The sequence below is a fragment of the Apus apus genome, chromosome 1, assembly GCF_020740795.1.
Source record: "Apus apus isolate bApuApu2 chromosome 1, bApuApu2.pri.cur, whole genome shotgun sequence".
NCBI lineage: Eukaryota > Metazoa > Chordata > Aves > Apodiformes > Apodidae > Apus > Apus apus.
In genome coordinates, this window is record NC_067282.1 from 52767347 (window position 1) to 52839435 (window position 72089).

A 72089-nucleotide genomic window follows, 5' to 3' on the forward strand; every position below is an offset into this window, starting at 1 on the left:
CCTGTATTTCAGTTTTGTACATTTCTTTAGTCCCTGCACACATCTCCCCACTACCATTATTAGGGGAAAAGATGCTTTGGCTGCCTGTCAAAGTCAGCCTCCTCCTGAACCACTGCCTTCCCACTCCAAGCATCATCCTCATCACAAACCAGCAGTCAACAGCTTCTTCCTGAGAAGTACTGAGTATCAGGAGCTTGTTCCAGTCTCAGGAGGAGTAAGAAGGGAGGCCCACATCTCCTCACTTCAACACAGGTCACTTATATCTGTTTTGTAAGAGTGCACATCATATTCCTGCTACTCTGAAGCACACCACATTTTAAAGCCTGCTAGACACAATAATCTTTCACTGTGCCTAACAGAAGGTGAAGCTCGTTGTCCTCTGACACAGCTCATAGTTTTCTATCTAGATGACACGCAGTTTAGATCAATGCTCTTCTATAAATATTGTTCATTAGTTTAAATGCCTATTTGCTTGACTCTAGCCTGGTTAACTGGTTACTCATAACCCTCTTCTGCACTAAAAATTCCGTAGGTTAATCAGACAAATATTCCTCATGTGCTCCTGTAGATAAGCTTTGTCCTTTTCCAGTAACCCTCCTGGGTTTATTTCTGTACAAGTTCCTCCTTCCTGGACATGGTTTATCAAAACTGGACACAGTACTGTCTCATTAGTCACCCAGATGCTTGACTGTGCATATACCACAATCACATTTGTTTTTTCCCAACCACATTAAATTGACAGCTTCCTATCATCATTGACTACTAAGCTCAGGTATTTTCCCATTAGCCTGCCCGAGGGTTCCCAGCTTTAGACAATACTTATTAATCCATACGTGCAGTATCTTGCATTTTGTGCTATTATATGCTATTGTAGGTTCGTTTCTATTACTTGAAGGTCTCAAGTCACCAACAGAAATGAGATTATTCATGAAATCATTACTCATATCTGACTAGACTGACTAGGTTCTGCAACATTTACAAATGGATTCTGACAGTCCACTAAAAACCTGCACTTCTTTGGTATTGAACATATTTACATCACACAGACGTGTGGGGTTTGGGTTTGCTTTGGTGGTTTTTTACCACATGGGCACTACGAGAGGCCAGCATATATTCTTCTTTCTCCTAGACAGACCAAAGCTTTGGGCATCTAAGATTAATTTATTGTGAACCTCTGCAGTTAAAAAACAAACAAACAAAACAACAAACAAAAAAAACAGAGAGAAAAGTGAAACTGTAATAGCAGAAGGCCAGAGCAAAACACCAGAAAGCTTAAAGCAGGGAATAGAGTAAGCATTTAAGCAACAGAGAGAGGACAAATGTATCCAAAAGGCCAGTAATACACCTGCTGCTCAAAAAACCCCAGTTAGGTTTGGAAACATGAAAACAAGTCAACAATGAAGCCGAACTGGACACGTCTGGAAAGCAGGCTGACGCCGCAGGCCTTCCTTAAGATAAAGACGTGACAACGCAAAGGGAAAGTCGGGACTACAAGCAACGCAGCCCCAGAAGTGAGCTCCTCTTCCAGCAGCCTTCAGAAAGAGCAACTGCTCTGCAGACTCATGGCCCTCCGCGCACGCCGCAGCGAGAACTCACCGCGCCGGAGATGCCCTCCCCCCCCGGTGCACCGGGGGACAGAACCCGGGGGCCTGCGCGAGGATTCCCCCTCCGGCGGCCCCAGAAGGCCTCTCCCTCCCTCCCTCCCTCCCTCCTTACCGGGACGGATGGCAGCGCAGGGGCCGCCACCTCCCCCAACCGCCCCGCCCCTCCCTCCCTCCCCCCGTGCGACGGCAGCGCCCGCCGGGGCCACAGGCCGCTCCGGGGGGGCCTGTCCCGGCCCCAGCCCCGGCCCCGCCCCTGGGGGCTGCCCGGGCACCGAGCGCCGCCGCCGCCGCCGCCGCCGCCGCGGGGCCCTCACCGGCACTTCCGGGGGCGGCCCCGCCGCCGCGCGCGCCCGCGCCCGCCCGCCGCGCTCCCATTGGCCCAGCCCGCCCGCCGCGTGACGGCTGCTCGGCCGCTGGTTGGCCCTCCGGGAGGCGCGTGCGGCGGGGGCGGGGCCGCTGTCTCCAGGGCGACAGCTCCGGGAGGATGGGGTGGGGGGGGGGGTGTGGGGGGGGGGGAGGAGCGTCCGCCACCCGCCGAGCCGCCGCCACCGCCGCCGGCGTCACGTGCTGCTGCCGCGCCCGCCGATTGGCTGGGGAGGGCGGGGAGGGGGGCGTGCCACGTGACCAGGCGCCGCCCGCCGCTCCCCCCCCGCCCTCCCGGTTGGCTGTTGCCGTGGCGACAGGGGCAGGGGGCGGGGCCGCGCCCCACCTCCCCCGCCGCAGCCCCGAGCGCCGCGGCCCCGGGCGGGGCGGGACGGGACGGGGCGGAGCGGGGGCGGGGGCGGGCAGGGCGCGGCGCGGCGCGGCGGGGCGGGGCGGCCGATGGCGGGGGGGTGAGGAGGGTCCGTCGGCAGGTGCGGGTCGGGCGGGAGGTCGGTCCGCGCTGGCGGCGGCGGCGGGAGGAGGAGGAGGAGGAGGAGGAGGAGGATGCGCGAGTACAAGGTGGTGGTGCTGGGCTCGGGCGGGGTGGGGAAGTCGGCGCTCACGGTGCAGTTCGTGACCGGCACCTTCATCGAGAAGTACGACCCCACCATCGAGGACTTCTACCGCAAGGAGATCGAGGTGGACGCCTCCCCCTCCGTCCTGGAGATCCTGGACACGGCGGGCACCGAGCAGTTCGCCTCCATGCGGGACCTCTACATCAAGAACGGGCAGGGCTTCATCCTGGTCTACAGCCTGGTCAACCAGCAGAGCTTCCAGGACATCCGACCCATGCGCGACCAGATCATCCGCGTCAAGAGGTGACTTGCCCGGCGGCCGCTCCTCCGACGGCCGCGCCCGACGCCCACCTGCGGCCCGGCTCGCCAAGGCCTGCGGGCCGCTCGTCCCCCCCTCCCCGCCCGCTCCCTCCTCCCCCGCGGTGCCCGGCCCCGCCGGGCCGCCCCGCGGTGCCCGGATCGCCGGCCCGCGCCCTGCCCGCCGCCCGCTCCGGTGCCTGCCCCGCCGCTTCCCGCCCGGCGGCGGGACCCTCCTTCCCCGCCCTCCCCCGCAGCGCAGGGCTCCCCGCGGGCGGGGGGCGGCCGTGGGGCTGGCGGAGCGGGGGCAGCGGGCTCCAGGGGGCTCGCCCTCCCTCCCTCCCTCCCCTCCTCCTCCCGGTTCGGGGCGCCCCTTGGGCTGGCCGGGGGCGGGCGGGCGGCTGTCTGTGCCGCGGCTGGCAGCGGGGGGCGGAGGAGGAGTCCCCCCCCGTGCTGCTGCTGCTGCTGCATCGGGTCAGCCCCCCCGGTGTACTTTGCTGGCGGGCTGGTTGGCGGGGGTGTTTTCGTGCAGCGCAGGGTCTTCAGAGGTAGATGGAGATCTGCCCGCCCGGGTACCTGCGTAGGTATGTCCGCGAACTTCCCGCTCCTCCTAAAAGCGCAGACAGAGCGCCAGTCCCTTGCTGGGCTGGGAGAGGCCAGCCGAGAGCGGCAGGCCCGGTGTGTGTGCCCGCCTCTCCCTCGGGTTTCCCACGGCCGCCTTGCCGGCCGCCCTGTCCCGAGAGGGAGGTGCCGCGGTGGTGGAGCAGGGGGGCTTGCTGCCCGGGTGGTTTGGTAACCGCGACCGGGTTCAGATACGCGTCGATCGATGAGATGGCGGGGACTGAAATGCAGCCAGTCGCCCTTAACATGAAGGTAGATGCACCCCTTGGAAGTCGTAGCTACCGTCTGAACCGGAGCGTGGATGAGAAAATGCCGCTGGCCAGATCATCACAGACCGAGATCTGTTATTGCCCGTGGGGGGAGGTTGTAATTGTGCCGTAGAACTGGTTGTAGCTTTGGCTTGGACATCTGAAAGGGAAACCCCCTGTAAATAACTTAGTTGGACCACAGCTGTTGGGTTTGCATCTCAATGTAGAGTGAGGCATAAGAGATGATAGTGGCCGATCCTATGGTTGGGTATGGTCTGTTTGCTGCAACTACCATCCCAGATCAAGGCCTGAGGAAGATGTGTTTTGAAACAGGGGAGTAGGGGAAAGGGCAGGGAGGAGGGTAAGCGCTGATATTTTTGGAGACCTGCAACTTTCTCATAGAAGGTGTTGCTTAATGTGTGTCCTAACTTTTTTCACTGGAGATTTCTAAAGAGCAGCGTGATGAAGTTACTTTGAATTTATTATGGAAAGTGCATTTCCCGTGTGCTCGCGATCCTTCTTCTTCATACTTGCCTTACAGAAGAATGCTTTTTTCTTTAAGTAAGAGTAGATTTCATTCATTAATAGATGCTTTTGGTTTTCCTTTATTTTATCAGGGATATGCATTCATTTAGTCTCTGCATGCCCAGCTGTGGCTTTTGCAGCTTGCAATGGAACATCTGCATTCAGACCCCAGCTGACAAGCAGTAGTAGGTAGGTGAAGCAGAGTAGAAAGCAACTTGCACTTCCATAGTTACATGGACTCAGCCTTGCTGAGGGTGGGTCTGAATGCTGCTTTTGTTTTTCTTCTGCCAGCTCTTTTACTGCAAGACTTCAGCTTTTGGTTAGCTACTTTGTGAAAGTCATACGAGCAGTGTTTTGATCTTAAATTTCACTTCTGCAAAGTAATCTAAAAGCAGCTTAAGTCCAGAAAATTTGAGTTGAGTTATAGTCAAAAGATACATGCTGTTGACTTGCAATATTAAAGACATACAGTTTCAGCAAGTGTCCCAGATCTTGTCAGCATACCTTATCTTACATTTGTGGGTGATGGTGTTATGTTTTGAAGCTTGACCTAAGTTCACAGGCAGTGTAAAGAACTAATTTGCTGTTAACTTAAGCTCACATGCTTTTTACCAGTTAAACTGGAAGAATGTGTGTTTACAGATATAATATGTATCTGTACAATGATTTCTAAATTATAATTTACAGTTGTAGAAGTGTGTTTAATCCATGTTGAGAGACAAGTAATCATAGTCCTGTTTACTTAGGGATTTTTGGTTGCGATGTACCTTAAAATGACAACATTATGCTTTATATTGATACAAAACCATGATCTACAAATTCTGAACTTACATTGTACCTGAAAACCAATTGGCCAGGTCTCTGTGTAGGTATCTTTACCTTTTACATGTTGTCCTTTCCATTTATTTTTTTTTTCTTTATGAAAGAATCCCTCTGTTACTATGCAATGAGGGAGTAATTTTAATTACTCTTCCAAGAAGTAGCAAAGCCAAGTGAAATTTCCTCTTCCAGTTAAGAGATGCATGCTTGAGTCTTCTACACCCCTGGTCTAACCACCACGTACAAGACCAAACTAAGCTAAGGGAGTTCTTCACTCCAGCTGATGATGTGGAGTTACTTTATAAGAATGAATGACATTTTTGTGAATGAAAGAGAGGAAACAGGTGGACTTTTGCTTAACTCTGAAATTGGTGTTTAGAAGAGGTTGATATCACTCTTGCTGGTATAGTTTCTGTTCTCATTAAGTGGCTATTTAATATTAAAAAATGTGTAAGAGACTTGGAAACAGGACTGAAATCCAGGTCTCCCAGTCTACAGAGAAGTCTCCTAATGGAAAAGCTATAAAGTGAAGCTTTCTTGTGTAGTGTGGGTGTCTTGCATCCCTTTCAGGCATAGTAGAGAACTTTAACAAGATTGGAGGTTGCCTCCATAGCTTTTAAGCAGGTAATTAAAGTTCTTTCCTGAGAAATGGTTTACATGTAAACCATATTCTTCATTTTGAAGTAAATAAAACATTTTTGTCTAGTGACAAGGTGCTTTGTCTTCAGGAAGGGAGCCCTGTCAGTTCTGAGCAGATGGGCGCACCTCCAGCAGTTTTGGCTAGACACAGGACAAGGAGAAGGAAAAGGTTTCAGAAGTGCTCACTACTCTGGGCCAGTTTCCCACTGCACAGCGTGCTGCCAGCTTTGGATGAAGGATCTCGGTGGTACAAAACCACAGCTGCTGTCCTTCCTTCTCCAGATGCTGTGTCTTACAATAGTTTCTACCCAAGAAGCAGCTTGGCTATAGCTTCTGCTGTAGAAAACAATTGCTTCTGCAGTCAGCTTTTTGCAGCGCCTGCAGCTAGCCCTGCTTGCCTGGAGCTTGTGCTTTAGGATCAGTATGGGGGGTACGGGGGGAGCAGGAAACTGTAACAGGGCATGTGTCCTAGGTGGGTGAAGCTTTGGATGTATTGTTTTGCAGGATAAGGATTGCATTCAGAAGGTAGGAGGACACGGGTTGTGTCCTAGTGTGGGGTGGTAGGTTGTGCAGAATGAGGCTAGAGGTATGGGGTCGGTCTCCAGGTTTAGGAGCTTGAGATTGCCTCCATGCTTCTTTGAAGCTGTTATCACTGGTGATGGTAGTTAAGTAAACAGTTTGGGAGCTCCTGTTTGCTGTGCAATTGATTGCTTATCTGAAATCCATTGTTCCAACCACATGATCTTTGGGTTTCAGGCACCTAGTACCGGTTTCTGGATCCCACATGTGCCAAATACGTCTGTTAAACCTCGTTTCTTCTGAGTCTTGCAAATGCTGAGGGTTTCTGCTGGTAGGAAGGCAGAAGGTACATAATCTTTTTTTTTTTTTTTTTTTTTTTTTAATGTGGTAGCTTTGAAGGGTACTCCTTGCTTTCTGTGTACAAGAAGGATAAAGGGATTCAAGTGCTGCTTTGCTGCCTCCTGATGAGATACTAAACAAAATGTTATCTGTGCGTTTGTAGGTGCTGCAACTCTGGGACCTTCTTTCCTTCCAAAAAGGATTTGCAAGCTGGGCAGCAAAGACCTGCCTGTTGTTTATGCTGCAGTCAGAACCCACTCTAGTTTCAGGATTAACTGTTTTCTGGAGAAGCCTTTGATTTGTGAGAACAAGGCTAAACTGGATGAGTGGGCCCATGCTAGTGAAGGTCTGCAGTGAAGTAAGAACAGAAGCTGTCAAATGAAACAGACTGGAAGTGGTACCCTCCAGTTAGATATCAAGGTTTAGAAAGAAGTAGTGAGTATGCAGATTAAGAAATGTCACTTGTTTTGTGAAAAAATGAGTTAGGCAAATTCTAACACTGTTGCGTTTTTCTTCTGTGTGATTAGAAAGGTCTCTGAAGAGAATCTGCTGATATTTACAATATACTGAATTCTCATTTTGGATATGACTTTGCCAATTTTTTTCTTGCCTGAAGGTATGTTTAAACCTCGTTGGATATATATTCTAGATGCTTATATAGTATTCAGTATTAAAACTTCTCAGTCTGTTCTACAGGCTTTAATATGTATAATTTTAGTAGAACCCCATGAAATAGAGAAGTATTAATATATTTATTCAGCCAGTAAATTAAAGCACAGAAATAAAAAAACCCTTGCAAAGTTAATTCACAGTTCTTCACTTGTAATAGGTTCTCTAGATGTCTCACCAACACTTTAAAGACAGCACTGTTGTATTCATGTTTTGGAAAACCTAACAGAGTCCACTTATAATAGTATTTTTCAGAAATGCTTTATTTCAAGTAGTGGAGGGGGGAAAAAGCTTTTCATTAATCAGTTGCTTTTTCTCTAGGAAGCAAAGACCAGAAAATTTATTAATTTAGGTTGTCTGAAAATGCAGGCTAAATAATATAGGTATATTGCTATGAAATATCACGGGTATGTCTCGATGAGTTGAGAATCTACTTTTTGGTGGTGTTTATCATGAGGATGAAACTCTACCTCTCAGTCTAGGGATTCTGTGTGGTAATTTAAAACATACAAGAGAGGTAATTACTGAAATTTATTAATTGTGAAATCAGCATCTTGAGTCAATGTTAATTGATGTATTTAGTGGCTTAACGATGATTAAGTCTGAAAAACTATACTTGGAATTACAAATTACTCAAATGTCTAGTTTGAAAATGTTGCTTTCCAAGTACTATGAAACTAAATATGGTCTTTATTCAAAGATCATTTAGCACATTAGGGCTCAGTTCTTCATTTTAACTACATCATATGATCATACAAATGACTTTCAGTAAATAGAGAGTTTTGAGGAAATGAAATAGTTTAATTAGTTCTTTAGCTCTCTGATAACTGCTCTTTAAGCAAGGTTGAATTTACCAGTTTTCTGAAATTCTGTGTATTTCTAATCTTTTTCCTATTCCATTTCTATTTATTTCTACTTCTTATTTTTCTAATTTTGAGAACTATTTTGAGAATTCATCATAAACACTGCTACGGCACATTCGACCACAAACATGGCTCCAGCCTTCCAGGAAGAAATACCTAAGTGCTCAGTGTCTAGGAATTTCATAGGTGGGTTGTTTTGGTTTTTTTCTAAGGAGCACCTATGGATAGCTGTTTCTCAGGTGAAAACCTGATCAATTTACAAGAAGAAAATGCAACTATTTTAAGCATCTGTAGAGATATAAAAAAGTGGTAAACACAGGTAGTCAGTTGTATCAAATCAATCCTGTATATAACATCAGAGCCTTCAGCTGTATGGCCATCTCCTGTGTCTTAATGGGGAACTGATACGTGGACTGTCCCCTAGAAAAGGTCTATAATAGAAAGACTGTGAATTCACAGGACACAGGACTTTACTGTAACATTTATTTCATTTTAAACTCAGATATATTTTTTTTTTTCATTAATCTACCTTTGTTTTAATTTGAAAATTAGCGAACTAATTCTGTCAGACAAAATTATAGGTTTTTTGATTTAACTGGAGAATTCATACACAGACAATCCTCTAAAAAATGTCTCTGACAGTGTGCAATTTTAAGCTATAGAAGATTATTTTAAAGTTGCTTAGCTTATTCTTTAACTCAGATATTTCAAGATGCTCATGCGTCTTTGAAACATAATACCTTTAATGTTTTCCTGTAGAAGCTTTTGAATTAAATTCCATACTTTCAGAGTTCTTTTGACTTTTTATTTTATTTAATTTTATTTTTTTCCCCTTGCTCTCTTGATAACCTGAAATATTCATATTACTTAAAGTTACTTTCTGTGGAAATCATGAAAATTTGAGACAGTGCTTATAACCAGAGTCTTCTAATGTTTGGGGTCTTTATGGTTGCTTCCCCCTACCTCCAGCTAATTGTATAGGTATTCCTTTCCAGTATTATTTTTTTTTTCTTTGTAAGGTAGAGTGACATGATAATCTCCGTATGTGGGCACTGAAAATAAATCTTTTTATCCCCTCCTGCTTTTTAGGTGTTCTTTGGACTATTATTGAAAAAGCCAGGTAGGCAAGCTCCTTTTGTATGCATGTTTAGCTTAGATTCTGCTAGTTTAGAGTATAGCGTATCTTTTTCATGATGCCTGTATCTGCTTAGCATCATCTTCTCTTTTCAGGTCTTAATTGCCACTGTAGCTCATGTTGTTGTAGAAATGTATGAATAAATATGGATAGCTGCAGTTGTCAAATGGTAGAATACTATGTGGCAAGACTTCTTAAGTTTGTTTTTAGTTGTGCAGTGTTTGTTGATTATGTCGGTGTTGTAAAAATACTATTTAATGTGTTAAAGATCAAATGTAACAGTGACTTTAATGGTTTTCGTAGTCTAGTGCAATAATATAGCATTAATACTTGGGGTTGAATGTTTTCTATCTTGCTATTCATTAAGCTTTTTTGACAATGAATATTTGGAAAATTTTATACAAAAAAATAATTCCTCATTAGAATTTCTGTTTTGCATGTAGGACAATAATTCTTTAAATACTGTTTTTTATAGCCAACACCATTGGCAGTAACTTGCATGTTTTCTTTCAAAATAACCATGATTCTCCACACTTCAGTTGAACAGTATGTGGATAGAAACAAATTTTGTTGTTTGGCCATACATAAAACATTCTGGGTAACAGTATGTTTAGCTAAAGCTTTTGTATTACCAGGCACACTTCTTGGACTGAAATTTCAAAAACTGACATTATTTAGTGACTGAAAGTTTTTTAGATTAATAACATTTTAAATGTCTGAGTGGGTGTCTCCCCCAAAAATCATTAAATTTTTCTAGTTTTCGCCTTAATAGTTCATTGTCAGATTTTTATTATTTTTTTTTTTTTTGCACCTAAGATCAAACATGGAGTTACTAGTTATTTCATTTCTGAAATATTGCATGTGTTGCTCAAGTATCTTCTATTTTTTCCTCTTTTTCTCTCTAAATTGTGCAGGTGGTATGTGATGATAACGTTTTGAGAGGGAATAGGGAAGTAATTGAGACTGCAGTGCTAAATTATCCTGGCATGTAGTGACCTGTACAAAGATGTATGTGATTGTTAAGGTAACAAGAGCTATAGTTATTTCTTCCTATTATCTTATTTATTAGCTTCCTGCTGGTCTGTTTGGCTCTTTTTTTTCCCAGAGGTTTCCAATACAGGAATAGTATTTATTTTTTACTGCACCAAGGCAAAACAGTATAGTCTAGGTACAGTTTACAGTGATGAATGCAAATAAAACACTTTCTTTGTCAATGGGTCGCATTTTATTGGCTGTGTTGTCTTAAATCCTAGTCTAGACAAGAGAATTAAAGGTGTGATATGAGCCTGTTATCCTTTCTGAACATTAATTTAATGGGGCTATCTCAATTAGTTGGTACTGTACTCTTTAAAAATGCAATCATGACAATATTTTAATACTTGTCTTGATTAGGCCTAGACTAGGTCGAATACCAGGTGAAGGACAAAAAAAGGAGTTCGTGTTTTTAGAGTTGATTATCTTGTTTTGAAACATCACTTGTGTCATGTAGGTAGCGCCTCAGAATCTTTTAAAATACTGTTACCATCTTCTGCAAAAAGTCAGGGTAATGAGTGAGACAGGAAATAATTTTAAAATATCAGCATGTAATAGCTTAGGGTAGTGTTCTGGGGGAAGATAAAATATAGCTCTTATTTATAGAATAATTTTATTATTTCCTGTTATTGTTCTGCTGAACAAGTAGCCACCTTAACTAAAAGATTAATAGTGTTTGAGATTCCCATGTGAATGTCAACTCAACTACAATTTAATTTGAACTGGAAATGAATTGAATAAGGGCCCTGAACTTCAAGTGCACTGAGTGTTGTGAAGAAGAGCTTTAGTACTGGATTTCTCATTAATTGCAAGAAAAGATGATTTTGAGAAATAACCACACAAATTGCCTCCGGGCTGGCTATATGTGCCCTTGTGGTGATGAGCAAGTTTTAGCAGAAGAATATTTGTACTGTTTGCCCTCTTACTCCTCATGTATTTTACAGCATAGAGAATAAGCCAGGACTGATGAAACAGCTTTATCTGATTAGATCTGGTTATACTTTCCCATATTGCTATAACATCTTTTTAACTGCTGTACAAAATCTTACTTGAAATGTTTTATAAATGTGCCAATAATTGGAATACTCTTTTCTTTTGAAAAAAACATTACTTTTTAAGACCTATCTAGAAATGCATAAATTCTTTCCTCAAAAACTGCTTTTCCTTTGAAATTTTCTTATTGTGTTTTCAATTTCATTTTCAAATTTTAGAAATTCGTTGTTTTAGTCAGAACAGAACGGTGAGTATGAAATGTTTGGGGTTTACATAATTTCCCCCAAAAGATATAAATGAGTGCGTGGAGGAGAAAATCTGTTTGTTTTTTTTTCCACCCACTTCTGTATTTAATTGTTCTTGGCCATGATGCAGAATCTTAGATGTGTGTATTTTTGAGCTACACGACAGCAGTTGTTATTTGTGTCTTGCTATTTGTAGACTTTTTAAATGAAGGTATGTTTTCAGTCTGTGGATTACTTTCTACTACCAAAAATACATGATGTTGTAAAGGGTTTTCCTAGCAGTCATCTTCTGTCTCCAGGTTTAAAATTTGCACCTCTTTTGCTTTAATATTGCTGCTGAAAATAAAGTGGTCAAGGTTTGTTTTTAGGTGTTTTTTTAAACTTTAGGAATGCGATTTGTTTTTGAAAATTGGAAGGTGAAAGATCATCACCTTGGATTATTTCTTCTGGAGCATTTGATCAGATGCCTGTCATCCCCACCCAAAAAAAAAATACCTAGCTAGTCTAAGTGCTTCTCAGTTTCCAATCAAATCCAGGCTTTCCATCTCACTGCTTAAAGAAGGTATCCGTCTCCAACGCAGTTAGATTCTTGGTAGCTGACATGCAGGTTATTCCCTACAATGCCTGAAAGGGAGAATCATGAGTCACCTTCTGCTGGGTTGAAGGTGCGGTCCACAGTCAAAATCCAGGCAGTGGTTTGGAATTAATTCTCCCATTGCTTTAATTCATTTGTGTGGGTGTTAGGTTTCAGGGGGGAGTGAGGGGTCAATGTAGTACCACTTAAAGGTGTTTAATTTGCATTGGGGTCTTTAACAGATAACCTCTGTGTTGTGCGGTGGGGGTTTTGAGAGTAGGAGGGCTTGGTTTCATTTTTATAACAAGTGTTCAGGAGGATGCTGTCCAAAGCAGAATGGATGCAGGGAATCCTGGCATTGATCTTCTAAACATGCAACGTACTGCAGAAGGTGTTTTTTTTCCATTCTTGCCCCATGCCCCAGTGTCAGCCTTCTCTTGCATTTCATTGAGAAATAAACGAGAGATGGGTCTTGCAAAATAGGTTAGTGTTTCTTTGTCAGTTCTTTAGAAATCTGCTTTGCTCCCAGTTGTGTAGTCCTCTTGCAGCAAACCACTTACACTCTCTCCTTATGTCTATAGAATCTCTTCTTTTGAGAGGTATATCCTCTCACTGATCAGAACGCTGACATTCTAAAAGAATGGGAGAAAAATGGAACCCACTATATCATCATGGAGCAACAACTGACCTTTCTTGAGGTAGTATGGTCATGTGGACTAGAGGAGTCTTCTGGTGGCTATTCACTGTATGGGATATTGATTTTGCATTTTTTGCAGTGACTTCTTAATCTCAAGTAAATAAGCAGTCCTCAGAAATCCCTGGGTGTCAGTCCCTAGTTTCTTTCTTCAGCCTCTCTACCTGATCTGTTGATGTTCTCTTGGGATTTGTGAAGTTGCCTTCATGTATTTGTATTTGCCTGCAGAGTGGTGCATCTTCAACAGGAAGATTGAGGAGTATTTTCTCAACTCATAGCTTAGTGTTTAGAGCAGTCTTATGGGAAAAGCAGATGCAAAACTATGACGAAAAAAGTGTATGGTGCAGGTCTTTCACCTCCTTCAGTGCTGTAATCACTGTACTGCTGCATTAAATGTGAGAAACAGCATTGTCACTTCTTGCTTTTATTCCCATGGTTTTCTGTGGAAGTGATATCTGCTGTGTATTTCACTGAGTATCTTACTATTGGTGTTACTAGATTCACAGAAGAATGTTTAGTGAATTAGGCCTCCCAAGGGAGTTGACTGCTTGCATACCTCATCTATAAATCCCAAGAGAGCTTAAGTGTGTGACCCTGTTGTGGTTACAATATATGGCTCAGCTGGGCTTGCACAGATGTAGGCAAGACAGTTACCTTTTTTTTGCCAAAAGCATTAGATCAATGTGGCCTGTCAAGAAATTAAGTGCATAGGCAGAAATTTTGTGAAGCAGTCTCTTGGACACTGTTCCCTAATTCTTCTGGAGTCCCAGTATCTTTACCTACCTTGGTTTTGCATTCAGGCCCAGAAATATTTTTCTCTCTTTACCTCCTTCATTTTCACATTGGTTTTGTACCTTATGTTTTGAGTAGTGTTTTCCTGAACGCTTTCGTATGGATCTTGTTATTACAGAATATTCAGTAGACCAGACTTGATGATCAAATCATCCACAGCATGGACTTGACAATTCTTGTACTTCTAATGTCTTCCTTCTCTAAAAAAGAGTACTACACACAGGTTATATTATATAGTGGATTATAACATTATGCAGGGAGTCGAATCTTCTTAGGTGGCTGTTCTCATGCAAGTAGTTGTCTGGGGGATAACAGACTCTTTCCTAGGGAGAAAGTGGAGAAACAGTTGATAACAGGATACTCTGCCGAGAGTCCACAGTTTTAATGTTAAATATCAAATATGAATAAACCTGATTAATTAGTCTTCATAGGCCTCTCCTCTGTGTTTCCCCTAGTTTGAATCTGCAACCTCAACTCAACATTATAAGCTGCGGCTGCTCGGTGAGCTGTCATAATATATCCTCTGTTTCTCTGGTAGTTATTGTAGGTTGGCCATGTGAGAGTAAGAAGCCTTCTACTCCTTGAGCCTCAATATTCTATAAAATTTAGGCAGGATAGCAAGTTCTGGAATCTCACTCAATCCAAATATTCCCAAATTTTATTCAAATTGTGGAAGAGCCAGGCTGCCTGTTGATGTGGTGAATGAGTGGCTATGTTTTGATGGGATTAGGTTTGAAGAACCCTCTGCTGCCTTTAAAGATAGCATAATGGGTCAGATAATTTTGCCTGGCCTGTGTGAATGGATACCTAGTGATTTTGTCTCTAGTCTGGCACTATATGCATTATATTCATTCCATCTGAGACTTCTGTAGCCTCTGTTGCTTACTGAAGTGTCACTGTCTTAATATGTTGCTGCTGCAAATTTCTGATGGGTCTGTTTGCCATCTAGCAGTTTTTAGTCGCACCTCTAACCCTTTTATTTCTAGGGCTCTCTGTAACCAAACTTCGTAGCGACCAAAGCTAGGTGCTTGCTGCCCATCAGATGATGAGTCTATTAGCAACTGTTGACAAAGAATACTGTTTCTGTTATCACTCCAAGTACCAGTTTTTATGTCAGGATTTGGTTTTATTGTGGGAATAGCCCTGCTGCCACCAGACCCTGTACCTCAGATTATGCACTAACGATGTAGTAGGAGGATTGCTGGACTTGCCCCACTTCTGTGCAAAGGTGGTTTTTGGGAACCACAGTGAGTAAATGCAGTCCTTGAACAACCTCCTGAGGGACAGGAGCTACTGTTCTTTTCATCTTTTTGATTTACACTGTTGGTTGTGTTTGTTATTGCCCCAAATTCAACTACTGGGCAGCTGTAGTGCTTTATAGGCAGGATACATAATGTGAATGTTTAACTAAAAGCAGGGCCCTTTCTCAAGAAAACAATGTGACTGGCACTTGCAGACAGTATTAAAGCCTCAGTCATAATACTGAACTATAGCAGACATTCAAAATACCATTATCTGTCTAAAAATTATGTTACAAGAAGACATGGATAACCATCATTGTAGGCTGACCTGATGATGGAAAGGTGGTTTCTCCTGACTGCTTTGTCTTGCTACTTTTGTAACTCTTAAACAAATCCACATAATTCAGTTTTTACCTACCAAAGTTTACAGTGTAACTGTGTTCTGCAAAGGAAAAAAAATATACAGAAAACTGGAGTCAGGATACTTGAACTTAAAAGGTCCAGATTGCTCTGGAACACAAGGAAGTGTAAAGGAGGATGACATGAGTACCATGTATTGCATATACTGGTTTATCCCTAGGCTATTTATGGACACACTGAGGAAGAAAACCTGTGAGTACAGTTTTTGCCTCTGGGAAGAACTGCTACTTTGTAGATTCAACATAGGAAAGAAAATAGGATTTGGGAAAAAAAAATATAGTTTATCCTGTATTTTTTCAATAGATTCTCAAAAACTTGGTAATTCAATGTGATTTGCTCTTTATTGCAGGATATTGCTTTTTTTCTTTATCTTGTTCTAACCCTAGTAAACTGTATTTGACTAAGATAGACAAAAAAAGCATTCTGTTTTAAAATTGAGGCAAGCATATTAAAGAACAAAAATAAATCACCTAAAAGTGTGAAATGACTGAACTTAGCATATGTTGAGTTCTCCTCCAGATGGTTTTTTGTTCAGAAATAGTGACTGCCATCATGGTAGCTTCATCTGCCAGAGAGGGACAATGGAAAGCTCAATCTTGGATGAAAGGTGAGAAGGCACACCTTGAAAGTTCCTTATTACTCTAAAATTAGGCAATTGTATTGCCGTCCTAGCTGGGATAATTGGACTGGTAATTGAAGTCTACATTCTTCTCCCAGAGATGATCAAAACACCTTCCTTTGAAAGACTTTCTGTCTGTCAGCAAGAAATGTGGTTAGATTAAAAGGACTGGGAACAGTCTGGGCTTCACACCCCCGCACACACCTTCATAGTAATTGAAATGGCCTTTCTGCATAGGACAACTTAATGTGGAAAAAATAATTAGTGGATTATTTTCAGGAAATTCTAGTTACCAATTATGATTCAGTAAAGAAGGTGTAATGGACACTAAGGCATATGTGGTACCTTTAAATATAGGTTCTTTCTTAAAAGAAATCCATCTTTTCTCAAGTAATTTTGTACCATTATTACTGTTGGTTTTCAGGGTTAAGTATACTAATTATCATCCTTTCTGTGCCTAGAATGTGACAAACAGCCCTTAAAACACTGGTGTGATATTTTGTTTCTCAGAATAAAACAAAGGACATGATAGCTTAGCATCTTTCACTACCTGTTCCCTTCATAAATGCTGCCACTTTAAAAATAAGTTTGCTCAGAGGCAACTAAAATGTACATGTATACAAAGATATAGGTGCAGAGGGATTTTTCAGGCTTCCAGCCTGTGGGTTCAGGAGCCAGGACAAAAAAACCAAGGATTTCACCATAATTGGTAGTCACAGAATCATAGTGGTTGGAATGAACCTCTGAAGACCATCAAGTCCAACCCCCCTGCTGCAGCAGGAACACCTAGGGTAGATCACACAGGAATGCCTCCAGATGGGTTTTGAAAGTTTCCAGAGAAGGAGACTTCAGAACCTTAAAATAGTTTAGAATAGTCTTTGTACATGTATGAAAATTTTGTCACTTAAGATCCTTTCTGAACAAGTTTGGTTAAGCCAGTGAAAAGCCACATTGTTCATTTCCTGCCTAATTTAAGCAACATTAAACTTGGTGTCCTTGTGGTAATTTGCAACATTTAAAATATATTATTTAGGTTGTCCTGGCTTGCTTGTTTTTTCTCTCTCTCTGAAAAAAATGTCAGTAAGAGACATAACCTCTTGTTGTGAAGGTTTTAGTTCTTTTTCTCTCTCCCTTTGTCTCTCACATGCATGCATTGTTATTTCTAGCAGCTAGCAAAGCCCATCCTTTCCATCATTTCAGCTGAGTAACCATTTCTTTGGGTGACACAGGCCATCAGCCACTGTACAGCCACTGGCAAAACACCAGTGTGGAGGTGCTCCTGTGCCCTAGGGATGTTGACAGCCAGGAGCCTTGGGCTTTGACCCTGGGGCACCCACTGTGCTGCTGACCCAGCTTTGGCACTGTGCAAGGCACCCAGGTGCCTGAAGCCCTGGAAATGCAGCAGCATGGGCAGCTGCGCAGGGATGGAGTCCCAGAGGCTAACCTTGCCAGTGCAGGCATGGCCTGATAGCTGATAGGGTTAACCTGTGCAAGGGAAAAAGGTCTTCAGGGTCATTTCGTGCCACAGATTGTCTTCAGAGACAAGGAGATGGCTGTCAGGTTAGTAAAACTTTTGGGAGAAGAGAGCGTTGCAAACTTAGAGTTAAATTAACATTTATACGGTAGTTAAAATAGAAATAGCTCAACAATAGAAATAGCTCCTTATTGTAGCTGGCTTCATTTTATTAGTTACACAAATACTAGATTTGAAATCTGCATACACACACGTGCAAGGAAGAATAAAATGTTTAGATTTTTGTGATTTATGTACTAGATATCTTGTATCTGATGTCACTTTATAAACAAGTTCTTACTAGGAAAGTTCTGAATACTAGAATGTGTAAAATTTAGTTTCAAGTCTTCCAGTATATTTCGGACACTGATTTAGAATGAAGTAGTCTTGTCTTCTTCTGTAATTGGTGCCTGTCTTGTTGTAGGAAGAATGAAAAATATTCTGAAGAAAATGATTTCTCAAGTGTATGCTCAATATAGAAGAGAGGTTATCAGTAAATCATACTTTATGTTCACTTAATACAGGTAATATTTTATACTTGAAGATGAGGCAAACCTTTTTTAAAAAACAAACAAACAAACAAACACAAAAACCAACAAGCAAATAACAAGAAACAAGCAAAACCCCACGTAACTTTGTAAGCTCTTATTTTTATATTTTCATGTTTAGATATGGGAAAAGTTTCACTTCACCAGCTGATGCTCTCTTTTTGAATTGAATTTCTGGAGTTAAAAGGTTTAGTTGTTTAAAGATGGAGATCACTTCTGAAAACCGGAGAAGAAAGCATTCCTAGTGCTCTGTTCATTCAAACATTGCAGTTATTTAAATCAGGCACATAGATAAAACTTAGATGAACTATTCTGTAAGATGAGAGCCTCCAACTTTCTGAAGGCATGGCAGAATGTTTTTCTTTTGTGAGTTAGAAGTCAAATGTCCTGATAGAAAATCGGCAGGAGTAAAGAGGCATTCAGAGAATCTGCTAATGAAACTAGTCAAGGTTTTAAAATTCACATTTCTTTTTTGGTGACAACTTTTATTTTGGTAAAAGAGGGCTTGACTATAGTCAAAAGGATATGAAGTTATTATAGAACTTATGAAGTAAAAGAGAAAATTATGGAGCTTGCACTGTTTTCTCCTACGTTGAGTCACTGTACCAGCATGGCCACTGGCTTAGAGTTTCTGTAAAATAGTCTGTCTTCTGAAAAATACCTGGAGTTGCAACCCAAGTGTACTGTTGTGAGGGAAATCTGTCTCAACAGAGCATTTTTTGCGAAGATTTTTTATAAGCCTTGTAGGATATTTTCATTAGCTTAAAGGACATCACACTATATTCTTCTTTGGTTACTAGGGCAACAAAGGAACCTCATACTAGACACACAAATTCTCTTCAGGCTATGCAATATAATATGAACTCTGATATCTTAGAAGCCTTAGCTTCTACATGGGGATTGATGAGAGAGCAGAAATTTATGTTTGTCTCTTAATCCCATTATATTTATTTTACTTTTTCTTAAGTTTTAGGTGACCTGGAGCTAGGCTCATTGCAAAAGGTCAGATTCTTTAAATAAGAAACAAATAAAAGCCACTATGGAAAGGCAGTTCATATTTGTAGATAATGCTTGATTCTGCAAACCAGATATCGGCAGTCAAATTGTCAGAGGTTAATTTTGTGGTCCAGACTTGCATATGTTTCCAGAGGCTAAATCTGGATAGTGCTCAAAGTCAGCAGCTCCAGCTTCTAGGGAGTAAGAAGGCTCATACCTCAAATTGGAGCAGAAGCTGTTGCTTTTTCTGTGGTTCTGAGTGGATGGCACAACATGATCATTCCTGAACTCTAATCCTTTGGAAGCAGGTGATGCTGCTAAGAAGGTTTTGAATTAATTGTTAGGCCTATTCTTGAAGATTGGAAAAGTGTAATTTTAATGAGCTAGAGAAAATCCTATTAGAATAGTTTAAGTTTTGTGATGGGATTTTTATCACTGGTTATGAATTGGTTAAAGGCATGTAAGAGTGTGTTCACTTTGAAAAGTGAAATAATACCTTACAGGACTATAGTCTTCTAGCCCTTTTAAAATACAAATGCATTTTTGCTTTTTTTTTTTTTTTTTGCTAGCCAAAGTTTTTGCTTTGTGTATCCACTAAAATGTTTCATTTTCTATAGTTTAAATAAACAAGGATAAAGAGATTGAAGTTGTCATTAACTTATGCTTAAGCTTTAGTTAATGCTGTAAAATCTGGTTAATTCACTTTGCTTTCATAATACTAGGATATGTGTCTATCGTGAGTCCTGTAAGTATGATTATAAGTTCCTCTACATAAATGAATAGATATAAATATTTCTATAGCTTTGACATTTATTTCTCAGCCCGTTTTCTATGGAAACAAGCCTTATGCAACTCAGTTGCTCATCTCATCTTTCTTCATTAACTGCCAGTAAGTTTTTAATTATGTGGCAAAGTTAAACTAGATTAAATGCTGGGATAAGTTCCCAAAGAGGTTGTTGAAGGTCTGTCCTTGGAGGTTTTCAAGACTGAACTGTACATGGCCCTGAGTGAACTGGTTGAGCTAACCCTAATGCCTGACCTTGCTCTGAGAAGGGGGTTGGACTAGAGACCTCATGAGGTCCCTTCCCACCCCAGTAGTTCTGTGGCTCAAACTCTGGAATTAAGTAAAAATCCAAATAATGAATAAGTTTTGTCTGAGTTGTTGGTGGGAAAGACCCTGTCAGTGCTCTGGTTGTGGAAAAAATCTAGGTCATGTGCTCAACCCTAATAATGGACTGAAGAATGGCAAGGGGAAGAGCAGATGGCAGAAGGGAAGGCTAGAGCTTTTGATATCAGCATTGACTGAACCTGTAAGAAACTAGACCTACCATTGTCCTCATAAATTACTTGCCAGACTCTGTACTTTATAGAAGTGCTGGATAATGCTTCAGTTTTTCCACATGGAATATTAACAATATATTTGTCTCAAAGATTTTTCTTTAACCCCATGGCAGGTGTAAACTTCCATACATCTAAATGGGTACAAATATTTTTGGTCACTTTCCTTGTCCTCCCCCACCTTTGTCAATGCTTCCTTGTACAGTAGGTTTACAGCATATTTTAAAATATTACAGTAGTTCATCTAAATGTTTGCATGTCAAGGAATATGCTTCTGAGAGGAATTTCCTGCGACAAAGCATGTGTCGATAGGTGAAGGGCAATGCATGTTAGGATCACTGTTAAGTTCTTTGAATACAGCAGTGTAACAAATTAAAAATATGAAGCAGTTAGAATCCTTGGGTTTGCTCTACGACATGCAAGAGGCTTATTTTGCTTTTAATAGGTATCTGCAGTTTTCATTGCCTTTGCAGAGGGGCCTGTTCAGTCCCACATCATCAGAAGAGGCAGGCCTTTTGACCTTGTAGAAGTTTTGTGTGGAGAAGAAAGAAGGAGGACAAATCCATCAATGTCAGCATATGTTTTAAGATACTGTGAGCCTTTGCAGTTTCTGTTCAAGCTGGTGGAGTTGAAGTGAGGTAACAAGCTTGGCTTTGTCCCCCATGCTGGTGTTCTTTCTCCTGGTCTGAGGCATGCCCTAATCCTATAGCTTTATTCTTTTTGCTGGCAAGCTTGAAGTTAGCGCAGAATCTGCCCTAACATATCTGTAAAGAAAACCTGAAGATTTGTGGTGTTACATAGCCTGCTGCTGGGGATAGCTGGAACACAGGATGTTTTTCTCTTGAAGAGTGAGCAAAACTGCTAATGCATCCTTCAAAATGTTCAGGTTGCCTCCATTGCTAAGGATGGAAGACCTCAGAAGTGTTTAAGTGCCTTAGGCATTCAGAAGTTAAATCTGATGACTGTTTTCTTCAAATGGAGAACAGAGATACAGAGTTCAAGGGACTTGCTAGAAATCACACAGGAAGCCTGCAGAAGGGTATGGAACTGAACCCACATCTCCTAAATCATGTGTCAGCACTCTTCTTGCTTGATGCTTAATGTGTTTTCGGAAGGTACCAGGATAAAGTTTAATTAAAGTGGTTATGGCTGAAAAAACCTTTCATTTTAAAGAATTGTCTCTTTTATTTTTAAGACTTTACAATGCAAATGAAAGACAGGTGGTAGTCTCTTTCATTTTGGTTTCTTTTATATGTTGTTCATTTGGTAGGAACTGAAAACCGTTTATATATCCAGTCATGCTCATTCTGTTGGAAGAAACATTAATGCATTAACATGGCAAATAGTTTAACAAATAGGGTCCAAAAAAATAGGGTCAGAAAACCAATACTATCATTAGTAATAATTTTCAATTATGGACCCAAAGTTTAAGTACTTAAATATAAGGCCTAATTTTCAATATGTTGAACTATTCCTACAGCTAGTAGAAGCAATTTTCATAAAATTAGATGCTTAGCTTTAGTATCTGAAAATTTTGAGTAAGAACTTTGTACTTCAGCAACCATACTGTGCCTCTCGATCAGTCCATAGTGTTCTGGACAACTAGACTTCTTTCAATACAAACTGAGTATAGACAGCAACTAAACAAAGTCAATGCACCTCTGGGGATCTCAGAATTGTAGGACATTCTGATTTTTCTAATGCTTTTAGACACAAGAGAATTAGTCACAATGGAAAAAGGTAAAATATCTTGCATTTTAGATAGAATGGAATCTTGTGGTTATTGCTTCTTAAACTGTACCAAGGAATAGAAAATTCTTATTTGAAAATTCCAGTGTTTCTAAATTACTAAATGTGGCCAGGACTTCCAAGATTGCAACAAGATGATGTTGCTCAATTGTATGAGACGAGAATTTTCATTGGCACAGAGAGGGAACTTAAGATTAGAATATAGTTTGGATGCACTCAGAGCAAACCTGCTGCTAAGAAAGTCGATGTTATGTACCCCTTAGTCTTTTTAGTGACACTGTTGTTACTCCTGTCACAGGCTCCTTGTCATCCCCAGCACTTCAAGTGCTGTTTGCCTCTCACTTCCTGAGTCAGAGCCTTACTGCGAAGGGAACTAGTAATGTTGTTGGACATAGCTTAAATGTGTATGGAGTTCTGCAAATGTGCTGAGAAAAGGCCTACCTAAGATCCTGATGCTCAGGGGTATTTCTTTAGGACTTCCCTTCAGGGAATAGTGAACTCTCCTCCCATAGGGCATACTGGCAGGCTGTTGAATTTTCATGTGTACTTGCACTTTTACCATTAATCAAGTGACACAGCTGAAGATGGGCTTAATCTGCACAAGGTTGTAGATGCAGAGATCCTCTAAAGATAAGAATTTGTCTCTGAAGTGATTTGAAATAACCTGGAAAGTTCTTTAGTATCCTTCATGCAGAAATTATATGCATCTTCCTCTTGCCTCTGTTGCAGCAAAGGAATATAGGTTTATTAGGTGGCCTTTGAGTATGAGCAATTCCAGTGTTCTTGTCCCTTAGAAGTTCTCAGCTCTAAGGTGCCTAGGAGTAATGTGTTCAGGTGCTTTGGTTGAAAATAATAACTGTGGGGAAGCAAATACATATAGTGCATTGTTACATTGGGTTTTGTTGTTGTTTCTTGGGCTTTTTCTTGGAAGAGAGCTATTTCCTCTAAATCACTTACAAGCACTGTAACAAGAGTGAGTCTGCCAAACAATTTCAGCAGAACTGGCATGGGATGGGTCTTTTCATAGACCTTGAAATTAAACTGGAAAATGTAAGCTGACTATAATGACCACAGAACTAAATTACCTTTAAAGTATTTTATTTAAGTTGAGGCGATTATTTCCAGAAAGTTTCATATACAAGAACAAAGATAGTTTTGGAAGCCTCCTCAGAAGTGATATGGTGTGGTGGTTATTTATTATTCTAATAATATTCTTCAGGTTGTTTTACAGTTACTATTTAATTTGCTGTCTGATGAGTAAGTACAATTATCCTGACTTTGTATACCACAGTCTATCCATCTGAAGAGTTTGTTTCCCAAAGGCTATATAAGTAGCTCATGTCAAAGTCTAGAATAAAATGTTAGATCCCCAGTCCTGCAATTAAGCTGTACGCTGTTCTTTATAGCAAAGTAATTCGTGACTCAGCCATCTAATTGCAGTGGGCTTCCAATAAGCTCTTTAACATCTACTCATTTATAAACAATATTTTAACTCTTTTTTTTTAATTATTTTTTTTTAAAGGTGGAAGTTGTTGCTTAAATAGCTAAGTCCTTGCACAGTATAGCTTACAAAACTGAATACTGAATGCAATTGGTAAATTGGAATGATTTGTTTGCATCAGAATGGTGAGGTTTTTACCGTTTTTCTGTATGGATTTACCTGAGAAGCTGTAATAAGCTCCATTAAAGAGCAAAGTGCTCAGACTTGACAGAAACGTACTTATTTTTAGATATATGTATCTATCTGCTGACGCATTCTGTACACCTATAGGCACATCTTCATTGGTGTATATTTGCAGCACTCCGTGGAAGAAAGTACAGGTCTTCATACTGAGTCCCTGCTGCTGATTTAACTCATAATGTTACAATTTTTAAGGCTACCAAAATACAAGGAATCAAAGTTTGGAAAAAGTGAAATGTCCTCTCTTGTCTAAAATTCTCAAGCCAGGTTAGTAATTGCCTTAGAAGTACAGATGTATTTTTACTGCTGCTTTGGTTCAAGAATTGGAAGCTGTCAACAAAGGGTTACAAGTGTTTGTTTTTCCCTTGACAATTCTGCAGTGTTGTTTCCTCTAGTCCTGGTGTTTCAGAGGCCCAGAATCAAACTAGGGAATACTGTGTGTCTTTTCTTATCCTCTGAAGCTGATCTGAGTTTTAAATATTGAGGATTCTGCATTAAACATCCAAGGAATTGTGTGAAAGGGATAAGAAAAGGTCTTGATAGTTATATTTGGAATATGTTCTTTCTCTAAATGAGAAAACTTCTAGTTCAAGTTATGACAGATTTTACTGGAAGTAATCAAAGCTTGCAAGTTACATTACAAAATGATGTTTAGTAATATAGATGTATGAATTTGTTAAACTAATAGATTTAGCAGTTACTTTTGATACTTTATTTCATACTGCCCAGACGTCGTTTACTGTGTATATTAAAAGGAATTTAACCACAGATATTTTTTTCTAAGTCTGAAATGAAGAACAATTATTTTTACTGATCTTCTGATCTTACTTGCATCATTATTGTCCCTAATATCTTTATCCCTTAAATTACTTCCCTTTTTGAAATAATATTTAAAAAAAAAAAAAAAGACATTTTTTAAAGAAGAAAGAGGGGAAGACACCCTGCATGTAAGAAGAAGGTAGTAAAGGTGGTTTTGGACTGGCGACTCTTTTTGATTATTAGCAATAGTTATCATGGATAGATACCTTTACATTTCAGTAGCATGTACAGCTAGAAGTCATACATCATTCCGTAAAAACCAGGACTTAAGCTAGTTACAAGAAATAGTCTTTAAGGATACACACCTTTTTTCCTCTTAATTTGTTTCTGTCATCCAGGAAGTTTCTGGTTTTGGTTGAACATATTTGGCTCTGATACGAGGTTCAAGCAAAAGTCCTAGAAAATACAGAACATTTCCAGAATATGAAGTTAGAAAGGAACCCATTTGAACTTTTTGATGTCTTCTCCTGTACTGGTCCAACTGCTAGTTTAGGGGTGCTGGACAATCTCTAGCACTGGGCAATCTTAAGGGAATCAGATCTGTATATTTGCCTTGGTGTCAATATTTTTTTAAAAATTCTTACGTTTTATTTTCACTGCACATCATCTTTGTTTGTATCTTTATCCAATGACAGCTCTAATCTTTATCCAATGACAGACAAGAAATCTGAAAAGTACCTAGTAAAAGAGATCCAGATGTGATGTCAGGTTCTGCCCATGTCTTTCTCTCTCTGAATAATACTGGAGTTAGAAAAAAATGGAGATAAAAATCTCTGGAGATATTTATGTACTGTTCATCTTGAGGCTTCTATATATTTTAAGCTATTATTCAAAGTATACATATTAATCTAAAGAGAAATGTGGGTGATGCATCTGACATTGAGGTAAGATAAAATGTGGAAGCTGTTTATCGTGGTGTGGCATGTAAGGCTGTATGGTCAGTGGTGTGTACCTAGGCCACAAAAACATTTAAAGCCTGTGCATGTATTGGTTCCTTATGGCTATTGGTGTCCATTCTCAGGAAAACAGAGGGATATACTGTGGCCTGTTGGTCCCGGAAGCTCATTAAAGATGGATAACAGGGTGGGTTTTAGCATTGAATAGTTACCTGGAGCTGGGAAATACATGCTGGTTGTCTTTTATGGAGCAATGACTGTATCTTGCCAGTAGTGAGATGCTAAATATGGTGATATTTGATTCTGCACTGGTGACTTTGGTGGGGCTATAAATGGGTGCAGTTTTGTTACCTCTTCAGGAGTTCCCACTGTTCAATATCTTAGTATTGAAGGCCAAGAGAGTGAGATCATTTAAACAGGGTGAAGTACATCGTTCTATAAACGAGTTCTGCAAACACGTGTTACTGGTCTTGCAAAAACTTGTTCCTGAAGAGCTCTTGAAAAGTTAAGCCTTCCTGTGCTGCATTTGAGTATATTTCTTACAGGCTCTGCTATGATGTTTGCCCTAGAATACATACCGTGCTGCAAGGATAGAGAGGAAACTGGCAGCAGTTCTCATTTTCAGGTGGCCCTCATGCTTTTCATTAGGAATTATCGGTGCTGCTCAGAGCTTTTCAGCAGAACTGAGAAAACTGGATTTTTCTGCTCCTGGAATGAGGAGAAGAACTGTGCAGTTTCTCCAGTGCTCCAGGGGCAGCCAGGGAGAGATGAGCTGCAATGAAAGGCAAGACCTCTTCAGCCCAGCTCCCACAGAAGGATGAGCTGCCCTCTTGTGCATCATACCACGGCAGCAGCAGTCTGGCTTTTCAGGAATCTGGTATAGGTGGTGGGGTTTTAGCCGCTTTTTCTCTGCTAAAAGTATTTGTGACTAGGTTAGATCCTACTTGAAGCTTCTGGGCGGATTTGTGAATTCCTGGGTTTGATTTTTGTTGTTATGTGGAAAGGTTCTCCATTGCTGCTTGAGTGTTGCAAGGAGGCTCTTTTTTCCCTTTATAAAGAAGCTGTTTTCCTGTTGGGTCGCTGGAATTCAAAAGGGTGAAAAGCCTGTGGGGAAGAGATGTTCTTCTTCCCCTTAAATTTCAGTAGAATCATGTCATTCCACCACATCTGAGAAATCACCCTTTTCCTGTTGCCTGGCCTGTGCTGTTGCACACCACCTGCAAATCGTGAGAGGGGCCTCCAGGGGCAGGCAGAAGTCACCTCCAGCAAGACGAGCGGCCATGGTAAGAAGAATGTTGAACCAGGGATCTCCCTCTGTACCCCTCAGGAATAAATTTGCCTGGAATACTAAGTGAGGCAGGAAATTCTGGCAGTGTTGGGTGTCAAAGGGTGCAGAGCCAGTTGAACTTGAGAGCTTGTAGAGCTTAATTTAGTTGAGAACTAGGGCTTCCATGATGTGTTACTGAACCAGAAAGCTGGAAACAACAGTGCAGAGACCCTTAGGAACTCTGAATGAAGACAAGCAGGGACTTGAACTACTACATGGAACCATGTGGTTTCTGTAGAGACATTTTAGTTCGCACAGTAGCACTGTCCGACACACAGTCAATCCATCATCATCTTGTTATTCAGAGGGTACAATGCACAGACATTTGGTCTGGCAGGACTGATACCAAATGGAGCTTCTAAGCCCATACTAGTCTTCTACTCAGTGTCCATGGACCGTTTTCCCATTTTTTGCCATATTCCCGCCTCCATTGTTCTATATAATGGATACTGACTTTTCTATATAAAAAGACAAATTGTGTGATTATATATGTGTGTGTGTGTATATTATAGACAGTTTTATAGGCAGGCATAAGTATATGTTTAGGTTTTTTTATATTTATATGTATTTTATAAGAATATAGTAACACAGAGTATAGCTAAATGAAAAGTACTTTCTTTGTGAAGTTGACTACTCAAAATTTTGGTAATACATGAATGTATTTTGCAAAAGCAACTTTCTTTTTTTCCCTGTGAGGAGGTATATGGTAAGGTGACCTAATGAGAGTTTTACAGAAACACTATTTTACACAATTTAATAATATTGGTTACTGGATGAATCTGGATTATAAGGTGAATAATGCTATTGACTGTACAATTCCCATGTCGTTTTAAAGTGAAGGTAGGTAGTGAATAGGGTAAATGCAAGAGGCAAAATCAGGAAAAAGCAGTACAGGAAAAGTGCTTCTGTCTGTTCCACCTAATAATTCCTAGATGGTCCTGTGCAAATAAATTAAATTAGACTTCTCACATCTGTCCTGTCAGCTTATCAGTTCTTCTTTTTGTTCTGCAGTATGAAACTTCACGATATCCACTGCTCCGTTTCCCAGGTGCTGAGTACTCATAGTAAACACATCCTCAGATAGTTAGTTGTCCAGATTTTCTAGGGTTCCTACATTTTTTTGAACACTTGAATATTTCAGTGGAACTGGCTATAAATGTGCAAGTGTTTGGGTTTTTTCTCTTCATACATTTCTCAATAAATTGGAGAGATCTTTCAGGATGAAAAGAGAGGTGATCCTGTGTTTTAATTCTGGCTCATCTGCTTCTTCATTGAATGTTTCTCAAGTGGCTGCTTTGAATTTCTCCATTTTTCCCACTGGTAACATTGAGAAGATGCAGAATACCTGGAGGAGCTGGCAGGGGGAAGTTTTGGGCCCTCAGATAGCAAGAAATGCAGTGAAGGTGTACCTCATTCCACTTCCATTGAAAGGTTTTCAATGCTGTACAGCAGATACAATAGGACACATGCATCTGAACAATAAAGATAAAAAGAAATATTGAATTGCTGTCTTATCTGTTGAATGCCATCCATCCTATGTAATTAAAGACTATGCTATCATGTATTTAAACGTGGAGGACTGATTTCAAGATGCTTGTGTGTATTTTGGTGTTTAATTAACGGCAGCTTAGCTCTTTCAAGAGTTCCAAAGGTATCATTGTGCTAAATACTGTGTAGCCATGGAGGAAGAAATGGATTGTGTCTCTTCAGATGGTAAACAAAGACTGGATAAATGGTGAAAGTGAGAGGAATTCTCTACAATTATTGACCACAACCCTTGACTGTGGATTAAATGACATTCCCATAGCTACCAAAGGGACATAACAATGCTTAGAATTCCAGCAGCATCTGATGACATAGTTGGACCAATTTTTTATACTGCGGTGGTGGTGGAAGAGTTGCTGAGGTGATTTGAGAAGTTTCTGTGCTTTCATCCATTCTGGCTCTGTGGGAGCCCTCTGACCCTGTGGTGAAGCTGACGTGAGCACATAGGTTTCCTGTTCCAGTGCAGAGTCTTGGCAGCTGAGTTGTGTCATGGTAGTTTAGACCAAGCTGCTGAATGTTTCCTTCAACCAGCTGAGGCACATGCACCAGCTCTGCTCTGCTGCCCTGCCTGGGAGGCAGGGAGGGCAGGTGGGAGGGACAAAGAAGGAGTAGTAGGTGGCTTAAGGACAGTGACATTCTCAGCTGCTGCAGGTGTCAGCTATTTGCTGTTGTCTGTGCACAGCTCAGTCTTACTCAAGTGGTTTGACTCAAAGTGGTGCTACTAAGCTAATGCGAAGCAGGAAATCAGGTTTAAATTAAGAGGGAACCATCTTGTTTCTCTTAGATCTTCATTTAGTTTAAGTGCTAAAAGCCATAATTTTTTCTCTCAGTCCTTGCAGCTTTTGTGAGAAAACCCGTGTAAGAGTATTTTGGAAATAAGCCCAGTGTTGTGTTTTTTTTTTTAATCTGCTATGGCAGATATGTAAATTTAAAACGTAACTGAACACTTACTAGTTCCCTGCATGTGAAAATTGAGGGGGGAGGGGGAAAGGCAAGTATTAAAAAAAAAATTTGGCAAGGCTCCCCTCACAAGGAGGTGCAAAGTAATAAATTCCTTCATAGCTTATATGATCTATTGTGCTGTCCAAGTTGATTATGAAGCAGAACTGTGATAGTATTGCCTGGAACTTTTTTTCTTCTCAGCTTGTTTTAACTGACATAATGTGAATGCTGCAAGGGAGAGTTCTGTATTCGGTATTAGCTAATGCATGTTTTTATGTAACAATACTTTTGTGTGTATACAGTACTTGAAGTAGGCTACATTTCCTGAAATTTTAAATTAATTTCCTGGACTGTTGGTTTTCTCCCTTTTCTTGCTAATCTGAGAGTTTTGTATATATTAACCAAAGATAAATGTACTTTTGAAAGCGAGAATGATGCATCCTTATCAGAAGCAGAAAATACAGCCTGTTCAGGAAGGAGGACATAATGTTGAAGGGAGGGTTGGACATCCATTCTGTTCTTACATCCTAACTGAGATTACCAAAATAGAAAATATTGTTATATTTCTAGTTTTTGTAGTGCAGAAATGTTCCTGGCAGATTTCCTGGTGGGAAGGACAATTCAGAGGATTAAGCTTTCCCTAGAACTGAAAGAAAGCTTTTGAGGGAAGAGATGTGCAACAAATTGCTAGAATTTGAAATATGCAAAGAATTTTAAGATCATCCAAATATCTCTTTTCTGTTGGGTCCATACTGTTTGCAAATAGATGTTTACATTTAGAATGTTACCATTTAAAAATATCATTATTGCTGTTGTTTTTGTTTTTTTAAACTGTAGGTATGAGAAGGTGCCAGTAATTCTGGTTGGTAATAAAGTGGACCTGGAAAGTGAGAGAGAAGTATCATCGAGTGAAGGCAGAGCCTTAGCTGAAGAATGGGGCTGCCCCTTTATGGAGACCTCTGCTAAAAGTAAAACAATGGTGGATGAGCTCTTTGCAGAAATTGTTAGACAAATGAACTATGCAGCACAGCCAGACAAAGATGATCCATGCTGTTCTGCATGTAATATACAATAGCATTAAAAATGACCTAACCTGGACTACATTTGCAGAAATTTTGTAAGGTGGTAAAACTGTCTACTTCACTTCCTGGTTTGTGGGTCACTTGAAATACATCTGTAGTGAAGTAGCAACATGAACTCAGAGCTGAGCATTGAAAGTCAATCACTGACTCTGAATACAATTGGGTTAAATGACCACATCTCACCCGTTTTTCCCTTTGAGCACCTGCAATTCTACGACACAGCCAGCTGATCCACAGTTGATCCATTCCAGTCGAGCGTACGTGTGTTGTCGTGTCAGACAGCAGCAACAGCAACTCTGTCTGAAGAAGCTGGAAAACTTTTGGACATGAGAAACACAAGCAGTGGAGGGAATCTCTCTGAAGACCATTCACAACTAGCCCAAGCACGAAAGGAGAGACAAGTCTTTCAGTGTCCAAGTACCATGCTTGAGGACATGCGCTATCATTTGTGGCCAAGTTTGTTCAGTCAAATACGTTGATTTCACCAGAACTTCTGACAGTGTTAGAGGAAGAGGCTACCAGAGACCTTTATAGTTTGGATTTTTTTCAAAATTGATGCTATTATTTCTACACTTTATCCCACATCTTGAAATAGAAAATATTGCATCAGTGTGTGAAATGAGGGACGAGATCTGAAAACAAATGATGGGTGAAGAAACAGCCTGGTGTTGGAATGTTTCAACTCTTTCGTTTTGCTGCTCAAAAATGGAGGATCGCTTCAGGTTTTGGTCTGCAAAAAGCCAAACAAACCCTCTGTTTACAAAGCAGGAAGCATCTTTATTTATCACTTTACTGAACCAGAAGGAAGGAACTGTGATGAAAAAAAAAAATTGCTGAGCCTTACTAACAAGGAACACTTTAATAGATTAACTAGTACCATCTTGTAAGGAAAATTAAGCCATGTTGCATCCATATGTTCCCTTCTGCAGAAACCTCGTGGGACAGTATGAACATCCTGCATTTTTAAGTTTGTTATAGGTGACAGTTTTCCTTGCCTTGAAGGGCTAAGTTCTCTGGTGTGATCCCTAACTAACCTTTGAAAATCAAGTTTGCTATTTGATAGCTTTAATGTTGAAAACTTAAATTGAATAACAATGTGAAATCATTTGGTTCAGAGGTGAAATAGTTACAGTTGTAATTCCTTAGGTGAGTGTGGAAATGGCTCTTTAATTGCCTGACACACTATTCAAAGGTTGCCCCAATTACTGGAGTGTTAAATGGTGGGAGCAAAATATTTTATTTTGAAAGGATGCTCAAGCTCTGACTTGCTAGTTTCATAGCAGTGAAGTATTTATCATTTGCATGACTAATGGCACAGAAATACCTATTCCGAAGTCTTACAATCAAAGTATAGATGAGTTTTCAATCACACTGTTTAGATTTTAAATGCTGGAGAGATTGTGTTGAGCTGGATCTTTTATAGGTAAAATTGGCCATAAAAATACAGAGTCACTGAGCCTGTGGTCTAAATAACACCATGCGTTCATTAGTTTTTCAATCTTGTGCAGTAACAGTGTAGTTCCTTGTGTTTAAATGAGTGGAAACCGGGGTGCTGGGGTATGTGTGTGTGTGTGTTGAGCGTGTATGTGTGTGTATATGGCCCTTAGAAATGCTGTAATTGGAGTTAGGTTTGAGAGTTTTGCCTCCATCTGCAGAACTTCCTAAAACGCTCTCATCTGCTACAAAGAAAACAAAACACCTTGCAGATCTTCATACATAAATATCCTTCACATTTTTAATTGTAGTTCAGTGGATGATAACTAAAGGAAATCATATTAATGGAAGAGAACTGGCCATCTCTGCCCTTAATCTTTCAATACCTTTCCACAGCCAATGTGTCAAAGGGCATTAGATGTCACAAAACATTAAGCCTTACTAGAACATTAATGTAGCCCGTTTCCCGCCTACTTTGCAGAGCTTTTGTTACTGTACTTTGTTCTCTTGAGGAGATAGGCACACTGTTTATTTCTGGCATCTGAATGCCCCTTTTGGGTGCTCTGAATCGCCCTCCTGGAGGCACCTACCTCTTCCCGTTGACTATATAGCAACTTAGGCTTCTAACTTTGATCCTCCCTGTCACACAACTTACATGCCTAAACTAGATGGTATGAATGTTCTCTTCCCCCTGCCCGCCCTGTGTGTCAGCCACCACGCTTAAGCAAGATGTGAGATGTTGAATTCATGATATTTCAATGTCTACGATATCTAGATGGGGAAACAGTTTATTGAACAGTACAACCTCTCTGTAAAACAGCTTGTCAGTGTGAGATCCACTGCAAAAGTGCTCAAAAAAACACCCCCAAACAGCCAACACCAAACCCAAATTTGAAGCTGAGTTGGAAGTGCATGTTATGTAATGTCAGTCACAGCGATGTTAAAATCTTAGCTCACAGATTGTTCATCAATCAAGAAGATGGCATGAAGTACAATATGAACAGCCTAACAGGAAGTTCCTCTTAAAGCAGATGGGCTTTTAATATAGGAAAAATTGCACAGTAAAACTTAGAGAATATCAATGAAAAATATCTTCCAATCTTGTTTCCTCATTACACTCTTAATTCCAACTCAAGCCATTCTATTATTTTCAAGATCATAGGCCACGTGTATGGTACCGCACAGGGTGGCGGGGGAAGCGTAAGTGTTGTTTTTCATTTTCTAGTTCTGAGGAAGTAGTTATGCACTATTTGTATGTCCACTAATGTGAAGATAGTGGAGCTTGAATCAATGACAGTTGCACTCGACAAGAGATTTTTTTCAAATTGCAGGGGTAGCAGAAAGGGAGGTGAGCCACGCGGCAGCTGCGTGACCGCCCTGCGGGAGCAGTTGCTCTTGGGTCACTGTTTCATTTGTACCCCCATAGGATTACCAGTTATAGTATTTGAAAGTTTCTTATGCCTTAAAATATTATTATTTGTTCCAAAGACCCATGTTTTCCTTTGGCTGTTCTTGTAGGACTTTGTATTTTTCTACAAAGACAGCATTTCTCCAGTTTTGTTGTGTTTTTTCTTGTTTTTTTTTTAAATTGCAACTTTTATTCTTTTAAGCTATGATAGTGAGAGCAACTGTTTCCTCTTTCCCTTAAAAATGCACACAAAAACTAGTCAACCCAGAATTAACTCAAGAGTATTAAACACAATTGCATTGGGTTTTGTTTCAGTTTTGGTTTGTTTTTATTTTACCCCTGTCATATCTGTCCCCCCCGCCCGCCCTTTCAGAGCATCAAGAACATTTTGGTGACGTTTTCTGTTTTGGTTCTAGCCTCTCCCTAACCCCAGTGCTACAGTTGCCATTACTTTTCTGTGGGAAAACTACTGGTATTTGCTTTCCTGTATAGAATGTTGCCTAAAGATGTCAGCCATTTGGTTGGGGGGTTTTGTGCATGTTTGTTTTTTATTTTATTATATTTTATTTTTTACCAGTGTGCTGTCAAAGCACTGGTTAGGCTTTAATTGTGAAACTCCGCAACAAAAGCAAATGTTTGACAACTGCAGGAGGCTTTTATCTGCATTGTTGTGCATCTGTTAATTCTTGATCAGGGTTTGAAGTAAGACTGAAGTGGGTTCTGAAATCAGGCTTAATGCTGTTGATTTGGAGTTTCCCAGGAGTGAATTAATGTATTTCACAGGTAATTGTTGAGCTCTAATACAACTGGCAACTGGGGCAACAGTTTGTTTTGTAACAATGTCAGTTGTTTAAACCTTGATGTTTCAAATAAAACAAGAATTGTACATAGAACTCAATGCAAACTCAGCAGTTGTATTTGGAGTTAAATTATTTTAACAAATAAATTTATTTAATGAAACCTCCCTTGCATTTCCTCTATTGTCCATTTTGGTTTGGTTGAAAAGTTAATCCAAAGCTGACTAGAGCTACCCAGTGATTTTGAACAGCATTGTCAACTATTTGTGGCTCCGTGAAGTGTTTCTTGCCAAAATGCTCTTCTGGTACAAATTAAATAGCAATAAGTGAAAAGCAAATATACTTCCATTTTTATGGATGGATGCATGTTGTGATTGCAGATATAAGCTTGATAAAAAAACATTGCAAAGGTTTATTTTGTTTACTACTTTTTCTGGAGGGGTTTACGTTGACAGAAATCAGTATTACTTGGTGTTTGGAGAGATATGGCTCTTGCTATGGCAAGAGAATGATGCCTACTGTAAAATATAATAATGAGCTTGGTCAATATATTATATAATTAGTATGCAGAACTACTACATCCATTGAGGTTGCAAAGGGTTAAAAAAGGATTGTTTGTTAAATCAGCTGTTCAATTGACGAGCATTTTGCAGGCTTTCAGCACTATACAAAAGGAGATGGTGTTAGAAAGAGCTTCAAATACAATTAGCGTGGCAGAGATTTATAAATGAACAGTGGAGCTAATGCTAACAGGATTATTCTAGCTAATTGGCACTGATCAGCAGTTACATTTTAGTTATGCCAGTATCACTAAAATGCCCTGTTTTCAGTAATGATGGGTCCTTGGTGGTCTCTTGTTTTGGTGTCATGCATGCCATAAGGAACAAGAAGCCTGAGGCTGGCTCATCTTGATTGCTCCTAATTCTATGGATACTATAGAAGGCTGACACATAGTGCTGATGGTGTGGTTTTTTTATTTGTCCATTCTCTTCATAAACCAGTTCGGGGGGAACTTTTGCTGATGGGTTCTTGAAGTCCCATTAATTTAGTAATATCCTTTTATTTCACCTGAGAAGCGACCTGCACAGTGACAACAGGAATTCATTGGGATGTTCTGAACAGTTTAAAAAAAGAAAATGCCAGTGAGCAGCATGTTCTCTTCTCAGATACTGAACAACTAGAACACTTTGAATATTGCACTATTAACAAATGCCTTCCCTAGGGGCATTATTTATTTATTTATTCTTAGTTCCTGCAGGAAACTCGTTGACTCTCTGAGAAAGCTTTGTGAAATATTTTTGTTGGAAACAAATGTCTCTTTATCCGTCCTCCCCAGTTCTTACTGGATCACCAGTCTTTGGTCACTTCTTCTGTTGCTTCACCAGGAAGTCACTGAATTGCTTCTCTCCCAGGTTACCTTCAGGAGCATTCAGCCCTTGCCGTTTGCCTGCCTTGTCCTGTGCTTTCCTCTCCATTGAAATGTCAGGCTTTTTCTGAGAGCAGGAAGAATTATTCTGAAATTGCTGACAACTGGTTTTGTTGCCCTCTCTGGCTGATGTGAGTGTACTCTCTGTGTATTCACACCTTCCTTTTGCAGGCACCAGTTCTTTTAACGAACACAGTTTTCCAGTTTCCGCTGGCTCTGTTTGCATACACTAGCGCCCTAGTCAGTCGTCTTATTATACGTAATTCCTCTTTTGCTGTAAAACCTGCAGAAAGACCTTTTCTGGTTTTATGTGCTAATTGCAGTCACTGAACTTGAAGACGTTTTGGGTCGTAGGTTTCTCATCTTTCTTCATAGGGAAGTCAGTTAATGCCAGTGTGAATACATCTGCATTTTGAGTCTGGTTGTTGCTTACGCTTTGGTTGTCTGAGGGTTGACACATGTTTTTCTTACTTTCTCACACTGGAGGTAAGAATTATTGAGTTTAATATACTTTAAATGTCTTTTTTTTTTTTTGTCTTTTTTTTTTGCCTCAGCTCTTATAATTATACTCATGTGTTTAATGTTTTCAAGTCGCAGTTTTACTTGAAAAATGACCATAAAGCATTGTCTCAACAATTGGGCTACCTAACTGCATTCAGAGTTGTGCCTGCACAGGTTTTACTTGATTTGGTGTCTTTTTGCCTGGAAAAACCAGCCCAGCTTGGCAGCTGGAGCTGGTGTTGCTCTAGCTCTGTCTCTGAGGCACAGAAGAGGCAGAGCTCACCCCAATGTTCAGACAGTGTGTTGCATTTACAGGCTGGATTGTAGGTGGGTGGAAGAAAAAAACACATTGATGTGAACCAGGTACCACACAGCAGTGGACTTGCTAACAGCAAATCTTCATCCTACTCGCCTGGAGCTGTTTTTCTGTGTACTTGGAAGCACACATGTTTTGGTTTGACTGGAATATGAAATAGTTTGGGGAACACTGAGAATTCATTTCAGATTTTTCACGGTGCAGTGACCACATATGTAGGCAACCAGATAACGTGCCTGCCTGCTCTTCCTAGGAGTGTTTGCAAGGTCAGACAGCCATGCAGGAATCTCACTGAAGAATGGGAAAGTGAGGGGCTTAACTGGCAGGAGTGGAAGGGAATGAGGATGCATGTAAAGAGGTAAAAATATAAACCAGAAAGGTCATTCAAGAAACATTTGTAGGTAGAATTAGAGTGTTATGTTGAACATGAGAAATACAGCATTTATGGCAGACCAACATTAAGACTACTCCTTCACAAAAATGCTTATTAGCTAAACTTAGTAGGTAAATCAGAGAACTAGATCTTGAGTAGCCTTCTGCAAGACATTTTTTTTAGTTGAAGAAAGTATAAAGCTGCTTCTTGAGATGTTGAAGGGGAAGATTCTGAATGCTTTGTTTTTTCTTCTGTTAGTCATTGTACAGTTTAATAACCAAAAGACTAACATAATTCCAAATTTTTGGGACATGACACCTTATATTTCCAGTTGTACAACAATTTGGAAAAGCAAAACATGCTTTCATCTTGCAGCTGAGAACATACACTAGATTACAGCTCTTTTGCTTATTACATAATCTTTTTACAATTTATCCTCTGTTCTTGCGGATGGGATGGATAATTGAATGAATAAAGGTTGCTTGGCTCTTTCCAATATGAACCAAGGTGCTTCAGGTGTGCAGTTTTTTATTGTTCTTCAAACTGTCTAGTAGAGCTCCTATTTTCTCAGATTTGTCTGTCCCAGATTTGGGAGTGGCCATTTGTGGTTTTGTTTGGTTTTTGTTTGTTTGTTTGTTTGTTTGTTTGACACTAAGTACAATGGTTCCACCATTTCTAACAATAAAACAAAGTAAGATGCATCATTCTGCGTGTACTAGATTGAAGACCTGACACCTTTTCGTTGTGCACTGTGGGGAAAATGCCCTAAAGAACCTTTATCTCAAGACATGGGTCTAAACTTGGTCAAGTTGTAAGCCTCTGGGAAATGGTTTACCCAGTGTGAAGAGGGATAGAAGTTGGCATCCAAACTTTTCAGCTGCCACTGGATGTGCTTTTGGTCCTTCGTAGTTTGTGAATAGTAAGTTACTGCTGGGTGCAGATGTCTGTACACACTGGGTTGGAGCTAAGAAAGAGAGGGGGAAAGGATAGAACAAGGCTGTTCAGCAGGGAGGATTTCCAACATTTCCGTTAATGCATCTTGTTCAAGAAATAGAAATTGGCCTTGCTGACAGTGAAGTCCTCTAGGAGCAGATTCAGAGGTGAGCTTCATTAAGACTGTTGGTAGAGGACTGGTTTGAATGCATCAACATCATAACCTGCCTGATGGCACATGAGCAGTGCAGTGACACAAGAAAAGCTTTCCAAAAGTGTTAGCATAGTTTTACTTTGAAGGTTTTTTCCCTTTAAGTAAGGCAATAATAATTTAACCTTTACAGTATTTATGTGAGATTTTAATTACAGGAACACAAGTTATTGATTAATCCAAAGAAGATGGTATTCTGTGAAGTCAAACAGATAACACAAGTAAATAGACAGAAAGTAAATGGATTAGGACTCTCAATGCTGTATGAATTAACACATCTCTCAAACTCTCTGTTCTCAAGAGTTGTATCTGGTACTGCTGTGGTACTCTTTCCCAACCTGTGTATTTCTCCAAATGCTTTTTAGGTAAAAGTTTACATTTTTTTTCCTGTTTGGCTCTATTGTAAATTTGTTTTTGCAAAAGGCAACCCTTCAAGTGAGTCAGATGCTGTATTGATTTCTTCACGTTTTAAGGTGGAGGGAGATAACCAAGAGCTCTGCTAGTTCTGCCTAATTTTTCAGGGAAAGATATGGCTAGAAAAATTCAATGCTTTCCAGAAGTTTTCATAAGAGTTGCTTCCTCTGTATGAGATGAGCTCAAGCACCTTTTCTTGATGAAGATGGTATTTCTGTTTTTTTCTGGTAATGTGCTTATTCAGTCAGAGACCATGAAGTGTGGGTGTGCATTTACAGCATGTTGTCTACTGGTTCCTCTTTTCAACAGGGAAATGCTAGGTGTGATGTACATGATAGTTTATTCAGGTGCATTTGAAGTGAGAATTAATTCATCAGGTAGACATTCTTAATCCAGGAAGATGAACACCTACCTGGAGACAAATTGTATGAGATGGCAATGCAGAGGGACCTCTCATCTCTGCTTCAGATCTAAAGCAAACCACTCATTTTCTGGGTCACTTTTCATGGTTACAAGAAATCTGAGGAGTAATAAACTTTGTTGTATCCTCATGAGGAGAAGGCAGCCCCAATTTCAGAGCTCTTTGGTTTGCCCAGAAACATACATTGGTAAAAAAGTAATGTTTGTCAGTGTGGAGGAAGGATAGTGCCAGGGAAGATTTACTTCTCATCAAGATAAACATCCCTTCACCTGAGAGGCCAGTCACCTCTGCTGTTGGATGAGCATCTTGTTCTCATGTTCAACTTTTTTTTTACATGGAAAACAACTTGTTTTAGATAGGACAAGAGAGATTCTTCTCCACTTTTTTAGTTTGTTTTGGTTTTTTTTTTAATCTTGTCTTGGCTTTGCACATAGCAGCTGCTCTGCGTTCTTGGATCAATAGTTCATGGCAGAAGCTGCTTATCCCCTGCTCTCAAGAGACTCACTCAGAAATCTACAGAGCCTAAGTACCACTAAAACTATAAACCTTGTTTATAAGTGGCGGTTTTCCAAGAGATTATGAAGACCACATTTTTTTAAAGTTTTTAATGCTGCCTCCTCATTAAAATTTTTCTCTTGTTCCAAATTTTGATGTGTTTGCCTTTTTTGATGTGTTTAAAAAACAAATAAACAAACAACCCCAAACAGTAAAAACTAAGCAAACAGGATAGAAATCCAAGCCAAATTCAGGTTTCCTCATCTTGTTAATGCAAATTTAACAAGTTTCAGCTACTATTTCTTACCTATATGTGTCCAGAAACCTATAAATGCAAATAAGGAGGGGGAAAGGGAAGAAATAGGGGAGAGAAGAAAGGTTTTGACTGCTCACTGAGTTTGGATGGCAATCTCAAAGTAATCTGTAAAGAGCTCTGATCAAGTGTTAAGGTGATGGAAGCAGGTGGTCACTCTGGGCTTGATGGCAGTAATGGAAGGAAATGGAATGGAAGGAAGTTCACTGTTCTTTACCCATACAAGTCCCCCTGTAAAGAAGTGCATGAATGAACAGTGTCTGCCACATTGCCCATGCTATGGGCAATGGGCAGCAAGCTCCAGCAATGGTGCTGTGAGCACCAAGAAAGCAGGATTAGCATTGCAGCAGCTGCTAGATTCACCTACTTTAGCAAAGCTTCCCTTCAGACCACAGCTGGGACTTAGTATGTTTAGAAATGCACAGCTACTGTAACTGTTCATGTAATGGTTTTTAAACCTGTGTCTTTTTTAAAAAACAGCCTTCATGTGCTGTCCATCACAGAGAAAAGATGGGTTGCCATGCTTCTCTTCAAGGTGTCAATCAGGATCTACACAACCAGAGTAAGTTGAATTCTCCCTCTGCCTTGAGAAGCCACCACAGGGGATGTGTCCAGATAAGCCAGGTTAATCGGGCCGCTGTGATTTCAGATGTCACTTCTCTGCCACCCTGTGAGAGGGCTATGGACTGTGCTAACTCCTGACCAGCCACACTGCATCAGTGTGGTCTCAAAATATCTCTCCTACTGGTTTTCTTCTGGATCAAAAGTCTTAACTGGTGCTGTTTACTGTCACATCATCAAATACGTTTAGTAATTGACTGACCCAAAGATCTCCTGGTAGCTCTTTTTGCTCTGTGTAAGAAATAATCTTTAAGATCAGCCCTCTTAGACTAATTAAGCAGAGATTGCCTCTAATCCCCTTAGAGCAGACCTCCCATTGCCCTGGCTTTGTGTGGACAGACTCCATAAAAGCTCTGGCCATTGCCTGATTGATGAAGCAACCATATACTGGCTGAGATAAACATGCTGCCAAAGGTGTATAGGCAGGGTAATTCAGCATCTGTGCTGCCAGATTTGTTAGCATGCTTGGATGCATTATTTTTGCTGAGTTGCACAAGACCAAAGTGGCTTGATGCCCCAGAGTGTGATATCCTGCTTGTGTTGGTTTCTAGTGCTATGAAGTGCCCACAATGCTGCACTGCAGGTACATTTCTACCCGGCTTTGCCTGGGATGTGTCTCCCGAGCTCCATTGTGAAAACAGCCTTAAAAAAACCTGTGCTGCTAAAGGTACATAGGCAGGGTAATTCAGCATCCATGCTGTCAGATTTATTAGGATACTTGGATGCATCAATTTTTATGAGTTGTACCAAGAGCAAAGTGGCTTGATGCTACCTGTGGTCAAGCTGCAGACCATATCACCTTGCAGGGTAGCTCAGGCCCTGGCTCTCCGTGTGCCTGCCCAGCATTCAAGCCAGAGCTGTTGTGGCCTCGTGCTGCAAATAGTATTTCACAGTCCTGGGGGAACCTCTCCAGAGAAGACGTATGAAGCAAAATGTGGAAGTCAGTTCACTGCTTGGAGATGTTCAGGGCATGCAAAGAGGACTTGGGCAGCTGCAAGCCAATGAAGGTGCAGGAGGTGACAGGACATCTTGCATCAGAGTAGCTTGTAGGATGGTTTCCCTCTCTCTGAATGTCTCTCTGCCAGCACATGTCAGGTTCTTCAAAGGACAGGAATATTTTAGGAATAATTAGGAAAAAAGTAGGAAAAAAATTTTCACAGAAAGTATGGTCAGACACTGGAATTGGCTGTCCAGGGAGGTGGTGGAGTCACCATCCCTGGATGTGTTTAAGGGTTATTTGGATGTGGTGTTGGTGGATATGGTTTAGGGGAGAACTTTGTAGAGTAGGGATGATGGCTGGACTTGGTGATCCCAACGGTCTTTTCCAACCTGAATAGTTCTATGATTCTATGATTTATTACCTGCCCATCTCTCAATAGGCACAACTTATTGCTGTCACCCAGTGTTACTCTTCTAATACTGACCAAAGCAACTGGCTGAAAGTGCAGGACAGGAGTCTTTCCTGTTGTTAATGGAAGAGTCACTGAGACTGGAGGGTTTCTGAGGCTCCTACAGAAGAGCCAGATTAAAATCTAGTGAAACTTGGCAGAGCTCCTTGTCTACTGATTACAATAAAACAACATATAAATGTTCTGCCAGGACCAGTTGGATGCTGATGATAAAAACAGGCTTTTGAAGACCTATCTGAAAGTCTGTAAAAAAGAAAATATCCTCGTAATATCTGTTGAGTGTACCTAAGAAAGTGATAGTTGATCCTCAGTTAAAGTTAGTTTCCAGCCAAGACTTGATTTTTCCAACTGCTTTCTTCTGTACAGCTACTGTAAAAAGACTTTGGAAAAGGTGAGCACTTGCTTTTCCATCAGCTTAGTGCCTCAGATGTGAGTTAAACTTGGGACCCCAGGAGCAAGGGATCTCAAATTACTTGTCCTTCCCAGCTTTTTTCTGTTGTGGCAGGGAGACACCTTTGCACATGTCATGTTCAAGTCTGGGAGTAAAAATCCTTCTCTCTGCTGATACTTAACTAATAATTTCTCCAGACAGGCATATAGCCTGTATCATCAGCCTTTTGTTTTAATGGGCTTAACAATCACTTGCAGTTAAATTTGTTTTAAAAAAAACCATTATTTTTTAGCTTCTTGTGGTTGAGTTTATAGTCCATATTTATATCATGCCCTCAGGCAATGATCTTAAACCTTACATCCTCATTTCACACATAGAGAAAGGAAGTCATAGAGACAGTTACTCACCCAAAGGAGCGCTCGAGGGCACAACAGGTCCCCAAACTCATGTCTCTGAGCAAAATACCCTCCTGTAGTAACAATAAACTACAATAAACATTAAACTCTGAAACTAAAACAACTTGAAAAGCATTGGTTTCAGAACCATTTTGCTTCTGAGTGTATCAACATATACAGGGTGTAGGACAGCAAGGGAGGAAAGGAAGTTTGTATTAATTTTGTTTGTTATAAAAACTCAGAACTTCAATCTTTCCTCTTCCCTTGTTTGAAAAATCTCAATGAAGTACGAAGTATCTCTGTAAGTCTTGTACTTATCAACAATAGTCTGGGTAAGCATAAACTCCACTCCAGTCCTTTTAGTGCTGTATGTGGTGAAAGAGACAAAAAGCACTTCAGGTGCTCAAATGGAGAATCTCCTAGAAAAGGGCAGCCTGAATAGAGATGGCCTTTGTTATGCCAGGGAAACAGGAGGTCAGGCTTAGTAGAGTGGCTAGAATTATTATTTTTTTAATTGCTATAAACTGTGAAAGAAGTGTTTGTGTGTAACAACACATTTCTGCTCACAAATGTAATAATCAGAGGGAGGCATAAGCTGCTTTTTGGGGAGAGGGTTCTTCACATTCTGGCTTGGTGGATGGGGAAAAAAAGGAAGCAAGGAGAGGACTTGTCTCTTGCACACAACTTTGTTCTAGATGCTAAATGCTTTCCCTGATCCTGAAGTGGTGGGGGAGCAGGAGAAAATGGAGCAATGCTGCATGAACTTGATCTCGGAGGTTACACAGGTAAAAGCAAGCTCTCTGGTCTGTTTGGCAGCATGGTGATGAGTAGTGAGCCCCTTGGGAGACTCTCCAGCCCTCACCCAGGGAGGCAGATTTGAAGCCACAAGCATGCTGCGCTCTGGCTTATGAGGGCACGAGGATACTCTGAATGTAGTGAGGAAAGAGTGATCCACGGACTGCGGTTGTCATGCAAACCCCAGGAGATATGTGGGGAAAAACAAGAAGAAAAAAAAGAGAAGAAAAGAAAAAAAAAAGCAGTAACGCTCACTGCTTTTACTGGTAGAGAAGTTTGCAGCGGGAGAGGGAACAATGGGAAAATGACTACAGGAGAGAAGTCAGTGTGTGAACTTCCCCCACAGAAATCACAGAAATCCAACAAAACATACCAAAAAAACCCTCTAAATGCTCATTCTTGCCTAAAGAGAAAAGCAAAAGTGGTAGCTGAAATGCCTGTTCTCACCAGCAAAGTAGCCTGGGTCTGAGAGCTGCTCTCAAGGGTCTTTGTAAGGTGATTCAAGCAAGGAGTTTCCACGTACCTACAGGAAAATGCTTTCTTAGAGCTGCTAAAACCAATTTTTCCAAAGAGCTATGGCAGCAGAGTGTTTGCCACCTCCATTGGTGGCAGGCCCAGCCATGGTGGCTGGGGGCACAACCTTCTCCCTGTGACTGCAGCTCGCCAGGCCAAAGCCATGGGGGCCCCATCCCTCTGCTGCTGGAAGAAGACTGGTGGCCAGGCCCCTGCTCCCCCACCCACACCAGCACTCAGCCCTTCTGTCGGATGCATGCTAATGTACCATCTTGTGATGAAACCCTCATCTGCCAAAGAGTTTTTGTTTGTAGCTTAGAATCATAGAATCGTTTGGGTTGGAAGGGACCTTAAAGATCATCCAGTTACAACCCCCTTGCTATGGGCAGGGACACCTCCCACTAGACCAGGTTGCTCCAAACCCCATCCAGCCTGGCCTTGAACACTGCCAGAGAGGGGACAGCCATGATGTACCTGGGCAACCTGTTCCAGTGTCTCACCACCCTCACAGTCAAGAATTTCTTCCTAAATATTTAATCTACTTCTACCCTCATTCAGTTTGAAAGCATTACCCTTCATCTTACCACTACATGCCCTTGTAAAAAGCTGTGGTCAGGGAAGCTCTTGTACTTGCAGACCAAGCAAGTGACTCAGTCACTTTGCAAAGCGTGCCAGTATGACCTCACCTTTCTTCTTTTTCTTCAGTGAATAAATGCTTTTCAGGTGACAGAGGGTGTACAAGCTCCTCGGAGGCCACATGTAAAACCTGCACTCATCAGCCATCACACAGGCAATCATTATTAGAAATGGGAAGCAGCAAAGCATGGCCTCCCTCTTCAACCTTCCTCCACAGTCAACAGGTACATCCCTAAGTGGCTGACAGGAGCTGGGCTTTGTATTTCATTGTCTTCTTTTTCTCCTTATATTTTCAAGCTAAAAGCAGCTTTCACTAAAGCCCTCACAGACTGTCACTCTCTCCTGTTTAGATAGGTGATAAGTTTGAGTGACAACATGCTCTCTCCTTTCTCCACCCAATGGCTTTTGAATGAGTCATTCCAGCTCAGGAGATGCTTGTTTCATGTTTGCTGTGAGCGTTGCCAGTGCTAGTTGAGATTCATGACACTGAGGCAGTGCTGGTGGGATGCAAGGTCACAGGGTGTATCTATTCCCTGATTGAGCATGGCTTTTAGAAGCAAATTCCTTCTCCTGGCACTTGACAGGAATTTGAAATTCACTTCCAGTGCCTGCTCTGCAGGCATTTGAAATCCACTTTTTTGTGAACTCTCCTGCTGGTTATCTTCCTGGGTAGCTGCTCCTCTGGGCAGCAAATATGCAGTACGCTTGTGCAGCTTGCCCTCCTCTCTGCAAACCTCTTCCAGGGCTGTGGAAAGTGATCATGCCCCTGTACTCAGCACTGGTGAGGCCACCCCTCTAGTACTGTGATCAGTTTTGGGCCCCTCACTACAAGAAGGACATTGAGGTGCTGGAGCGTGTCCAGGAAAGGGCAACGAAGGTGGTGAAGGGTCTAGAGCACAAATCTTATGAGGAGTGGCTGAGGGATCTGGGGTTGTTCAACTTGGAGAAAAGGAGGCTGAGGGGAGACCTTATTGCTCTCAACTCCCTGAAAGGAGGTTGCAGTGAGATGGGGGTTGGTCTCTTCTCGCTAGTAACAAGCAATAAATGACCTCAAGTTGTGTCAGGGGAAGTTTAGATTGGATATCAGGAAAAAAATCTTTACTGAAAGGGCTGTCAAGCACTGGAACAGGCTGCCCAGTGGTCGAATCACCACACCTGAAGGTATTTAAGACATGTAGATGTAGTGTTTAGGGATGTGGTTTAGTGGGGGACTTGTCAGTGCTGGGTTACCAGTTGGGCTTGATGACTTTAAAGGTCTCTTTACAACTGGAACTATTTTATGATTCTATGAAGTACTGAGCATCTCCCACCTGGAGATACCCTGGGTGTTCATGCACACAGATCAAGAGATCATCAAGTCTTCAGGGCTGTAGGACTGTTTGCCCAGCTCTGGTGCTGCTAATGCTAAATGGGGAATGCACTAAAGTGCTTCAATGAAATGCTATCCTACATACACTGCAGAAACCTGCTAAGGAGTTTATCTTCCCACTGCTCCCACCTCTGCTCAGGGCAGAGCACCAAGCCCTGCTGTGACCCTCTTCAGCACTAACAACTCTGCGACTTGGTCAGCAAAAACCACCCAGCAGAGAAGCTCACTGGCACTGTCAAACCAGTTATTCCTACTCACTTAGTAAAGGTACTCAAGGTACTGAAATGGTAAGAGCAGGCAAAAGACGTTTCTGATTGTCAACTGAAATAGGCAGGAGACAAAGGAGGAGGGAAAAATGATTCATTTTAATTCAGTGAGAAGTGAGGAATCAGGCATGGTCTCCTTCCAAACTGGCAACAGTGATTGATAGAGGTGTTAATGACCTGGAACAGCAGTACAGACACAGAATTGGCTGGTACGAAAATACAAAGCTAGCTTTATAAATACTGGGGTAGGCTGGAGGACTCTGGTGCTAACTGGGAAAACTGGATACACAGCACAATGGTGGGTGCAAATTCTTCTCAAGATCCACTTGGAAAGGGATGGTTTGGAAGTTTTGATCGTGTACAGACCGTATGTCCTAGACCAGTTCAAGTCACTTTGACCCAGACATCACTGCGTTTTACTGTTTTCAGTAACCTGGCCTCAAAAAAGACAGCAAGTCTGAAAGCTGACAAACTATTAAGCATCCTTATAAATCTATTGTACTCCCACTTGAAATACTTGCAGAGTGTGAGGAACATGCTCTTTCGCAGCATGCATCAGAAACAGTAAAGTGAGCCAGAGACAAGGAGAAGCGATACGCAAAACTTCTGCAGTCAGCAGTGAAAAAAGAAGTGTTCAAGTTGGAAATGAGGCTAATGCAATGAGATGAAGAGGTGAAGATGTGACAGTCAGTGAGTCACACAGTGCATGTATATTCAGCAAAGTCCATGCACTCTCACAGCAACACCAAAAGGAAAAATATCTGAAGACAGCATGAATACAAAGCAGTGGAGTTCATTGTCCATGATGTCCACAGCCAAGACACAGAAAGCACTGAAATGGGTACAACACTTAAATGGGTAGTGATGGGGAGGAACAAAAGCTCAGTAACACCCATAATACTCCAGAGTTGTCCAAACCAATGTATTGAAATTTCAGTAGGTGCTGCTGGAAACAGAGGAAGAGACAAAGCACGTCAAATGCTTTGCCCCAGGTGGGATGGCCCAGTGGAGTCAGTCAATTGGACTTAATATGCTGATGCCAGGGGTAGCGCCTGATCCTTCCTGGTGACTGCTTCACCCAGCAACAGTGACAGCACAGGTATGGTACAACCATGTTGAACAGAACCTGAAGGAGATCTAAAGTCCTTCCAGGAGCACAAAACATGCTGGATCTGGATCCTTTAAGGAAAACCAACTTGCTTTCAGAAGCAGTAAGGCTGAGAGCCCTAGCTCTTTCTGGAAACACAGTTGCTGCTTTGCATTTAATCCTGCTATTAGTAGTGATTGACATACTCTGCCAACTGGTGGGGATCTGGCAACCTGTGCATCTGAGTCAGATCTCCCTGCAGCGCTTGCTCTGAGCTGGCTCCAGCGCTGAAGCCATCTCCTTGTTGGAAACCTTCACAGAGGAGCCAGCCAGAGGACAGGCTGCAGTTCCACTGACTAAAAAGAGAAGTTTCTGGGGAGCAGGTTGGCATGATGCTGGCTGTGCACACCATGCCTGTCCTCACGCAGCCCTCACAGCCCAGCAGTGCTGTCGGTGACGCTTGGGTGAGGGCCCACCAGCAGCAGCTGCTGAGCAAGAAGGCAGAGGTTTCCCAGGCACCCCTGAAACTGTCGCCCCACCACTGTGGAGGTCCTGCATATTGGTGCATGGCAAATGGCCTGAGATGCTTGTGTCCTGGCAGCTGCATTGCTGCCTGCATATCATTCAGTGGAATCACAGAATCTTATGGAATCATAGAATCATAGTTAGGTTTGGAAAGGACCTTAAAGATCATCCATTTCCAACCCCCTTGCTATGGCCAGGGACACCTCCCACTAGAGCAGGTTTCTCAAATGCCCATCCAAATGCTCATCCTGGCCTTGAACACTGCCAGGGAGGGGGCATCCACAGCTTCCCTGGGCAACCTGTTCCCATGTCTCACCATCTTCACAGTTAAGAATTTCTTCCTAATATCTATCCTAAATCTGCCCTCTTTCAGTTTGAAACCATTCCCCTTGTCATGTCACTACCTGCCCTCATAAAAATCCCCTCCCCAGCTTTCCTGTAGGCCCCCTTCAGGTACTGGAAGGCCACTATGGGGTCTCCCTGGAGCCTTCTCTTCTCCAGGCTGAACAGCCCCAACTCTCTCAGCCTGTCTTCATAGCAGAGGTGCTCTGGCCTTCTGATCATCTTCTTGGCCCTCCTCTGGACTTGATCTAACAGCTCCATGTCCTTCTTATGTTGAGGACTCCAGAACTGGACACAGTACTCCAGGCGGGGTCTCATGAGAGCAGAGCAGAGGGGCAGAATCCCCTCCCTTGACCTGCTGGCCACGCTTGTTTTGATGCAGCCCAGGACTCCGTTTGCTTTCTGGGCTGCAAGCGCAGCATTGCTGGCTCATCTTAAGCTTCTCATCAACCAATGCTCCCAAGTTCTTCTCCTCAGGACTGTTCTCAATCTACTGTCCTCCCAGCCTGTATTTGTGCTTGGGATTGCCCTGACCATGTCCTGCCTGCAGCACCTCCCTCCTGCTGCCATGTTTCCTTGGGAGTCAGAGGAGGATGGGATGGCAATGTACACTCCAATGCAAAGAATGGCACATCAAAACCAGTGGCAAACCCTTAAATTACAGAGATTTTCAGAGCCTGTGGGCCTGGCTTGCTCAACAGAAAGTGTATTTTTCACTACACGAACCACCATGTAACATGAGCTGCATAAGAGGAGAGGGAACGGGACGTAAGGCATCATGAACACTGGGTAGGTTTTTCTGGGGTGCACATTCCTCATTTTGTACTGTTAAAGCTGATGGGAAATTGATGACAATCCCCTGTGTGTGGCAAAACGTCTTAGAGCAATAAAAAGCAAAATCCAAAACAATGTATTCTTAAAACTCATCCAAAAGTACTCAAGCATTTGTGCACATGAAACTGGAAAGCTCACTGCCAGCCTGTTCTGTAAGCTGCTCTCTGACAAGAGCAGCAAAATGAATCTAAGTTTTAAACTCAGCTCCTTGATAAAGAGATGCTGTGCCTGGCTGGGACTTACTCTAGTGTATGCCATGTGCAAATTCAAGGCTGACCTTGCGTGCCAAAAAAAGGGGCTCATTTGAGCCTTGTGTTGCGGTGCTCTGCTTGTAGGCAGATAAAGATAATTTCTCTGGATTGTTACTGTTTGCTTAGCCAGCTGTCCCTCAAGGCACTGGAGCAGATAAGATGAATGGCCTGGTAGCAGTTCTGTTGCAAAATCATCGCTACCCAGTTATCAATTAACAGCAAAAAAACATCATCCTTGCTGGACGGTGGTGGGCTGACCATCATCTCTAAAATTCTCCCAGGTGGTTTTATGGTGGGAGGAGGGAGTGGTGTAAGGAGCAGGTGTCTGCAGGGAAGGACTTGGCAGCACCTGGCCTGCTCCCAGTGGTCCCACCGGCATCAAAGAGTGGGCAAATACAGGCAGGCACAGCCCTCTTTGCAGGATGGGAAGCTTTGTTGTGAATTCCTGGTACCAGTGATTTAAGGACCACCACCCCAAGTGATGCTGCAGGAGGACACTGGCTGGGATGGTAGCCAACGCCAACTGGCCGCTCAGGGCAAAAACCCCCCCGAACAAGCGCTTCAGCTCAAACAGTAAATCAGAGGCTGCTGCTGCCTCGGTTTTCACTCCGAGGTTGCGTGAGTCCTTCCGTGTGTCTCGCTGGCTGAGGATGAGCAGAAGGTCAAGGAAGGCACCCTGACCCACTTCAGCACGTCCCAGAAACAACCTGCGAATGTACCGCCCCGGAGCTGCGCTTCCCCTCGCAGCACACGCCGGCAGCTGCCGAGGGGCAGCGGGGGGACCGGCTGCATCCCGCACCCTATGGCCTCATTCCAGCCGGAATTCAGAGGAGGCAGGGAGGCGATGCCATCGTGCAGCACCCAATTTGCTGGCTGCGTTGTTTTTTTTTTTTGCTCGTGCTCCTGCCACGTTCCGCTCAACGCTGGGTGAGACGCTGCCTTAAAAATAGCACCGTGTAGAAGAAGGAACAGGCGAAGCAGCAGGGTGAGCCGCACGCGTTCCTTCTGCTCCGGTGAGGACAGGGTTGTCGTATTCAATGCACTAGCAAGAGAAGCTGGGTTTGCTCAAACACCCTGACCTCCTCCCTTTGGACCCATTCTGTGGCTTTCCATTCCCATCCCCAAAACACTTTAAAAAGGTGCTTAAGAAGTTATTTTTCAAGAAGAGGAAATTAAGTCTGAATGAAAAAAACAACAAGCGCACCATCACTTCTGCTATTCAAGCACAACAGGGTGACTTAACTACTGTTCCAGCAACTTCTGTGGTTAAAGCAAAACCTAATTATTTTCTTCTACCTCCAGCTTCATGTCTTAGAGTTAAAATAGAAAAAATGAGCTTCTCTTTAGGAGAGAACTTTGTACCACTGGAAAAATGTGCCTGGCAGTCTCCCCAAAATCCTCATCATTTTTATTACAACCTTCATGTTTGTTTTCACTCTCCCTTTTGTTAAACGTTTTAGGCAACTCAAATGAAGCCCTCCCCATCAAACCAGTCCTTTAGGAGTAATGACATAAATTATATTTTTCTCCTGGGCTCTGCAGCACCCAGCTATTAAATCTAACCATGGGAGCTTGGCAAATCTTTTGATATGCGAGGCAGCTGTTTCCTTTCTCCCTTCCCTCCACCCTCCACCCCCTTTTTTGCCTTGCATGAGCACGATGTGTGCTCTAAGGGAGTGTAGGCACCCAAACCCCTTTGCCTAAGGCGCTCCGCATGAAGCCATCAATCTTCCTGAAATACTCTGTGCCCACGTGGGGCACAGACCAGCTCTTGATCCCTGCCTGTCACACCCCTCCAGGAACACAAGCTCAGGTGCCTGAAGTGGTTTGATGGCACAGAGCTGGCCGAAGCACCACGAGAATTTTGTTTGGTTAAAAAGCATTTTTACTCACATTTGTTTGGTGTGGTTATCTACCCAGGTCAGGCTACCCCAGGAAAGTCATCAGCTTGCAGATTTGTGGATATCCTGCTTCAAAGGGCACCTATTTTCATTCTTCAATTGCCCTGCCACCAATAGCAGTTTTATCACTGTGTGCAGCTATTCAATGTCAATACTCTAATACTGGCTTGTGTTGTCATTTGCCATCAGTGCTGCTTAACATACACATGTAAATCCGATCACATACTTCCCCTAAGAATGGATGTGGGGACACATGGCACGTGGCCCTGATTTGGCACCCAGTGCTGCAGTATGAGCTGGCCTGTGCACAGGCTACTCCTGGCTATCATTGTCCCCATGTTGCCTCAGGACAACCTGCCAGATGGATAAACGTGCCCAGGGATGCTGATCGGCTGACCCCCCAGTGCCATCCTTCCCTGCTGCTGCTGCTGCATCGCTGCTGGGTGGTGGAAATGGATGGTTTGCACCCATCGTGGGAAGCCCCATGCAGCCAGCCAGCATCACCTGGAGGGCAACATCTGCAGGCTCAGTGACAGAAATGAGAAGCCCTGTGATTGGTTTGGGCCTCTTTGCAATATGAAAAGTGAAACCCAAAACCCCAGCCTATTTTTCTTCACTAAGCTCTGGCACAATCAGAGTTGTCTCTCTTGATCAACTTTTTCTGGTTGCTCAGGGGAGTTGTGAAAGTCCCATCCCTGGAAGCATTCAAGGCCAGGTTGGATGGGGCTCTGAGCAACCTGATCTAGTGGGAGGTGTCCCTGCCCATGCAGGGGGATTGGAACTAGATGATCTTTAAGGTCCCTTCCAACTCAAACCATTCTATGGTTCTACGATTCTATGAAATAAACAGAACAGCACTTAAATGGGATTTGTTAGTAGACTAATAAGGTCAAACAGGTTAAGTTGTGGAAATAAAAGCCTCTCTGTTCATATCTCCAAGCTAATAGGTGCTTGAATGTCCACATCAGGGATAAATGTTCCTGTGAGACATATTTGCTGGCACTGCAGTGCAGAAAGACAGGCACTGCAACCCTTCACCTCCACAAGTGAAACCCACCTGTGCTTGGAAGGGAGGGAAATGTTTTTCCTCCCAAGTTTCAGAAATCTGTTTTTGAAACAGAAACCCGAGGTGGCAGTAATGGCAAGGAAAGTGCACCTCCCTTGCAGCTTAGCTGGACAGAAGGAGAAGCAGCACTTGGCCATTCTGCTCAGGCTAACAAGGAGGGAGAAGACCACACAGTTACACAGATGCTATCGCCAACCCAAGACATGCTCTCTCCCGTGATACTGAATGGCACAAGTAATAGAAAGGAAATAGAGCCCATTTCCCAGCCACTGTGCCTGCCACCCAACCATTGTGCTGACCTGCCCCAGCTGTGGCACAACATGTGGGGCTGGGGAGGAGCTGTCGCTGGTCTCCTTCCAGTTCTAGCACGAGAGGCATGGGGTGGCAGCAGTAGCTTCTCCAGCTCCAGAAAGGATGAAGAAAAGGTGTGTGAGGGGGTAACAGTCATTAGCTTTGGCTGGGCCTGGGACTGATCTTGCAGAAAAACATCCACCTGTTTACAAAGTGCCTGGGTTTACAGGCGCAGTAATTTAGAAAACCCTTGGAGATTATGAAGGTCTTATTAATCACCAAAGTTGGGATTCAGCTTCAGTTGGTGGACTACTAAATTTATTCCTCTCACCTTCTAGTGGACACCTAAATCTGGTATGTGAACCATTCTTCAGGCTTCTTTAACCGTGGTGTTCTGTAGGTATCTGGTTTGCCTTTAGGCACCTACATTTACATATTTAGGTAACCACCTTTTGAAGAGGAATCCCACCCCAGATGTTTATTATTGCTGTTTGATGGGGAAGGCAGCCTCATAAAGGATGAGCACACCCACTCGATTTCATGGCAACATCCCCAAGGATTTTAGTGTAATGAAGGGATGCCAAAGTGATGTGAAAAGTGTTCACATGCTTTGTGATGAGGTCCTACTGTCATGGTGACAACCCCAGCAAGTGGGGGGAACAGTCCACTCCCAGGAGCTGTGACTACTCAAACAGCTCAACCTATGTCTGCAAAAGCTTTTTGGTCTGAAGGCTTGTTTCCACATCATCACACCAATTGGTTTTGCTCCTACTCTCCTTGGATCAATTCTTTGCTGCCAGGGTTATTTCTGGCCAATCCAAGAGGTGCAACTATCCATGTGATCCCAACAAGAGTCAGAGGCACTTCCATCTCAATAATTCCAGCCACAGACGAGTTAAGATGTCCTGTACATCTACACCCGACTCAATAGCCTTAAACCAGAAAAGTCATGGGCACCTACAACAGTGGATAATACACAACGATTTGCTCACAGGATGAAGTAAGCAATTTTCTAGTTCATCAACTAACTGCTGAACAAGTAAACTCCAATAAAAGATAAATGAAAGTGAATTAAAGCAGTTAATCTACTTTTCTGCTTGATTAGCTCACACCAAATAATCAGCAAATTCTTATAAGTTATCAATAATAACAATGAAAAGGAATAGCTGCACTTCCTCAGGGATCCAGGACAAGGAAAACTCATGTGTCATCCCTCATGGTTGCAGGGCATGAACTGAACATCACCACATTCTTGCTCCAGCAGTAGGAACATTTCCAGGAACAGGACTCCTCTTGGCAAAGGGGCTCTACCTGCATGCCTAAGCTACCAGTCTGGCTGCACTAATGCTGCTCAGCCTAGAAATGGAAGAGTTTTCAAAAACAATCAGAGGAGAAGGTTATGTGAGACTTAGGGAGGTCATGTGCTTGATTTTACTACAGAGACAGAGAAAAATAATTTAAAAGCAGAGATATCAATGGACACAGGAATGACAAAAGGAATGGCAGAAAGAAAATCCTATTGTTGGGGAAAAAAAAAAGCCCAACAAACTCAAACTTTAACATAGCCAGAAACGCAGAGGGGAAAGGACTGGGCACACTACATGCAGGAATGTGGACAAGACCAGATGACAAAACTGCAGTGCTTGCACACTCATTAGGGTGCTGGTCAGTGAGTGAACAGGGGTAGGAACATGTGGATGTTGTACAGACAATGGTGGAGCAACAGCAATGACCACAACAGGTAGATAGAAGATGACAGATGGATAAACAGAGAGACAGAAAGAACAAGTGACCAATCTGTGAGCTGTTAAGTAAACAGAGAAACCAAGTAAAAAGAAGAGTGTGGTTTTATCTGCTAATGATAATAATTGCAAGAGATGGTTAGGGAACTAAGGGCTGTGAAAAGGGCTCCATGTGCTCTGCCACACACTCCTGGTACTGGAGTTAGAAGTGGGAGAAAGCTTTGTGGTTTCATCAGAAATAGATGCCCTTGGGAATCACAGCATTGCAAAGACATTACAAAGTTCACAGTTACTAACTGGAAAATAGTCCTACTAACAGTCCAGCAGCCCCAGGTATTCTTGGATGCAGCAGCTCACTTGCCGTTGAGTCGATCCATGGTGACCTTACCTTAACCTACTTTGTTAGCCATACAACTGGTTATAGAAAAACTCATTGTGGAGGATGACCTTGCACCAAGTGGACATGAGCAGACTGGTTTAAGTTAGTGGAAAGAGAACAAAAGTAAACTATAACAAGGTAAGAGAAAGAGATAACTTTGACTTTCTATGGTCATGGCTGTTCTACCATGTTTCTTGCTGCTGCCATGTGGCACCTCTCCCATCATATCCATGCAGATGTTTGTGTGGTTACATCATGGCCCTGGACCAAGCAGACCACATGGTGAAGGAGAGTGCTCAGCAGAAAATGAGGAGCTGCTGAGGTTGGCTCAGCTGTTGCAGGCAGAAGAGGTTAAGGAATGGCCCATGGTGGGTGGGGAAGACATCACTGCCACCACTGCTGTCCCTCTGCACTCCATCCTGGCCAACCCACTAGAGGCCACCAGGTACCCCAGGCAGGGAGAAAAAGACATGGAAAAACTCCAGGCTTAACAGGACACATCATAACTGTCTCACAAATGCTCGTGAGTGGAGATGAAGAAAGAAAAAAGGAAAGGGAAAAGAAAGAAACCATGCAGTTCAGAACAGACTGTCTATGGCCTATGTGGTAAGTAATGCCAGCTGGGTCTGGTTGGACCTTGCAAAGAAATAAAAAGAGATAGCAGAGACCTCTGAAGCCCTTGCAGCCTCTTAGAAGTGTTTAAGAATATGAAAATGCTGTGTACAACTGGGGCAAGAAGAAGTGGCCCACTCTTGCAGCAAGGGAGAGATCAGACAAAAACTGATTGGATTGCTTAACCCATACTGAAATCAGCATCTTAACCTCTCAATGAGGGGGACTGAAAGAAGATGCTAATAAGCAAGTTTTCCTAAGGGCAAACAAAATGCTGTTTGGGAGCTTGGGAGCTTGAGAGCTTGGAACTGGAGGCATTGCAGATGGCTGCTGGTGGGGTGGCCACAGTGACAGTGACCCCCAGCTCTGTGGGAAGCCCTGCCTGAGCTTGGCAGCTCCAGTGCCATCCACCTGCGTCTGGGCCAGGCAGCTGGGAACCCACCAGAGCCTTTGGTTCTGGACTTTGCATATCCTTGCAAACAAGCAAACACAACTGCTTCAGAGACATTTGGTTCTTCCTGTTGTTTCACCCTCCTAAATGAAATTATCTGTGAGATCCTGACATTCAGCTTCCTGCTAGGGTTAAAAGGAGTCACAATTTATTTAGGTCTCAAAAATAAGAGACTAGCTTGCCTCTGCTATTCAATGAGAATAATTACCTAGACTGTAGGGTCAGAGCCAGGATGACTAATGGAAATGTTCAGAGAAATGGAAATTACCCTGCTACAGATTGAAGTTAAACTCAGAGTTTAATATATTCCAGCTAGAAAGACCAGATAATCTCCATCCCCAGTGCTGAAGGAACTGGCCCATGAAATTGGCAGTGTGATAGTAAGGATTTCTGATCTATCAAATCAGAGATGGATACCATAACAGAAATCCAGCTAGTATGAGAAATGGGAGGGAGTGATCCAAGCTCTTTACAGGCTCGTTAATCCAACCTCATCCGTTTACAACCCTGTGAAACAAATTTTAAGTGAACAATTAATCAAAGACATAGCAGAAAAGGGAGGCTAAAGTGTAGCACAGATCAGCCAGGTCAGCCAGATGGCAGTCTTACTGGTCAAGTGTCCATAGACATGTGGGATAACTACAGGTTACTTGTGGTAAACATGGGAGCAAACTTGTTGCCTGTCCCTGGATACCTAAGCCTTGGTGGCAAGGCAGGAGGGCAGTGGTGGCACACACCTTGCTCCAGGGAGGCAACCTGGCATTGCCTGTCACCTTGTGCAAATGTGCAGCACCTTTACTCGAGTACATCTGGCTTGTTGAAAACAGCACCCAAAAAAATGAAGCTATTTGGTCAGAAAGCCCATTAATATTTTCCACTAGTGGGTGAACAAAAAGCCACAGCCTTAACTCTACTAAAAAAGACAAGCCAGGGCAACATCAAGGAAAAAACTAGAAAGTGTTGCTGTGGCTGTTTCCCCAGTCCTCCCCCCCCCCGTTTTCTGGACTGACCCATGATCTCAGAACACACACAAAAAATACCCCTCAGTGCAGACATCTCCATCTCTGTTTCCATAAACACACATAATAGTTCCTCACACAGATCTGGACAGCTGGAAGGCGGATCTCAGAGGGATTGCCTTCCCGTATCCCTTCACTTCCTTTCCTTGCTCCAGACACAGCATTTCTCAGACTCCCTGCCTTCCTTTAAGACCTTTTTGCACTTTTGTTTATTTAATTTAAGAGCAGAGCCCCTGTTAAACCAGGGCTCAGGGCACCACACATGCACTTGCCAGAACTGCTTGTCAAAGCACCCTGGGGTGCTGCTCACCAAGGTGCCTGTGCTATAAGGACATTTTGGTTGGTTTTTGACCTGTAAAAACTGTCTCCCAGCTCCATGCCTTGCCAGTCCCAGTGTCCCAGAGAGTAGCAAGGCCAGCATTTACTTCCCTTGCAGCTGCAAGAGCAGCCGTGTCTCGAGGTGGGACTTGACAGCGAAGCTGCAGTCACTTCTTCCTCACCAATGCTCCCACAGCTGCCTGCTCTGCCTGGAGCTGCCACAGGGGTGACCGGGAGGGTCCCATGGGACCAAGCCCCTAGAGAGGCCTCTAGGAACCAAAACCAAGTGAGGGCCATTCCTCTTGGGTACTTTCTGCCTGAAAGCATTTTGATAAATCCAGAATATCCTGTTAGAACATACTCATGTATTGATTTTTAATGTATTTATTTTTTTAATCAGGGAGGAAAAAAATAATCCGAAATATTTTGAGCAGCTCGAGATGTTATCTCCTAACTTATTTTCTTCCCCATACCATAACCATGTTTTTTTTCCCCCCATATGGGGATGTGTAGAGAAACAGATATTTTCTGATATGTTTTTTCTAAATAAATGTTCCAAAATCTTTTCCCAATGAAAGAGATCCTAGCTCTAAATTAATTCTAATTTTTTTTTCTGACCCCAAAGAGATTCTTTTCCACCAGAAATGTGGTCTATGGGGAAACTTCAAACTCCCTTCAATCTGGAATGAAAACAATGTAAAAAATCTTGGAATCTGTCACAGCTGGAAATTTGGACTTCCACCACAGGAGTTTGGAGACTTCTATCTCTTGTGAGCAGGCTGGGTAAAGAAGGGCTGCTCTGCTCCACAGCAGAGTCTCAACCCATACAAGGTGGAAAAAGCTGAAAATCATCCCCCAGGGCCTGTTCTGGGGGAGCTGTGGCCACCCTCATCTCCTGGTAATGGGACATGGGGGCATTGTATTTCCTTTGGACTGGTAAGCACTAGTGAGGCCTGGCCAAGAGCCCTCCCTAGCCTCCTGGATGCTCTTGCTGAGATTTCTAAATTGGTTGAGATCTTCTGGGTTGCCTTCCCACCCCCCCAATGGCAGCCACAACCCCAGGCTTTGCTGGAGAGACCTATCTCCTCCCCTTCTGCCACCTCTAAGGCACCAAGGGAGACAAACAGGCAGGGCTGAGGTCTCCGAGGAGCTCATCAGCCCTTCAGAAACAACATTTTCCAGTGCAGAAGAGTGAGTGTCGCTGAGGCAGGTACTCTGGCTACCAGGTCTCCTGCACAAGGTCATTAGAGCATCCCCCATAACGTATTCTTTACTGACACTTTTCTGCAGGAAAACCAGCAATTTTATTAGTTCAACAGCTATTTTTTGTGCACAGACAAAACCATCTAGCTGGTAGCCAGACTACTCACGATACCAGCAGACAGCAATATATACTTTTGCAGCTCAGTTAAAATCCCTTTGACTGTGGTGCTGCCACATTTCAACTTCATAAAAATTTGGTTTACGTTCATATATATTTGTTTTATGTAAATATAGATTTACATACTTTTTTTTATGTGTGAGTGTATAAATATATATACACACACACAGAAATGAATATGCTTACTTATATATAACTATAGATAGATACAACGCACAGCACTTGTAGATTTAAGCACAGTCACATCCTTAGCAAGGGCTGCATCACGACTGGTCAGGGTGAGTCATAGGCTTTGAAGCACATGAATACACTTGTATTTTGGCTGACCTCATTAGATACCTATTCTGGATATGATTTTACAAAGGATCATGCTAAGTTAAAGGAAGCATCTCCCTTGCAGTGTGGATCAGAAATACAGGCCTTTGAATAAAATCAGAGGAAGAAGAACAGCACAAGCAACCAGGTAGAGCTCAGCAAGTATTTCAGGCCACTAGCAAACAGCCTGAAATCTGGTATTTCTCACAGGTGCAGAGACTGCCCGGCAGCTTCTGACTGTCCTGGGGAGTGACTTCCAGCCCCTCCAAGCAGCATCCTCAGCACCCAGCCAGCCCCTCACTGAGCAAGGAGGCAATGTCGTCCTGCAAACATGCGATCCTGATGGAAAACATCTAAGGAAAACCCTTCACCTTTCCCTCCCCAGCAGCCATGCATCCCTGTTTTGCAGCAGTGCCAGGCGGTGAGCCGACTCACATGAGCAGCACGGTGATTCCTGTGGCCAGGCACTGAAAGGAACAGCAGTGCAGGTGTTTCATGCGCCCAGGAGCAAGCCAGGCCCTCAGCCTTGCTGGTGATGTTAAAATGCTCTCCTGCCATCCAGAAGTGCTCCTTCCCTTATGAAGGAGGCAGCAGCATGAGCTGCCGATTCAAACAGGGACCAGCACACAATCTTTGGGCTTTTCTCTTCCACTCCTGGATAATGTCTGAGGAGCAGGGAAACAATTTAGTGACTAAGCAAGTGGCTCACAGGAGGCGAAGGTCACTAAAATCCTATGATTTTTAAGCCCTTATGGAGCTGATGCAAGACTCTCACACACATTTACTCTCTCTTTGACCTTAAAATAATGTATTTGTGGTGTACTTATTGCTGGCAAAGCGGGAGGTCTGTGCGTGCACCAGCATATGACTTCTTACGCACCGCCACGCTCCCTGAAGAAGCAGCCAGGATGGGTTTTTAGATAAACTCAAATAAAAATATTTATTGGGTTTTCATAGAATCACAGAATAGTCAGGTGGGAACCTTCAAGATCATCTAGTTCCAACTCCCCTGCTACGGTCAGGGACACCTCCCACTAGACCAGGTTGCTCAGGGCCCCATCCAACCTGCCACTGAACACTTCCTGGGATGGGGCTTCCACAGCTTCTCTGGGCAACCTGTGCCAGTGTCTCACCACCTTCATAGTGAAGAATTTCCTCCCAATGTCTAATATAAATATACCCTTATCCAGCTTTAAATCATTCCCCCCCCTTGTCCTCTCACTACAAGCCCTTGTAAAAAGTCCCTCCCCAGCTTTCCTATAAACCTCTTCAGTTACTAGAAGGCTGCTATGAGGTCTCTCAGGAGCCTTGTCTTCTCCAAGCTGAAAAACCCCAAACCCTTATTCTCTTTTTATTTGCTAAACAGCTTGGAGGGCTCATTTGGCCATAAACATCCTGTGTTTTGAGGCACCCTTGCTGTTTTAGGTTCGCCGATCAGATGACAGCAAAAAATGCAAAGCAGCTCAGAGTGAGGCAGCACGGGGCTATTTTAGCTTGTGCGATCCCATCTTAGACCAGTGGTGGTTTGTTTCACCCTCTGCAGGAATGATGTTAGTAGGCCACGAGCTTATACCCAAAAATTATCCAAAGTTTTTTTGGTGTTATTGGTTTTTTTTCTGTTCTCAAGCCTGCAAACACACTGTTGTGTTCAGTTGAATGCAGAGAAATCCCCCTGGCTTCAGTGAAACTAATGACGGTGCCAGATATTTGACAGCAGCAACAGGCAGCGCATCAAAGCGGGTTTAGCCTCTCTTTGTGGGGAAAGGTAGAAAGGAACAATATAAATAAAGCCCAAACAATGACAAAGCTGATAGTCAACAGAAAGATTTTTGTTCCCAGAAACTCAGATTTGGAGCTCTGCAAAGAGGAATGTTCTCAACTATCAAAAGCAGATCTGGAAAACAGCTGGTTTCTGAGATGATGGCCTAGGAATAAAGTATTTCAGCAAGGGAAGGGGCTTCTGTAATGGATGGGAGACAGATACTTCAGGAAAGAATATGGATGTGATGAGCAAAGGGAGGAGCAGAATAAGAGATAGGGAAGATACTCTGGGAAAACCGTTAAATACCACAGTGGGGATTTTAAAGCTCTTGTTAAACTGCAGGCTGACCTCATGAAGTGAAAGGAAAAAAAAATATGAGCTCTAAAAGAAAACAGAAACTCAAGTGCAGAGGAGTGTTTCTGTAAGCCCAGCACAGACAGTTTTGCTGAGTATGGGCAGAAAATGGATCTGCATCTTTTTGTTTTCTTTCCCAAAAGCAATTTCAAGATTAATCAGCCCAGCCAGAAATTTCTCTGCCTTTGGGCTGCTGCCCACCCTCTACAGGAGCCAGACCCTCAGGGAGGAGGCAGCTGGGGACTGACAGCCCCTCTGCCACCTCCTGGGACCTGCAAACAGGTCTACTATCTTCTCACCCTTCCCACACCACAGAGGAGGAAGAGGCTGTGTGGGGTCGTCCATGCAAGGTGTGGCATGGGTCTGGCACAAGAAACATAGTAAGGCTCCACAGGCACCTGCACTTGTTCTATCTTCTCCATCACCCTGGTTCAGCTCATGGGTCTCCCCATTGTGAGCCCAGCACCACAACTCATGCAGAAAGCATATGCTGTGCTCTTCTGTTCCTTTGAACCTGTGATGGTAAGACATGAGAAGGAGGAGGATGGACAGAGTAACTATGGAAAAGCAATTTTCAAAAAGCCCATCAGCAGCAGTAATGAAGTTGGTTTCTTTGCAGTGGTTGATGTCAGTAATAAAGACAGGAGATTATATGAACCTTGTCTGTTCATCAAAGCCTGAGAGCCAGGGGAGAAGGAGTGTAACTCTGGAAAGCCTTTCTGGACCTGCAGGTTCCCAGAAGACAACTGGTGGTGCTGCTCCAGCCATGATATGATGCGTGTTAGTGCCCAAGACAGTGATCCATCCATTCATCTACAAAGCCTAGCCTTGTTCTCTCAAATGAGAACTGGGCAGGAGCAGCAACAACAGATGCCCAGAGGCTGCAGAAATGAGGTGGCTGACTAAATGCCTTAGTTCTGTCCCCCCTCCCAGATACAAGCTCCAAGCCTGAGGGTCATGTTTTGGGAAGAACAGTAGGAGAGTGAGGACCTGGCTTGTGCGGACAGGAAGTTAATCTCAGGCTATTCTGCCATTCTGGCATTCTGGCAACACTTTACTCTTCTCACAGGGAGGTGTGTGTTCTTTTTATTAAAATGCTGGTATTAGCAACAGGTAAAACAAGGAGCTCAGGTGGTGAGCCTGCCAGGCTGGTTAGCTACTGCAAAGGCATCTCACACCAGTGGTGAGCCCCAGGGCGCCTGTTGGGTTAACTACAGAAAATACCCATACTCCAGCTGTTCCTGTTGGAGGGGGACTGGGCACCCATTGCAATCACGTCAAAAAAGCATATACCTCTGCTGTGGGCTGGGCAATACTCACTGAGCTCCCCAACCACGACACACATGCTTCAGAGGACAGAGCTTTCCTTGCCTCAAACCTGCCGGGCTTTAACCATGGGACCATCAGCATCAACCTGCTGGCTGTGACCACAGGAGCTGAGGGAGCAGGACCACAAGCAAGCATTCACAAAGCCACTAACCTCTCTGCTATTAAAGCAGCTCCAAAAGAGGATAGCAACATCGTAGGTATATTTTTATAGATGAACGTATATAGTTATCAGCAGGGTGCTGATGACAGCAGTCTAGAGGCAATGCAAGGCCAGGGAGCTTTGCTGCGTGGACAGGAGCCAGGCAGTCCCAGTCACTCTTGGGAGCAGAGTCCCTCCTCCCCTTCATTTATCTAGTGACTGCATTTACAAAAACAAGCAAGGATCCCTGCAAGGGTCAGCCTCACAGCCTCTCTAAAATAGGAGCATGAGGACCAGCCAATGTAGAGACTTGGGAAACATCGACAGTTTGGGTAAGAGCCCAGTCATCTTCCACAAACTCACAGACAGAAGTTGTTTCTTTGCTTCTAACTGAACTTCAGGAATGTCCATGTTACCATTTTGCCCTGTGCTCGTTGGAGCTGGCCAACAGCCATTTTGGTAGCAAGGAGCAGAGCAATCTGTGTGCTCGCCTCCATGCCCTGGTGCAGGAGTGCTAGGATTTATGTGGCTGAAGCATTTATTTCCAGGTCTCTGCAGGGAGATTACTACCTCATTCAGGCTGTGAGGCACCAGGGCAGAGCAGGACAAACCTGGCCAGACTTGTCTTCTTCCTGTTGTAGAGTGCCCACAGTAAGACTGCAAGGAAAAAGGGTGAGTTTTTTGTATTCAAAAGTGAAAGGAAATACCTCCCTGAACATACTAATGTTATTTTTTTATGAGCTGAGCATTGCTGTAGCCTGCTGCACCTCTAAATTAAAACTTACAAATCATGTGGAGATGCTCATTGGTGTCTCATTCCTCTTTCCATTTCCATTAATTTAATTTTATTATTAAATATGTGGCATACCACTTTATTTCTGAGTAAAACATATAACTGTGAAGGAGGGAGTTTTTCCCCAGGAAGGATGAAATGCCTTCAATCAGGTTGCTGTGAGACCTTTCCCCTCCCCTGCCATCCTGCCAAGGTGGCACGTCACTGGGCAGATGTGGGGCTGGCCTCCACCCCAGGGAAGGAGCACCCCATGTCCTGGTTTTCTCTGCCATCAGACTCTTTGGGGAGGGAAGGTTTTCTCCAATGCTCAGATTCATACCAAAAAAATAAAAGATTTCTTCCAACAGAGCCTGGGACATACAGAGGCTTTGAGGACAGGCAGCTCTGCCTGACAGAGGGCAGGCAGTCTGTCTCATGGCAATTGATTTGAACATCATTTAAAAATTATTTACAATGTTTTTTAGACATTTGTCTGCCTTCTATTAGCCATATTAGTAGAATGTAAAAGCGTGTAAATAGGAAAGGAGAGGTGGTGAGCATCCATCTGGGGCCTTGTACAAATGACGTCCCAGCATCAGCAGTGCGGGCTAACATGGATTGGTGCATAGGGAGGTGATTTGTTTTCATGATGTTTTGGGTTTTTTAGTTAGTTTGTTTTGTTTTGTTTTTGTTTTTTACTGGCTAATACATTTGTTGCTGAAGGTTTATTTTTAGCTAAGAGAGAAATCATTGTTACACCATAGCAACCAGAATTGGTAGGTAAGTTAGAGCAAGCTGGCCTGACTAAAATATATCTCAAAGCATCCAAATTGATTAAATATCCTAAAAATCAAGATGATAGCTGTTAGCATGACACAATGCTGATGTTTGTCATTTAGAAACACAAATAGTTTCTGTTACGGCACGTATGTTTTTTTCCTCCTCCTAGTTACCAGCTGTGAAGGGAGGCCTGGAAGAGCATTACTGATAGTCATAAATGACTAATACCACCAAAGGATTTGCAAAATGGGTGGGATGTTCTGCTGGAGACACGAAGAAATTAGGCTTCCTCTTTTGAGACACAATAAAACCCTCCCCGTGACCGGCGCTTGAGTTACCAGCTGCAGCTCAGAGGGGAGCAGCTGGGGAGGTGGTGGGTGGGGTTTTCCCCTTCCGCACAGGGGCTTGTTTAGTGTCTGCTGAGCCAGGTCCTGGCTGCAGCAATGCTGGTGTCTATTGGGATGTCAGTGGTCATCCCTTTCATGGACCAGGCAGAGCGAGGCCACTGTGTCTGGACACCCAGGATGCCTGGTGGCTTTTCAGTGGTGTCAGAGAGTGGCAGAGTTGCACGGTGTCTGACCTGAGGCCCATCCAGCCACATCCCTGGTGGCCACCTCAGGAAGCTGAGAAGACAGGAGCAGGCGATCATCCCTGAATAATTTCTTGGTCATTACAGGCCTCTACAGACCATGGATGGGTCATCATGTTCGTGTGCCAGCATGAGAACTCTCCTTTTGAGGTGAGGAAGGCAGAGGACCTTGAGGACACAAGAATCAAGAGTGAGTCCCAGCTGGCTTCTGCTGTGTGAGCTCCTCTGGGTCAACAAATCTCAAGTGGACCCCAGCAGTGCAATTGCTGGACCATGAAAGCAAATCAAGGCAAATGAGGCAGAGAAGGAGCCAGGATAAGAGTCCCCAATCCCAGGGCTGGGACCTCCATCCAAGGATGCTGGCTACCACGGAGATAGAGACACCAGAAAAGCCCTGTCAGCCCTCTCCTCTGCTTCTATACCTCTCCTGGAATCTCTTCCCCACCACTGGTGTGAGAGAAATGGTCTCCATGAGCAGCCACTTTGGTTACAGGGTCACCTCTAGGGTGCAACCCATTTTATAAGGGGGAGAGGAGCAATGGAGCCCATAGGCACTGTAGACAGGCAGATTGTGCTTTCCATGCACAGATCCTGGCTTGGTGAGGGATGAAGCTCCTCTGCCCTGGCCATGAATTCTGGATTGTTCTGAGATGACCAGTCCAGGGAAACTCAGAACTGGCGTTGTCAGTTGTTTGGGACTGGGTTTTTTCCACTTTAGGCTGTAGTAGACCCATCCACTCTGAAGGACCAAGTCGCTCAGGCAGCGGGACGTCTCTAGTCCAACCTCCCACTCAGAGCAACGTCAGCACTGTCTTCAGATAGGGTTGCTTTGTCCTGTTGAGTGTTGGAAGCCTCCGTGGGTAGAGGCTGCACGACCTGATGGGGCAACTTGTCCCAGTGTTCAATTATCCTTGCAGTATGCATTTTTCCCTAATGCATAGTCAGCCCCAGCTTTGGGATCTTTCACCCAAAACTATACTCCAATGTCAAATGCATTTAAACTCTTCCTCTTTATACCCTATTCCAATCCATTAACTGAGCTCTGGAAGTCCTCCTTCCTCCCTGGCCCTGATCCTAGAAAAAGCATTCAGCCAAAATTACAGTAAAGGCTCTGGAATTAAACCTTCTTTCCCAGCAATTCATAATTCGGTACTGCATAACTTTCACCACTCAGATGCTACTTGTTGAAAGCAAAAATACTTGTGGAATATTGCTGTGGTCCAGAAAACCATGTAGACCGCACTTTTTTATTCTGCTTGCAGTGGGCTATCTAGTCAAGTGTGAAATTTTGACAATGTCAGTATTTGTGACTATCTTACCATTTTCAAAGAGCATCTGACATGCTCTAATATGTTTTAAATTATATGCACAACATAGTCCTTCTATTTTAAACCATGAATATTTAACTTATCCTTAGTTCTAATTAACATAGATTCCATAATGATGTGGGGTTTAAAATTTAAAAATATATCTCCAAAATGGTAAATTAACCTCTTTCAAAATATGTCCCTTAATTAGACTCCTCTTGACCTGTTCTTTAAGGATGTTTTTACACCTCTTACGCACTTTGGTTTGATTGACCCTCTGTTCTTCTACCTATTTTGAGTTGTTTGACACCATGGGAAATGTTCTTAATGAATACATTAATAATTATGCACACACTTAGAAAATCAAGCCTCAACACAAAGGTGAACACCAAAACTGAGCCAACAAATTTTTCACATGAATGTTTCAGTGGGCTGGAATAATTTTTTCTGTCTGTAACAGCTACAGGGATGTGAAGCATTTTATAAAAAGAGACCACCTTTGGTCCAAGCAGGCTATAAAGAAAGGCCTTGATCTTGCAAGTGGCTTTGAGCAGATTCTTGACCCAGTGTGCAGCTGATTGTGGCAGCACAAAGGGACCAGCCATGGCTTTGTGCCTCAAAATTTCTCTTATCTAAGTGCTGTAAATCTAGATGTGTACCTCCACATATGTGCTGGAGGACCCATCCTCTTTCTTGTTCCACATGGTGGTCCTTCCCTCTCCAGCCTCTCTAGACACTCTGGTGTCCATGCATTGCTCAACATTAAAGTCAATCAAATAACAGCAGCCTCTGCAAGGGACAATGGTGGTCCTCCCTGGCCCCAGCTTCCTCTTCTCCCTGCCCCAGTCCCAAACCAGCACAATGGGAGTTTTCTGTCAATTTAGCTCCCTGAAGGATGTTGTCATAGACTCATAGACAAGGTTGTCATACACTCATAGAATGCTAGAATGGTTTGGGTTGGAAGGGACTTTAATGATCATCTAATTCCAATCCCCTTGCATGGGTGAGGACATCTTCCACTAGACCAGATTGCTCAAAGGCCCACCCAGACTGGCCGTGAGCATTTGCAGGGAGGGGGCACCCACAGCTTCTCTGGGCAACCTGTTCCAGTGTCTCACCACCCTCACACTAAAGAATTTCTTCCTAATACCTAATCTAAATCTACCCTCTTTCAGTCTGAAACCATTAACCCTTTCCCTATCGCTACTTGCCCTTGTAAAATTCAGGAGGTGGAGGGGAAAGCAGGAATGGCTTTTTGGTGGCTGGTAGTCATTAGCTGGAATTTGATGTAGTGTGATGCCACACTCCTATTGGATAAGAAAGGAACAATAGGAACTCTCACATGCACTGGATGCAGGCTGGATGTCCAGGCACTTGGACCATGGGTGTGCTTTCAAAAGGTAAATGTGGACTCAGGTAAACATGGCTTGAGCTTAGTGTGACTGCTCCTGAAATTCCCATGGCTGTGAACAAACAAGATGCTTCTTCAGGGCAGCATAATTGGAAGGAGGAGCATCTGTGGTGTCTCCTTCTCTCAGAACTAATGCAGGGTGGGCCCAGGCCAGCACCCATATCAGGACAGACATAAAAACCCAGGGCCTTCAGTACCTCCATCCTACCAAGCATGTGGTGCCCATCTTGCATCTCCTCCCACTGCACATCCCCTCCTCGGCTTCGGACAAGACTCTAGCAGGGCCACAGAAGCCAACTCCTCCCTCACCTGGGGCCTGGTGTGGTGTCTGTCTTTGCTCTTTGCTTGTAAAGCTTGTGTCACCACCCAGTCTGTTAGATGCCGTGATAATGAAAATGAGATGAAATAGTATTTGGTTCATTTGGTGAAACTAAAATGGATTTTTAATTTTTAATAGGTTGACTCACCACTCATGGGCATTGCAGACAGTAGTTAAAAACTACTTTGCACTGGAGTCAGAAAGTCAGAACTAATTAAAGAATACGTCCACAAAAGCACTCCTAATAGACTAAAGGGAAGCCCTTAATTAGAATTTGGGAGGTAGTAACCCTCCTGTTAATAATGCTTAAATGACATTCGGGAGCCATGCAAAATAAGTAAACAGCTCCTCTATGCATAACTGGAGTCTAAGACTAGAGACCAGAAGAAAAATCTGAACAGAGTATGGATGCTGCCACTCCAGAGCTGAAACAACCTCCTCCTCAAAGCAGTCTTCAGTCTTGCTCTCCACTTAGTAAAAAACAGCACTGCAGCACTTAAAAAAATCTGTAGAGTAAAGCAGCAAGGTGACTCCAAGGACTGTGAGGCGTGAGCAAAAGTATGCAGAAGCTAGGACACCTCAGCCTACACAATATGACTTAATTCTGCTCTTAAAACAAAGCTCCAGGCACATCTTTGGTTATCTAGCATACACAGTCAGTCAGGGCTCAAGAGAAATACAACTGAAGCAAGAGAAATATTTCAGGCATGTCAGCGGCAATGCAGTGATTTGGTAATGACCCATTACTGGAAGAATAACAAGGGTAGACAATACAATGCTTTATAAGATATCAATTCTATTCAGAAGGGGAAAAAAAAATCTGATTATAATGTCTCCATCAACGCAAGCCTGGAACTCTTGTTATTATGTATTAGCACACTTGGACAATACTGTAAGTCCAAAGGTGTGCTCTCATAACCTGCTGTGACTGACCCCAGCGTAACCTGTGCTGACAGACTGTCCCAAACTCTGTTGCTCTCCCTACTCCAGCTGGTGCTTGTGGCTGCATGGCTGGGAATGCACAGCTGGGAAGCCACAAGGGCAACCCACACCTCAGTTGGTACTCACACCAACTCCATGCGCACTCACACCTCCATATGACCTCCATCGGAACCCACGCTACCACTGGCACCCACACCTCCACTGGTACCCACACCACCTCTGTCAGCACCCACACCTCCACTGGCACCCACACCACCTCTGTCAGCACCCACACCTCCACTGGCACCCACAGCTGGGCTAGGGGGAATGGTTGCTGAGCAGGAGTCATCTTTCAACGAGTGCTGTGTCAGAGCTGAGACATTAAAAATAACCTTGGACATGTTCAGGCACAGTTCCTCTTATACAAAAGAAGTATAATGAATCCTTCCATACCTTTTGTTTGGTGGCTGCTAGTGGAGAAATCTACTTAAATTATCACATGGTTTTGGGGGAAAAAAAACCACAATGCAGATTTAAAGTGTGATAAAATAATTCAAAATAAATGCTTTCATTAATTTTTAGCACATTACCAGAGGACCTAGAGCCCTTCCTATTCACTTCTAATCCACTAAAGAAAAGTAGTTTGAAGTTTGTGTTGTTTTGCGGTCTCTGGATGTTTCCAGCTACATAAGCACAAAATACCAAAATATTAGTTTATCTGGTTGCTGATGCCTGGCAGTTTCAAAGCACCCTTCCCTAGGCGCTTCTTCCAACTAGGTATAAATTTGCTGCACCCAATACGTTTAAAAATGGAAGATTTTATCAAGGTCACAGTCCTCGCATCTTTCTGATTTTCATTAGCGAGCCAATTTTATTTTAATTTTGCAAAACTTTCAACTACTCATTTAAAAAATACCAAGTATGGTAACTACATGGCAGATCACACTAACAACGGGCTTATCATGTCTCAACCAGGAACATCCCTCAGTGCTCTCCATCTTCAGAAGTAATTTCTTCCACCTCCACAGAGCAGCCACCATTGCAAGGGGGAGACAAGAGAAACTGCATCTGGAGCATTTAGAGGAGAGGGGGGGAATATAACATTAGTGACATCCAGCCAAAACATGAGCATTTGGACTGGAGCATGATCAGGGAAAGAAGGTGTTAAGCCACCTTGCAGAGGGCACTGTAAGGTGGCCACAGTCATCATGAGCTGTGGAGAAGGAGCACCTCCAGCAGTCAGAGCTACACTTTTGGATGTGCTGGAGAGAGTCTGTAGTCTCTGAGGTATTTACATCAATGGAAACTGAAAGTCACTTGTCTTTGAGATGTGCTTAGAGAGCAGCCACAGCTGTTGCTGACTCAGTACAGCACTGGATCCAGTCTCCTTCCCTCCCAGTCCTTCTTTGTGAAGTTTTGTCTTGGGGACTGATGGAGAAGACCAGTTTGCATTTATGTTGCTTCTTCTGTCACAAAATGCTTTGTTCCACACCTTTGGTTCCCTACCTTTAAAAAATAAAATATTTTTATATGTATACATATGACTCTCAGCACAAGCTATTACTGCTGATCAACTGTGGTTAAAAACCTGCAAGTCATGACATTCAAATAACTTTATATCAGCTTTCACCTTCTTTTTGTAGGGAGAGGCCTCTTGCTATGCTACACCTTTCAAAGAACAGGAACCCTGATAAGGGAGCCATATCTGCTGCACCCCTGTCCTTGAATACCAAACAGTAAAATCTCTGCCTAAATCACAGTCAGGAAAGATCATTTTAATCTGCTGCCTGAATCAAATCCTTTCAATCAGCTTTGATGCAAAATATACGATCTTTAATTTCTGTTAAAACAATGCTGTTGTGCTCAGATGCCCCACAACAAGAATATGACAGATGTCAACAGGGAAGCTGGCGTCTCCTCAGCAAGAAAAGCTAAGGGTAATCTTGAGTGTGTGCCCTTGCTTTGCTTCACAAAGGCCTTCAAAAGAAGACATGAAAGGCAACACAGCAGGCTGGTATTACCCAGCCCCAGCCATTCAGATGCTTAGCTGAATTATCAACTTATTCTGAAAAAGAAAAGAATTCAAAACCAGACCCTTGATGGTAATTAACAATTGCACTTTGTGGGCTTTCAGTCTAATGAATACACAAATGAAAAATCAATGGAGGAGGCTTCCAAAAATGAACATGGCAACAATCTGGATCTTAGAGTTGGCTTAAAGACAGCTCCTCCCAAAGCAGCTCTAAGTCTGTGTTCTTACTGTACATTTCTAGTATTTCCTTGCACAGATTTCCCTCTGAGGAACCCATTAGTCCTTTTATTGATAAAATAAATACAAGTTCAATTTTCAAATGTTTAAAAAAGCATTAAAATAACTACATCTCTAAAAGTCTGAGTTAAAAAATGATAAGAGATCAAATCTGTCAAAGACTGAAAATTATTCTCCATCTTCTGAGGGTCGTTTGGAAAATTTGCCCAGAATGAAGCAGCTACACTGAATAAAACTTTATTTAAAGAGGATTAAGCTCTGTAAACCACCAAACTAGGCTGAAGCTGCAATTCGACATTATAAATTGCCAGCTTCATCTCTTTTTAGTTGGAGAAATACAATATACATTTGTCTTTGTTACAAAGAGGTTCTGCAGTTCTGAGATGAATACACTGTAGGGATGACAATGGCTAATCACGTCCAAAGGCTGGGGGAAGGCACAAATTGCATCCCCCTGGGGTCATTTTACGGGCTCTATTACCTCTGTATGGCACAGTCAGGCAGACTTCTGCTTCATACCCAGTATTGGTTCTGAATTATGTCTTTGCCTGGAGCAAGATTTTTGGCAATGAGAAATTCCATTTCAGCCAGACTAAATTATCTGAATTGTGGGAAATACAGCTCGAGAGAAAACTTGAGAAAATCTGTGTTAGCGCCAGTCAGAAAACCACACAGGATGTGTCCCAGCAGTCAGGACATCCTTCTGAGATGAGATGTGACTTGTATTTCCTTCTTTTTTTTTTTTTTTACTTTTGAACCTTGGTCTAGCTGCTTCCTCCTGCCATTTCAACTACATTGCTGAATACAACAGTCCATCATCCCATCCAAGTGCTACCCATCCTACCAGTCCATTGCTCTGATGAAAAAAAAAAAAGTATTAAAAAAAAAAACATTTGGGGGTTGAATGCAATGTCTAATTTCATTCACAAACTCCTTTGTATTTGTCTAGGATTCAGAAACATTTTGATCTAGGCTGGATCCAAAATGAAATTTTGCATTTGGTGTAATCACAATACCGTAAAAGCAGTGATTCCCACAGCCTCTCCCTTCCTGACAGCAATTGAATCTGATCCCACACAGCATATTTTGTGCTGCTGCTGCCTTCATTGATTAAACTTTTCTGCAAAGAAGAAGTTGCATCCATACCCATGTAAGAAGAAAACTTGGCATGATCTTTTCAGGTACTTTGGGTCAAATGATAATTTGACTGCCAATAGCTCAGAGGCAAATACATCTGCCATTATCCACTCAGCAGAAGTTCAGCTGTATCAGCTTTCCAGCCATAGAAAAATGTTTGTAATTAGGAAGCTGTGAGAGAAGTGGTTGGATGCAGACTCAGGCAGGCATTTTTCATATATTTGCTGTTTATGGCCAGTATGGAATTCCTGCTTTCATCACACTCAGAAGTAAGTTAAGAGCAAAGCTCTCCCATGTCCTGCACTGGGGCAGAACAGCTCTGTTTGGGTGACTATAGGTTTATCCTTACCATTTTAAACCTGTCTCAAGCTCCTGCTCCTAATTTTGTGGGATGTTACCACCACAGAAACATCCTGTATGGTCGGTTAATCAGTGCAGCAACCAAAGGACTCCTTATGCACTGGCTTGTGTTCAGTTTTCTTCATGTGCTCACTTCCTCAAGCCATGGCTTTAGCAGGACAGACATGCTGAGGTAGCTGAGCTCGCCACCTCCCCAGTTGATGGCCACAAAAGCCTGGGGATGTTCCATCCAAACAGGGTATGGTGCCCAGATGACCACAGGGGCTGATTTTCTGCCTGTCAGGGGAGCTAATCAGCACTGCTGGCTTGCATCTTTGAGGACTGGACCACTTTTTCAAGAGGTTATTCAAAACTGGAAAATCTGGGCACATTTGAAAGGAAAGGCAAAAGAAGGCAAAGTTTCAGCAGTGCTTGTTTCATTTCAAGT

At 42.8% G+C, this 72089-nt stretch overlaps 1 protein-coding gene across 1 annotated transcript; it reads left to right on the forward strand.

The window, feature by feature from the left end:
- Positions 1-2531: 2531 nt before the first annotated feature.
- On the forward strand, positions 2532-34064 carry RAP2A (RAP2A, member of RAS oncogene family). Its single transcript, XM_051632407.1, has 2 exons — positions 2532-2845; positions 30018-34064. The coding sequence occupies exons 1-2, from the start codon at positions 2532-2534 to the stop codon at positions 30253-30255; spliced, it is 552 nt and encodes a 183-aa protein (XP_051488367.1). The 3' UTR covers positions 30256-34064.
- The last annotated feature ends 38025 nt before the right edge of the window (positions 34065-72089 follow it).

Bases quoted from the DNA above. Each gene is read 5' to 3' on its own strand.
- RAP2A (XM_051632407.1), top strand. From the start codon at position 2,532: ATGCGCGAGTACAAGGTGGTGGTGCTGGGCTCGGGCGGGGTGGGGAAG. The intron at 2,846-30,017 runs GTGACTTGCCCG...TTTAAACTGTAG, and splicing joins CAGATCATCCGCGTCAAGAG to GTATGAGAAGGTGCCAGTAA.